This window comes from Sceloporus undulatus, chromosome 8, assembly GCF_019175285.1.
Source record: "Sceloporus undulatus isolate JIND9_A2432 ecotype Alabama chromosome 8, SceUnd_v1.1, whole genome shotgun sequence".
Taxonomy (NCBI): domain Eukaryota; kingdom Metazoa; phylum Chordata; class Lepidosauria; order Squamata; family Phrynosomatidae; genus Sceloporus; species Sceloporus undulatus.
This window is the reverse complement of record NC_056529.1, coordinates 26,778,672-26,844,901: the sequence shown is the minus strand read 5'-3', so window position 1 is coordinate 26,844,901 and position 66,230 is coordinate 26,778,672. Positions and strand designations below refer to the sequence as shown.

General features: G+C 43.0%; 1 protein-coding gene across 1 annotated transcript; it reads left to right on the top strand.

Moving 5' to 3' along the window:
* The first annotated feature begins 5,623 nt into the window (after nt 1-5,623).
* Nucleotides 5,624-58,526, top strand: CARD11 (caspase recruitment domain family member 11). The gene is made up of 24 exons (XM_042438776.1): nt 5,624-5,790; nt 17,967-18,175; nt 19,078-19,215; nt 20,177-20,502; nt 21,521-21,700; nt 25,835-25,987; nt 27,367-27,492; nt 28,318-28,512; nt 29,290-29,466; nt 31,132-31,183; nt 32,174-32,289; nt 34,260-34,363; nt 35,894-35,946; nt 36,958-37,069; nt 37,447-37,648; nt 38,697-38,823; nt 41,323-41,563; nt 42,542-42,638; nt 43,561-43,656; nt 44,750-44,882; nt 45,687-45,866; nt 48,456-48,580; nt 51,126-51,241; nt 55,623-58,526. The coding sequence occupies exons 2-24, from the start codon at nt 17,977-17,979 to the stop codon at nt 55,825-55,827; spliced, it is 3,453 nt and encodes a 1,150-aa protein (XP_042294710.1). The 5' UTR covers nt 5,624-5,790; nt 17,967-17,976; the 3' UTR covers nt 55,828-58,526.
* Nucleotides 58,527-66,230: the final 7,704 nt, after the last annotated feature.

The window sequence follows — 66,230 nt, the reverse complement described above, 5'->3', positions numbered from 1 at the left end:
TTTGCATAGTGTTTCTATTTTATTATATATTAAGTGCCCTTTCTGAGGCCGTTTTCAAACTTGTGTCTTTTCAATAACCATTCGGTTTAATTGAGTCACAACCATTGTACGAAGGGGGGGGGGGTTGAAAAAGATTGTGTTGAGCATCTACTGGGAGAAAGGTGGGCTATAAATTAATATAATAAAATAAAATTAAGACAATGCAAAGACAGCATTGCAAATATGCAACAACCCTGATTAGGATGTTGGTTTATAGGTGGAATAGTGTAAAATATTTGCAACCCTAATGGAGTAAATGGAAAATAACACATTCAAGCCTAACGGAACAAATGGAAAATGAAGGGCTAGAAGCAAGGAATGAGGGTGGACAGGCTCATCCCGCAGCCCTGAATTTCCAAGGGTCACTTTGATAATGCGTTCCCCATTATCGTTCCCTCCCTTGCCAGCCATGATTGGTGTTGTTTCCTTCCCTTTCACCTTCCATGCTGTTATCTGTGATTGCTCCCAGCCCTGCGGAGGTCTCCGTGAAGAGGAATCTCAATAAGGCGATCCTAGTTAGAGAAGCCCAGTGGTGTTTGAAGAGCGCGAGGGAATCAAAATCCAAATATCTCCAAGAATGAAAAATAACTAGGTATTAAAGCAGATTGGTTATTTGCTGCTGGCGGAAAGCGGGGAAATCTCCGTATGTGCAGAAACGCATGCTTAACAAAGCCAGCAAACAGCAGGCTGGAAAATTATCTCTTTCTCTTTACTCCATATTCTCAGTAGGTAATAAGAGCTGGGACGCAGCTCAGTCTGGGCAGGGGAACAAAATGGGCCTCGGAGATCATGCAATACATGGCATTTTTAAAACAACCTCATATTATACCATTTTTTTTCCTTCTAGCATGGGCTGATTAAGCTTTTTTATTTCCAGGTAAAAGATTAAAACCCTATTCTGAGGCTTAGTAAGGGCAACTGGCCAGGTATGATTCCTCCGCTCATACCCCATCGGACTGAATGTAGTTGGTCTTCTGCACTGGCAGAAGTAGGGTCACATTCTGAGAGTCTCAAGACACGTTACATTTATTGTTACCAATAACTTGCTCCACAGGCAGAAACAAGTGCATGAAAATAATAATAATAATAATAATAATAATAATAATAATAATAATAATGTATTGATGGAGTTACTATAGAGTGTTAGCTGGAAGGGGCCCACTTGAAAAGCATGGTATGGAACTTTTTAAGTCCTTAGTGTCTACTTACCAAGTTGGCATTACACCACAACAGACCATAACAACATCAAATTAGCAAGTAACACAACTATTAGGAACTATTAGGAAGGAGCCTTGGTGGCGCAGTAGTTAAATGCCAGTCCTGCAGCCACAACGTTGTGAGTTCGATCTTAGGGCTCCAAGATTGACTCAGCCTTCCATCCTTTCGTAGGTCGGTAAAATGAGTCCCCAGCTTGTCGGGGGCAATTGACTTAGAGATTGTAAACCACTTAGAGAGGGCTGTGTCCCCCGATAAGCAGTATAGAAATGTAAATGCTATGGCTATTAGCCCTGGAAAGGCGTTTTCTTTAGCTCGTTGATATTACTGGTATTGCTAGATGCTGGTTCTCTCTTGCTCTTAGTCTGTGCATCTGTGTTTTGGATTCCTCCAAGACTGCACACCACACACTGCAAGATCAGATATCTCTAAAAGGTGTATCCAATGGTCTCCATGTCACTGGGCTAGTGGTTGCCAATCTTTGGTCTTCCAGATGTTCCTGACTGTTGGCCAAGCTGGCTGGGTCTTCTGGGAGTTAAGCGCCAAAACACCTGAAGACCAAACTTTGGGATTCACAGCTTATGCATTGTCTCTTGCTGAGCCGCATTTCCCCCTGGAGCCACTTCTCCATACACTTAATGTATCTCTATTTTACGGACAGATGCTGAAAAGTAGCAACCCTCTGCCTTACCCACCTGGTAAACTGAGAAAGTGGGATTGTTTGCAGAATTGGAAGGAGACCAATTTGCAGGATTGGAAGCAATCAGGTAACAGCTGGAATCCTATTGGTGACACACACTTGAATATGGAAACGGTTGGATATTTTTGTCTCATGTGGAATAAAAGCATTCAAGTTGAAAGTTGTGGAAGGGGAATTGTGCATGTGGTGCCATTGTAAATGTAGATGCTCACACGGTGTGTATTCAATTGTTCACTCAGTCACATATTTGGATATGCACACCATTGCATAATCCAGATTTTGTAGCACGATCAAGGTCTAAATCCAACTGCAGGGGTTTACTGAGCCCAGCTCTGTTGCAGGATCTCAGGCAATGTAATGCGAAACTGAGTTTTAACGTTTTGATCTGAGCTCAGAAACCTACAGACGGCCATTATGGCTACGACAGAACAGGTATAATAGGATCTGAAAGTCTACCTGCAATTGTTCTGCCTTCCAAACTGCCTTCAAGTATAGCCCTGCAAAGAATAAATTGCAGTAGTCTAGCCTGAATGCAAGGCATGTGTTACTATAGTTGGGTCTGCTTCCTCCAGATAAAATATCGGCAATTCAAAACGCATCTCAGCAGCTGCTTTATAACCATCGTCCCCAAAGAGTTAACCCAGTTGTAATGAAGATGGGATGGTTTGGTTTTGGTTTAGCTTTTATTTTGTGCTGGAGATTTCCGTGCCTGGTGCCCATTGTGTCTTCTGCGGTGAATTCATTAGCAGCAAGCTGCTAATTAAATTCTGTATTTATGATTGGAAAATAAAATCATCAGACCCTTTGAAAATAGATTTTTACAACTCCCAGCTCAGGCAGCTGACTCAGCAGCTGAGGCAAAGCTTCAGATGTAAAGTTGTCCGTGAAAAAGATTAGATAGAATGAGAAATGACGCTCAGAAAGGCTTGTCGGAAATCCCCCTTCATTTCTGCACGGTATTAATTTTTCAGTGCAAAGAAAACAACAACACTGTATTGTGTGCCTGCTTTTCTGCTGTCATCTGAGACAATATCCGACACGACTACCAAAGGCTTTCCAGAATGCAAATATTGTTGCTATTCCAAACAGATGAATAAAATTTGGACTCAGACACAAAATTCAGTATGTTGAGACGCTTAGATAACTGGAAGAAAAGGGAGAGGGACAGATTTCCAGATTTCTCATGATAGCAAAGGTGGATGTGGTGCTAATTGAAATCTCAGCAGCTGAACAAGACTTCGCTTATAGCTTTCTAGAGATTTCCTACATGGACCTAGCCTGCTCCTGTTATTTGCAGAACTATGCAAAGTAGTAAACATAGACTAAGTACGCAAAGAGATCTTGTAGCACCTTCAAGACTCCGAAAGAAAGAAGTTGGCAGCATGAGTTATTTCCTCAGATGCATTTGGATGTACTTAAGTCTACTTCTTTCTTTCAGTTAGTCTCAAAGATCTCTCAGCATACTGATTCTACAGACTAACACAGCTATATCTTTGAACAGACAGACTAAATTTTGCAACATTATTAGTAGGAAACCAAGGGGGGGAATGGGCTTTTGCATTTTCCCAATCACTTCTAGTTTTGGAACTAAGCATTCCTTAGCACAGAATTTGGATTTCGTTTTGTACAAAATTGTGCCGTCGCAGGGACAGGAGAATTTTGCAGTTCGTTGCACAGAATGACCAGAATTCTTGGCACAGAGTTGAAGCATCTGTTTGCATTTGGACTGAATAGACACTTGCAGCTTCTCAATCTAGAAAAAAGGGTTGGTTCTTTCATTGCCACTCATTACAAGATGTTGGCTGGGCATCAGCTCACTTTCTGTCCCTAGACCAGAGTTCCTTCGGCTTCCTCTTCCACTTTGCCGTAGCAACCTGCTTGGTCATCTACCATACCTTGCACCCTGCCCAGATAACAGGGAGGTATGAAGGAGAATTGCCACAGACCAATTGTATATGGGCCAGTAGAAACCATTATTCAGAAGAGGATCAGAAGGAGGTGGCAATGCCAGGGAGACAGTAGTCTCTGTAAGGAAGAGACTTTCCCACTTCCCAAAACCTGGATCCATCAATGTAGGAACATATTAATGCAATAGAGTAAAAAAACAAAACCCAATGCTATTGTATAGGGATGAGCAACTATATGGGGGCTAAGGGTCTATTTCCCCACATACACCTCTGTGGGCCTCATACCAACCCCCAGCAAGCACATATACATCTTTGGAAGACTAGCAGGGAGCTTTAGGACCTATGTAAGTGGGCTCTATGGGCTGCATGCAGTACATGGTTGGCACTTGCAGCAATTTGCCCTGCTTTGCTCTAGTAACAGCACTGTTAGTTGTTTGGGTGTTCATTTCCAAGCCATGCACACAGCTTTTAGGGGCACCGATGTGTGCAAATAGTTTTCCATTGCCTGGCATGGATATTTTCTCCTTCCAAGCATTTCAAAATGGGGCAGCATAATGTCTTTTTATTTGGGCATGACACATGATGTACTATATTGTCCATTACATTGTCCGCACTCGGGGAAAATACCTGAAGCAAAGCTCACGGTGCAATATGGATCAAGTTAAATATTTGCAATCTAGTGCTACGTTGAATAGAGCTAGGTTCGTGGCAAAAGCTTCCCAACCTAAGCATGCTTGTGAGGGCCAACTGTTGACTGAAGGATTTCCCCCTATATTCAGTGGATTGGACATGCTTCATCCGTTTAGCTCTAACTGTTTTTCTTTTTTGCCTTTGGGATTATTACTTGTATTTGTTTGCCAAATAAACACAATTGATTGAGACTAAAGACCCTGTAAAACTCTATGTGGCCATAATCTTATAACTCTCGAGCACCTGGCACTAACAGGATTTCAGGCAAGGCATCTCCAGAAGGCAAACTTAGGGAGAGTGACAGACTAAGGGTCTGAACAGACAGGCCAAAATAAAGCTGCTTCGGGTCATTTTGGAGGCATGCTGTTTAAATGCTGCATGCGTCCCAAGAGGCCAGAAGCTGTGCCAAAGACACACTCCAGTCCTAAGGACTGAAGCGCAGCTTTGGTGCAGCTTCTGGCTTCTTAAGATGCATTTGTCTTTTAAACAGCATACCTCCAAAGTGACCCAAAGCAGCTTTATTTTGGCCTGTCTGTTCGGGCCCTAAGAAAAAAGATCAGGTTCCCTTCCACACCAACACAATTGAAGTGCTGTCGTTCCACTTTAACTGCCATGGCTGCATCCTAGGGAACCCAGAGTTTTGTAGTTTGGGGAGAAACTAGAGGTTATAGTCAGTTCTTTTAGATATCTTGGCATATTATTCAAATGGCAATTCCTGCTATCTGTCTGTGTCTATCCATCCATCGTCTGCTATATAAAGCCCCAGGAATCCCCTTGATGCAGGGTCTGAGCTACAATTTTCTATACTGACAGAGGGATTCTGGACTCAGTTTTAAGAAGCCAGCTGACTTTCTAACTCCTGGAGAAAGCTTCCTTTCTGGTTTCCCACCATGGCGGGGAACCTGACAGAAAGCTGCTCTCAGCCTCCGAGCCGAAGAGAGAAAGGGAAGTGAAGGCCTCTTTCCTGCTAAATATAGGCCTGAGCTTGAAAAAGGACAGCGCTGAGTGGGTGGGTGCTTCCGGATGCACTTTGCACCGTTCCGCAGGAGCCGCGTTCGGAGGGGGCGCAAGAGAAAGCAAGAGAAAGGACAGCAAGGTGGAGATGGAATGAAGACGGCAAAGACATCTGCCATGCAGCCGGGTGTGATGGGGCTTGAGGAGCCTTCAAAGCAGAGCCCTCTTCTTCTTGGATGGTCCTAGCCCACCAGCAAGCTTTTCTGCTTCTCGGGAGGTTGCAAGGTAGGCCTATAAGTTGCACCTATAGGTTCACTCAACAACTGGGTGGCTTTTTCCTTCTGAATAACAAGAGCTCCAAGAAAGAGAGTTTGGTGGTCTCAGCTCTTCAATGGGTCTACTCTATGTGGGACTAACTGATAGGACCTTCACTGGGTCTACTCTCCTGAAGAACTCCAGAAAGAGTTTGGTTGTCTCAGCTCTCCTCCCTCTCTCTTTTCTCCTCACCTCCAAAACCCTCGTCGCTCTCTTGAAGAGTCTGCACTATCTTACCTCCTGCTTCAATGGAGAGACAGAAGAACATCACTCAGTCGGTCCCTCAGCCCTAGACTGGTTTAGTGCTCTTATGCTTCAGATTGCTTTCTCTCAGCCACCCCATAGGATCATAGAGTTGGAAGAGACTCCAAAGGCCATGCAGTCCAACCTCATACTGCCATGTTGGAAGACACCATGAAAGCACTCCTGACAGATGGCCATCCAGCCTCTGTTTAATGACCTCCAAAGGAGGAGACTCCAATACCCTTCCTTGGTGGGGCTAGCATCAGTGGGGAGCCGCCATGCCATGCTAAGCCATTTGGGTCACAGATTGGGGTGGCTACTTGGTGCATAGCATGTGTACTTCTCCCTCATGCTATTGGACTTCAGATCCCAGCACTCTTCTACTTTTATTATGCTGTCTAAGGCAGACGGAAGCTGCAGTCCAACATTTTCAAGGACCAGTGGACTAAAGCAGCTAGGGAACATGCGACTCCTATCAGACCTAGCTTTCTTGGGCAAAATGGGGAAACAATGGTGGCAATTTAACAACATCTGGAAGGCTATCTGTTGTCCAGCCCTGCAGTGAAAAGAACTCCAAAAGCATCAGCCACAGTTGCTGAGAGCATCTCGTTCAAATAATAAGCATCAAATCTATCAGAAATGAGAAAAGGTTTCTCTGATTGGAAATTCAGTTTTGAAAAGGAAAAAAGATACTGAACAGGTGTTTATTCTCAGCTCTGTTTGTAACATGTTGATAAGCTCAGTATATGAGGACATGTGGCAGTTGTGATCCATCCAAAGGCCATTTTCTAAGCTTTGCTTGGAACAGAAAACAGTCTATAACAGCCATGGAGTGGGGGCTGTCAAAGAGCCTCAGTCCTATCAGTTAGTCCTATATAGACTAGACCCATTGAACTAAATGTTAAATGGTGAATCATAAATTACATTCATTCAGTGCATCTGTTCTAGCTGGGATGATCAACAGTATTCAGGCCAAAATGGATGTTTCTTGTTCAGGGCTGAAAGCATTATGGTCTTTTCTAATGCTCTTGCCCTGAGATTCCTTCTTGTTACTCTGAGAACTAGAGAAGAGGATTGAGGACCTTTAGATTTGGGATTTTAAAAAACCCCAGACAAACTTGCACCTGAAGAAATAAACTCCAAGTCTACGAAAGCTCATCCCAAATTCTCTCTTTCATTTAGTCTCAAAGGTACTACAAGATGTCTTTGTACACCCCAAATGGTGATGGTAATATCAGCTTGCTTTACAGGAATGTCATATGGATTATAACGCAGGGTGCTTTGAACACTGAAATACATCCTGTAAATGCTAAACATTATTTTTCCTAGCTCTGCACAGTAGGCCAAGAGTCTAGATTAGTTCTCTCTTTCCTTGTCTTCCTCTGGCATTCGGAGATGCTCCTTTTTCGACGATCCTTTGAGGATGCTGCTGTTTCAAATTGTTCTATATTTGCCCTGGTTCTGTGGATTCCTTTTGCTGTTTTCAGCTTGGTAACATGTTTGCTATTGTTCCGATGTTTTATTGATGAGGGTTTGGGGCTTGATTTTAAAAGAAATGTTTCAAAATTACATTTGTAATGGCTTATATATACTGCAAGATGCAGTGCGGTCTTCAGCCTTTGTGGTCTTGAGGAATTGAAGGCTTTGGGGCCCATTGTTTCTACAGCTGGAGTGGTCCTTCAAATATTGCCCTCCAGATACTGTTGGATACATCTTCACAAAGCCCTAGCCAGAGCACTTGGAGTTGCAATTCAATATCTGGAAGGTATCTATGTGATTCCCAAATCTACCCTAAATTATACTGTTAGTCTCAAATAAGATTTATCACTGTTATTTGCCTTCAAGTCAACTGACTTATAGCAACCCCCATCCTAAGATTTTCTTGGCGAGATTTATTCAGAGAGGCTTGCCTTCCTCTTAGGCTGAGAAAATGTAACTTGTCCAAGGTTTCAGTGCTGGGTGTTGTTTTGAATCCTAATCTCCCCAGGTCCTACTCCCAACATTCAACACACAATGGTCTCTCAAGTAAATGCATTGAGTCAATGTTTAATTAAGTCCTATTAGTTTAACATATCTCCTCTCCATGGGGTTAACCATTGCATTTCAGCCAAGGGTAGGGAAAAGGTGGCTGCCCTCCAGATGTGGTTGGACTGCAACACCCAACAGCCTTAACTAATGGTCACTTCAACAACATTTGGAGAGCTTTACTTGACCCATCCTTAGCCGAGGCCAGTACATCTCACCGGTCTGGAGAAAGAGCTGATCAGTTTGCTGTCCTACTGCTTTCTGTGGGCAACTTCAAGACCATTGCTGTCCTGTTTAAGGCTGATCCAAGTGAACACACCTATAATCCACAAGAATATCCAGGGAACAACCAAGCCAAGGCTTATATAGGGTTACAAACAGAAGCATGCTCCAGATAATCCAAGATTCAATGAGACAAAGCACGATCTAGAGCTGAAAAAGGGCTGCAGAAAAGAGTGTTGTAACCTAAAAGTACATACAAAAGTTTAGTAAACAAGGAATGTCAGCTAGGGTTTAGGAGCTTCTATTCTCCACCAACAGAATGGCCTGAGCTGAGCTAATTTATAACCAGCCGCTAATTAGCCCAGCTGCCCTCATTAGCTTGGAGTCCTGTATTTAAAGCAGAGCAGGGCATTGCCTGACCTTTTGCTCCTGGGGCTTTAATTGACATTGCTTGAGAGGGTACAGTTACTCTGCTGCCTCCACTTGATCTGTAGCTGCTGTTTGTGATGGACCAGACACTGCCATAGCAGAATAGCCAGCCTTCTCCAGTTGGAGCTCTGGCTCTGATCTTGGCTCTCTTTGCCAGAGGAGGCCTCCTCAAGGTAGAACATGACAGCTGCACTCACCTTAGCATTTGGTCTCTGTAAAGCAGACTTTGAACTTTATTGCATGAGAAAAGAAAGTAGAAATGAAGATGCCAGCCACAGTTGCAGGCAAAAAGTCAGGAATTAATTCTTCCTGAATGCGGCCACGCAGCCCAAAAAACCCACAGAACACTATGGATCCCAGCTGTGAAAGCCTTTGACTTCACAAAGTAGAAATGGATTGGTTGAGTAGTGGCTTTCTCCATGACTCTCCAGATGCCCTCAAAGCACTTTGCGGCTTTTCCCGAGGGAGACGGTTGGAAAAGTGTGCCTTTTGTTGCACTGGAAAAATCCATTTGGGAAAAGGCAAAGAAGAAGACCTGAAGTGCATGCGGAGAGGCAAGGAGAAAGCTGCTACTCTGCTGATCCATTTGGGCTTTTTTTCCCCATGCGATAAGACTCTTTGACTGGAAAGTCCATTAAATAAAGGATTCTGTATTGGACTCCCCATTAGTCCTTGGTCATCTCTTCAAGGAGAGGGCTTCATTCTGTAAGTCAAACACATAGTCAGTCTGTCTGTCATTAACTTTCCATTCATTTCACTGCAAGCCAAAAGCTTTTTCATTTGTCCAGGCGTTTTTGGCATGTAACGCAAATTGCCTTTGCTGTGTTTGTTTAATCCATTCTGCTGCGTTTTATGGCCTCCCTTCCTAATTGCTTCTTTTTCTGCTCTTTGTCTTGGTATTTAAGCATGAAAATATAAAGTATGTTTTATAGTTTATAGTGTTTTTCTTTTATTGTATACAACCCTAAACGTTTTCTAAGAGACAACCGTGGTAATCCCTTTCAACGTGAAAAGAAGGAAAGGAGGAGGGGGAGAGGGACCTTGAAGACAAACTGATCTAAGAGCTATAATATGTGCAGATACTGTTAAGTAAATAAAATGAGAAACAAAGACAGTTCCTTTGAAATCTGGTCTTGTAGGCAGAGTAAAGTGAGGTACCCAACAACAAGAGCTGAAGCATGCCTTGCAACTCACTGTTTTCTAACCATGTTAGAAAACACTTCTGTAATCCCAAAAGTCTCATGGTCAGCTAAAGGAGTGGCTTCTCCCTCACCACCTTAAATTCAGTTTAACATCTCAAGAAAGATGCATTTCTCTTAATCATCATCATCATCATCATCATCATCATCATCATCACAGTTCATCCTCTAAAATGACTTTTAACATCCATGCCTGATGAAGAGACCTGTGAGCTTTGGAAGCTTGTGTGACGTATTTTATGACTTCTTTTTATCGGCCGCTCACTGCAATTTTGCAAATCGCTTTGTCCAGGGAGAAAAATCTGACTTTCCAAAAGGGATTTTCATTGCAATTCATCCTTAACTCCTTTCCTATGTAATTTGTACTGATGCTTGTTGTTTCAATGTTCTTTATTTTTTTAAAGGATGCAAACCCCTTTCTGAGGTTCATCCGAGAGGCAGTATATAAATACCTCTAAATACATCAATAAAGAAATAACCTCAGGAAGAAACTTTGTGTCTACAAATTGCCTGTGTTTCTGTTCTGAACACAAGTTATGGGTATTGGATGTTGTTGTTTTTTCGAAGTGTATTCCAAAGTTTGCATTAAGTGTGCATAGGGATAGAAGCTAGGAGACGATTTCTCCCCAAACCCAATACACCTGTGTGATCTACCATGGCGCATAATCTCCATAGTCCTTGTATAATGCCAATGCGGAACATGAACATGGATTTGATGATCTCTGCACGGGTCCAAAAGGCTGGGAGGAGAAAATAACCAAAGACAGGAGTCTGTCTTCAGTTGGAGCCACTCAAAACACAGCAACCGAATGCGCCAGAGGCAGAGAGGCTGCAAAACGGAGATGTGTTTATGTTCCGTTGTCTCTGTAATCATTGCGCCTCTCCCCTTCATCATTATGCATGACGGCGCGGAGGGTGTGTAGATTAAACCCTTTATTAAATGCCAAGCTTTCATCTCCTTGCTCGAGACTCCTTTTTTAAAAAAAGCCCTTTAAACAGAGGCACTAAATTCCTGTGGTAAATTATTAAAATTATTGTGCCATTAGTTTGATTTGCATGCTCCGGGCTAACACTAATCTTAAAGAGGCTGAGATCCATCTCGGGACCTCGTCCCCTTTAGTTTTGCACATGGCTTTGGTGTGTTTGTGTGTTTTCTCATCTCGGATTTGCCCTCCCTTTGCATTCTCATTCCTGATTCTTTCTGTATGCACCTTCTTCTCACAGTAGCGTGTTCAGTTTTTTCCCTCTGTGGAAAAGGCATATAAGTATATGGAGGGGGGGCAGCACATAAGTGACAGTGTCTGCTCTCTAGACCACTGGTATCCAAACTTTGGTCTAGGATCTGCAGTTCCAAATGTTGAGAACCAAAGTTTGAGAACCTCGGTTCTAGACCAATGATGGTCAACTGCATGGATCCGTCTCCCCCCCCCGGACACCTTCCTATGGACTTTGCTTCCCCCAGCAAGCCCAAATATCTATCTTTTCTACTGCTGGCCCTCTCAAAATGGTGCAATAGCACATCACCTTTTGCTGCCATTTTGAGATGGAGTGCAGATGCAAAGGGAAGGATCTGTGGGTAGTTCTGGGATGCTTGTGGTGACAAAGTGGGAGTATTTTTGTATGTTTTCCTATGTTGGGAGCTTTTTACATGATTTGGATGCAAAAACTGCCTGTAAATTTGAGGGATAGAGTTTTTTGGGGGGATTGGATGTGTCGGAAGCCATGAAACTATGCCTGAGCCATTACATTAAATATTTGCTGCAAAAAATACCAGTGGTGCATTTAAGACTGCAGGCATCACATTCAGCTATATGCACATCATGGAATCCTCATTCAGTCATTATCATTTTCACTATTTTTGTGTTTCCTGCAGGAAGTGCAGGTGTTGCTCAATGCAACTTTATTATGGAGAGCTGCTTTCGCTTTGCTAACCTTACTTAACCCCATTGTTGGCCATGGCTGCCTCAAACCCCAAAGTGGTAGCAGTGAATTCAAGAAGGGCAAGTGACAGCATACTAGCATATGCTGCTAGTGTTCTCTGAGAATCCTCTGGCGCTGCCTTTACATTTGGCTGTATAATGCAGTGATTCCTAAACCTTAGTCTTGACCAACCTTCAGGTTTGCTTGACTTTTTTTCAAGTCACTGGGTGTTCTTTCATTCTAGCTAGCAAAGAGATTCTGTCCTTCAGGCTTCTGCCTCTGGAATGAAAATGTGGCTCTTTCTGCATGCCAATGTGCCCATATTGAAGAGGTAAATTGGCCAGCGGAGTTGTTGCTGCCCTTGTTTTTGTTAGTATGCAAAGGGGTCTTGTAGCATCTTTGAAACCATCTGAGCAAAAGACGATGCAGCTTAAGCTTTTGTAGACTTGGATCTAATTTGCACTGCAGAAATAATCCAGTTTGACATGATTTTAATTGCCTCGGCTCAGTGCTATGGAACTCTGTGATTTGTAGTTTTGTGAGAGATTGAGCCTTCTCTGTCAGAGAGCTCTGGTGCCATGATAAACTACAAGTCCCAGGATTCCATAGCATCGAGCCATAGCCATTAAAGCTCTTCCACTGAGGCCCAGCTCCGGGAGAAAAGTGAGATATAAGTCAAATAGATAAATGAATCTCTGAACCGGAGCACTTTCCAATGCAATCTTTTGGAGCTGGTAGTGGTTGTGGTCATTTACTTTTTTAATATTCCACCTTGAGGTGACTTAGAGATGTCACAATAAGCCTTCTTTAAATATCTGAGGATGAATTCTTACCCATGCCAAGATCTATATAGCAACATCTTCCCTTTGGCTTTCTGTCCATTAAATCATGGCTCTCAATTGACACATAGTACTCTCTGTGGTCACACAGGCTGTTTCATGTTGTCACTTTGGTATGGCTTGGCATCCCCTTCATTTCAGTTTTGCCAGTCTCTTGCCTGGCCAGGCTGGCGAGAAGGAAACAATGGGACAATATTGTTCTCTGAATCTTTCCCTGCAAGAAATCCTATCCTAGCTCAAATTATTCTTCCCAACAAGCAGAGGAACACAGGGGCATGTGCAAAGGATGTAGTTAGGTAGCGAACTACATATAGTTGGCTCAGCCTCTGGTGGAAAGAGATTCCACCTAAACATTAGGAAGAACTTCCTGATGGTAAGAGCTGTTGAATAGTGGAAGATACTGCCTCAAAGTGTGAGGGAGTCTCCTTCTTTGGAGGGTATTAAACAGAGCCTGGATGGCCATCCGCCAGGAAAGCTTTGATTGTGTCTTTTTGAGTGGCAGGAGGTTGGACTGGATGGCCCTTGAGGCCCCCTTTCACCTTTGAGATTTTACGATTCGGACCCTTAGTTTTGCACCAGCCGAAGCTGCCGAAGTCTCAGGCTCTGGCCCTTTCTGTTCAGTTCTCAGGGAAAGGAGGAAGTATCCAAGGACCTTCTTTGAAAAATGTTTGCATGTGTGTATTTTCCTCTTTTGTTACACTTGGTCTCGCTGACTTGAATGGCAAATTTTGTACAACTGTGGCCGATGCTTAATGTATCATGCTTAATGGCATCGCCAGGGTCTCTGTATGTGTGACATGGGGTGGTTCCTTTTTCAGTTTTAGATTTTCACCCTAAACTCCCAGGGCCTTTAATGGGTAAAATGAACATCTAATTCCTCCTGATGCAAGAGAGAATTTGTCCATTGTCGGCTTGTAGCAGCTAGGTTTCCTCACGGATATGGGCTCCCTGGCACAGCAAGCCTTCTAGGGAAAGGGAAGAGTCCTTTTTTACTATTGTAGATATTAATATTTCTTATGTCAGGACAGGCCTGTGTTTGCACCCATCCTGCCCTATGCACACAGGCCTCCCATCTCCCTCATTTCCAGTCAGCCCACGTTGGTGACTTCACACCTGCGATGTGAGACCGACGCCACCATGTTTCCATGGCACTCGAGCCGTTTTTCGCAAGGTGTCATGTTGTGCTTTAAGTGGCACTCAAATCAAAGGCTATGGATATACCGCGAGAGAGCAAATGTGCTAAAACCCATGCGTGTTTCAGCCGTTCCAATTGCTTCTTGTGGACTTGCTCTTAAAGTGAAGGAAGCACTTCTATGGATGGAAGGAAGAAAGCTAGGAGAAAAGAAAGGATGGTGACAGGCTGAGAAAGAACATCGTCACACACAAAAAGAGATCAGAACCAGGCTATGAATAGCATTAGAAGTAATAATCCTACTATTATTTAGCATATCTGCAACACCGTCAATGTTGAAACAACAAAAGGAGCCCAGAGGCACCTTGAAGACTAGCAATTTCCTGGAGGCATAAGCTTTGGCTTTATGATGACATAAAAGCTTTCCAAATGTGTTTCATGCACTGCCTGAACATTGTTTCCTAAGCTGGGATTCTGTTTGTGCACAGCCTATTCATTGCACCTTTTTTTTTCAGGGAAGGTAGACAAAAACTGCTTTCTCTCTAGCATATATTGCCAGTGCATTGCGTCCTTCGTGGCTTTTCCCATACTCTCCAACAGTTTCGGTTTGGCAGAAACAGTCCCAATTAAACCTCTGTGTTCATGCTTTTTCAGCTGCTTTAAAAATGTCCCAGTTTCTCTCCTCTTCCCACCTTTCCACCTTTGTGCTCAGCTTTCTTCAATCGCTGCAAATGAGTCCAAAGTGTAAAAGGAGTTTGCAGACAGTTAACTCCTCAGGAGGAGCATGGAATTTTGTCCTTCCAAGTAGGCTTAGTCAAAAGCAAATGGCTCCTCTAGATTGTGTGTTCTTCCTCAGTAATAACTTCCTCCATCTTGGTTTTATATTATATGATAGTTATATATTGTTTTATGCTGGTCATCAACCGTAATAATAAATTTCATTTCATTTCTCCATCTTGATTACACTTTGATGTTGTTTAGCCATATGTGTCCTAGTTTCCATCTGCAAAATATTGGAGGCATGATCTTTCCTACTTCTGCCATCACCTATGTTCGGAGTGCGGAAAGTGCGACCCACAAGCCACATACATCACCTGGTCCCCTATTATCTGGCCCCTGAAGCCCCCAGGAAACTCTTTCCAAAGCTTTCTCTGAAGATACCAGCCACAGATGCCGGCAGAACGTCAGGAATAAACTCTTCTAGAACATGGCCACATAGCCCGAGAAACCCATAAAGGGAGACCAATGTGCAGGAAAACCTACCCAAGATTCTTCAGCTTTGATGCCTAACCTTCTGTGCTTAGACCCCTCTCTAGGAAATTCAAGGAAGAAATGGAATTCTTCCTAAGAAAAGTGCAACCAACACTGACTCCCTTTGAGAGGATAAGGGGCACCTTGAATCTTGAACATATATCTTACAGTAGTGCTTCTCAAGCACCCTGGTCTTCTAGATGTTTGACACATCAACTCCCAGAATTCTTGAGCATTGGCATGTTGGTTGGGATTTCTGGGAGGTGAAACCCAAAAACCAGAACCTGAGAACCAAAGCACTGTGGAGGTATCCCTCAAAAACTCCAGTTCTCATACAGGACATTTTGCTGTTACGCTGATCTCTTGAGATCCCATCATCGTGGCACTCATCGAGGAAAGCTGACATGTTCCAACAAGAGAATAGGGAGGCTGGGAAGCCCCTTATGTAGCCGTTCTTCACTTGTAGTGGATGCTATGGAGTCTGCAAAGCCTCCTGTGGTTGATATTGCTTGTGATTGTCTTTCTCGTGTGATATTCTTTCCCCATCTCTTATTCCCTGATCTTGTGATGGCTCTTTTCTCAGTGAGGACCACAGGGCTGTGGTTGCCGAGCGGAAGACTGCTTAGAGACAGTTCCAAATATTTGCAACCACAGCTGCCTAGGCAATGATTGATAGTTGCTGGGGAGAGGAGAGCTCTTGACAGGCTGAGCTTGCATCTTTCAACCCAGTTGCTTGCTCCATGGGATCCCCTCCTTTGATACAACTCCCCACAGACCTCCATGTTAAAGGGAAAGAACTGTGTTGTGTGCAGGCAGAACCTTCCCCAGCTATTTGATTCTCTGGTCGGCTGCATGCAACAAGAGCTGAGCATGAGAACTGCAAGGAAGTGAGAGTTCTGCTACAGCCTCCCATTCACTGTGCTCTGAAAAACAATTCCCCTTTTTCTTCCCCACCCCTTGTTCCGAAGCAAACCAAGCTCACCAGCACTATGCGCAAAGAAAAATGTGCAGACTTGTGGTGAGGAAGACAGTAAGCATTAATAAGCTGCGAGAGGACCAGCCCTCCACCGGCAAGGGCATTATAGGAAATAAAGCCTGGAAAGTACCTTTCGGAGCCGCCACATCCCTTGTGACTTGTGTAAAGAGCTTGACTTCCTGAACAGATGGGCTTGAATGCAAGGTGAACTTGGCATGCGACCGCAGTTCATCCAGAGTAACATTTTTGTATGTGTGTGTCTCTCAAAGCTTGGGAAGTTAATTCTGAAAAATTTGTTCCCATTATTCATTACAGTGTTAGGAAAGTAACCCGTTGCCCTCGGAGATTGCATTGTTTAAAAAGCATCTTGCTATATTACTTGCTTCATTTGTTGTTATTGTTGTTGTCATGAGTGCCTTCAAGTCATTTCCCACTTCTGGTGCGCCTAAGTGGGAAACCCCTATCAGTGGGTTTTCTTGGCAAGATTTCTTCAGAGGAGGTTTGTCATTGCCTTGCTTTAAGGCTGAGAGAGTATGACTCATCCAAGATCAACCACTGAGTTTGCATGGCTGAGAAGCGATTCAAATCCTGGGCCTCATTCCCACTTACAGATAAATCAGTGTGTGATCCGGATCGATGGATCGATTCGACATCGGAGCGTAGTTCCCACTACATTTGCCCTGGTCGCATTTTCTTTTATTTTCTGGCATTAAAACAACCCACTTGTGGTTCGCATTCACGAATGAATAGATTCATTGAATCGATTGCAATCCACTTGCGGTTCACACTTGCGTTGAATTGATTTGGTGAAAAAGATGGGGGGGGGGGGAATCAGCGTCAGAAAGATGCAAGTTAAATGGGTCTGGTGCATGGCCCCCCTCACCGAATTGCTTCAGCGCATCAATTTAATTGGGAACCAGGGTTGTTTGAACTGGTTCAAACTGAATTGCGATCCAATTTAAAAGGTAGTGGGAATGAGGCCCTGTTCTTCCAGAGTCCTAGTCCAACACTCAATCCGCTACACCATCCTAAATCTCTACTTGCTGCACTGCTCATTACTTTTTTAAAGAGGAAAAAACACCTTAGGATTGATAAAAGAATGGCATAAAACTTGGAAAAGTCATATCAAAATGCCTCTAATAATAATAATAATAATAATAATAATAATAATAATAATAATAATAATGTCCATTTATATCCCACCTATCTCTCAATAATGGGACTCAAGGTGGCTAACATTTTAAAACAATACAGATTTGATGGGTTTTTCCGCAGAAGATAGTACTGAAATGAGACATCTGTGATGCGGATGAGCATTCTGGCCAAGGCAGATTATGTTATAAAAGCATGCTTTATACATCATAAAAGCTCTGAACATCATCAATGCAATCGCCCTCCTTCACGAAAGGCTGTGATATGAATGGCTTGCTTTCTCCAATCCAAAAGAGGGACATGTGTGTAATTATGAGCGCAGGTAATATTTCTGGAAAGGCTAATGTTGTTCACACAGAAGCAGAATAGCTCCTCCTGGTAAACAGAGACCTCTTCATTTACACTATCTATTAATCAGCTTTATGGGTAGGTTGATCATTAATCAGCTTTATGGGGACCTCCTTGTTCACTGAACCATTTATCTTTCTCTCACTGTATTGTTTTTGGAGAGATCTGGTAGCACCTTTGAGACTAACTGAAAGAAGATGCTGGCAGCATGAGCTTTTGTAGACTTCAGTGTACTTCCTCAGATGCATTTGGTGGAGGACATCTTGCGCATCTGAGGAAGTAGACTTAAGTCTATGCAAGTTCACGCTTCTTTCTTTCAGTTAGTCTCAAAGGTGCTACAAGATCTCTTTACTGATTTTACAGACAAAGGTGGCTATATCTTTGAATTCTACATGTTGTTTTTTGGAAAGAGAATCAGAAATGGAGGACTACACGGAGACCCTGAAGGACGAAGAGGATGCGTTATGGGAGAACGTGGAGTGCAACCGTCATATGTTGACCCGCTACATCAACCCAGCCAAGCTGACCCCTTACCTGCGTCAGTGTAAAGTTGTGGATGAGCAAGATGAAGATGAGGTGCTCAACTCCCCGATGCTCCTCTCCAAAATCAACAGAGCAGGTAGGAATTCACTATTACTATTCCAAAGTTGGGACTCTGGAACGGTTCCAGACATGCAATTTCAACTCATGGCAACCCTAAGATGTCCCTGCAAGGTTTGTTCAGAGTGGGTTTGCTTTTCCTTCTTCTGAGGCTGAGAGAGTGTGATATAGCAAAGGTTCCCTCAGTGGGTTTTCATAGCTAAGAAAGGATTCAGACTAGCAATAGCAATAGCAATAGCAAGTATATTTCTATACCTCTTATCACTGCACTTAAGCACTCCCTAAGTGGTTTCCAGAGTCATAGTCCCATGCTCAAACCACTGGACCACACTGGGGCTGATTGAGAATAGCAACATGATGCTCCTGGTTTGACTCCAGGAGACCAGAGCTGGAAGTCCACTGACAGAACTTGAGCAAGTCCTGCTCTCTCTGCCTCAGAGGAAGGCAATGGCAATGGCAAACCCACTGTGAATAAATCTTGCCAAGAAAACCCTTTAATAGATTCACCTTAAGTCAGAAATGATTTGAAAACAGAATATCAACAGCATTGTGTCTAAGGGCTGCCATCTCTCTCTGGAATTTCAGACAGGGGTCTTTCCTTGCCTTGTCTGGAGAGCAAGCCTATTTTCTGCTGCTCCAGAGACTAGAATGAAAAGCGGTGAATTCAAATTAAAAGAAAAGAGATTCCCCCTAAACATTCGGAAGAACATCTTTACTGTAAGAGCTGTTCAGCTGCTTCTGAGTGTGGTGAACAACAACGACGACAATGGGCAATAATTTGCCCTTTTGAAATATATGCTTTAAAGATACATGTACAATAGATTAGCTATGGTTTGTTTCAGTCTTTGTTCAAGGAAGCTGATTTATCATTTTGTCTTTGCAGAGTTGTCAGTGTGTGATATCTTTGGACTCTTCCCTTAGGTCGGCTACTAGACATTCTTCATACCAAAGGGCAGAGAGGCTATGTGGTCTTCTTAGAAAGCCTTGAATTTTACTATCCAGAACTCTACAAACTAGTGACTGGCAAGGAACCAACACGACGGTTCTCCACTATTGTTGGTAAGTTGCATACCCTCCAACTTTGCACGGATGAAAACTGGAACGTGTGGCCAAGGAGGAATATCATAGTGAGGAAGAACAGACAAACCAGGGAAGGCTGCAGCAGTTTGCTTTTGCCTGAGCCTCCTGGGAATAATAATAATAATAATAAATTTTATTTATATCCCGCCCTTCCATGGGTATGATCAGGGCGGTGAAGGGAAGGGCTAGTTTCATCTCCCCCCGCTTCTTTCCCCCTCTTTACTTTTGCACTTTTAACTCAGTTTGAAGCAGCTGGAGTAAATGGAGGACAAGGAAAGAAAGCGAGAGAAGGAGAGAGAAACTGGGACATTTTAAAAACAGCTGAAAAAGCGAGGGAACAGAGGGTTAACTGGGACTGTCCCTTGGAAGGTAAAAGGTTCAGCCCACTCTTTCAGGATGTGGTTGATCAGCAGGAACTATACAAGGGAAAGCATGAATGAAAATGTTTTTGCTTCTTATATTAGGCAAGGTTGATAAAATGGAAAAAAAGAATTCTTCATTTCAAGTGTGTTATCCTTAAGAAGATGTTTTTTAAATCCTACTGGGTCAGACTACCAGAATCTCTAGCCAGGATGAGAGTTGGCTTCCACAAAAAAGTAGCTTTTCCAAACGAAAAACATGGGTAAAACCAAGTGTCCATCTCACCTTTTTCAAACTGGATTCCTCTAGATGTTTTGGTGCACAGTTCCCATAACATTTGATACGAAATGATGGCGAGTCGAATAAAACAACATCTGATGTAAAATACTGTATCTATTAGGTTGAATTAGAACAACCATGTGAAGGCTTACTTTAGGGTAGCTTCGTTGATGGGTTCGGACGATGAGCCAGAGGTACATGGCTTTTCAGATCAACACTTACTGCTTCCCATGGATGTTGAGGTACTGAACTCAGGCATATTGGGTGTTGGTACCTTGTTTTCGTCATCTTTCTCTTTCAGTAGAAGAGGGTCATGAAGGGCTCACTCATTTCCTGATGAATGAGATCATTAAGCTCCAGCAACAGGTCAAGACCAAGGATGCCCAGCGCTGTGAGCTCCTGGCCAAGTCCCGCCAGTTGGAGGATGAGAGGAAGCAGTTGAAGCTCAACAAGATAGAGCTGCTGACCTTCCAGGAGAGGTACAACAAAATGAAGGAGGAGAGGAACAACTATAACGACGAACTGGTCAAGGTTAAGGATGAGAACTACAACTTGGCCATGAGGTACGCCCAACTGAGCGAAGAGAAGAACATGGCGGTGATGAGAAGCAGAGACCTCCAGCTAGAGGTGAGCGGTGAGGTCCTGGGGAGCATTGCTCAAAGCCAAGGCTGCTGTAGTGGATTGGTTGCTTTGACTTTGTGTGTGGTTGTGACAGAGTTGACACATATGGCCTTTCAGATGTGGGACTATAACTCCTTTTAGATTACAACACACTTCAGCCCTGACCAGTGGTGGGCCATGATGGGACTGTGGAGATCATACGTTTTTCACCTTCTCAGCCTAAAGGCATATCTACTACTGTGTAGACCAGCAATGGGGATTGTGTGACCCTCCACAACTGGAGTTCCCAAAATTCCTTGTAATTGGCTACATTGGCTAAAGCTGAAGGGAACGGTAGATCTGGAGGATTACATGATCCCCAACCCTATAAGGAACCCTGAGAACTGAAGGTCTTTTGGGGCACCAGAATCTCTTAATTCAGAATCTTCACCAAACTACAATCTCCAGAATACTTTTGGGAGAAGCCACAAATGTTAAGGTGCCAAAGAATCAGTGTACCTTTAAAATGTAGATGGATTCTGTGACAATAAGCTCAGCTTCTCCAGTTACTATAGGCATGGCATCTGTTTATTCACCATCCTCTAGCACAGAAGTGGGCAACTGTGTAAATGGACAGTGGGCAACTATGTGAGACTGGTGGACCACATTTTTTGCCCAAGCAGATTTTTGTAAAAGTCCACAAATATATATACAGTACATATATATTAAAAATGCAAAAACTCTTGTAAATCACCCAAGAGTGAGAAAAGTTTGAAAACTATCCATTCTTGCATCACGCGAGTGTGAAGCAAGTGAAGATTTACGGCTCCAGATTCCTTCGTTTTTATTTGATAATTCACAGTGCTAGTTGGAATATGACAGCTGGAGGCACTGTGCATGAAATACAAGCTATTTATTTGCTCACTGAGTGGCATGTCCATTAATTTTGGAAACTGTGCTACTAGAAGCCTAGTCTGGTGTTCTTTTTTAACTGACTTGTTTTGTCTGTCTTGTTTTCCCTCACTCCTTTTATGGGGCTTGCTAGATTGACCAGCTGAAACACTGGCTGAATAAAGTGGAAGAGGAATGCAAGCTGGAAAGAAACCAGTCTTTGAAGCTCAAGAATGACATTGAAAATCGGCCAAAGAAGGAACAAATTTTTGAATTGGAACGGGAGAATGAGATGCTGAAGACCAAAATTCAGGAGCTACAGTCTATCATTCAGGTGAATAAGGGAAGGTGAAAAGAGCAGAACATGGTGCAGGGTGCAGATTTCAGAGTCCTGCTCAGTTTCACTGCTTTTCTTTCACATTTCTTGACCTTATGCTTCTGGAAGTAGTCTTGACAGGAATCTGGAAAGCCCTAAAGTGTTGTTGAATAAGGACTTTATCACACACGGCTTATAAACCACCATAGAAGTTCAATAATAGTGCCTTTGGCAATGCTTAGCACATGGTACCATCTCTCTCTCATCACTACCTTGTCTTTCAGTCATTGTTAGATGACACTTTGTCATTGACAGGGAATACCCATCAATAGGGTCCCAATTATACTAGGTATCAGGTGCGATAATTTATCCAATTGGAATTTGGAGATTGCGCAGTCGCATGATCTCGGTGTCTTCTCCTCTCGTCAATTTCCCTTCCTCTTTGCTATTCCAGAACAGCTGGAAGGGGATGCTTTGTATAAAACCACAGAGTTAGCATAACTCTGGAATTGTGGTAAGAAACACACACACAAAAATGCACTTGGCATGCTGGGTAGGCGCATAGAACAGGGAGGTAAGGTTATGGATGCAGGCAGAAGAGAGCATAAGAGGCCAGCAAAGGTTGCGCTACTGGAGTGATGTGTGATAGGGAATGCTCCCAAACCAGTGTGTATGCCCTTCCCTTCATTAATGTGATTGCGGCCAGAACAGGGCCGGTGTGCTAAACTCCTCAGACTTGTAGGATCAAGTGATGTAGTGAATTAGGCCTCTGTCACTAGACGGATTAGGTTTTTAACTGTTCTTAGCAACATGGCTCAATGTTAACAGCTGCCCAGTAGCATAAAAAGGTTTGTGTGCATTGTGACCTTGCTGGATCCTTTCTGCAAATGCTTTGCAGTTTGAGGATAAGAAAAGGCAAAAAGGCTGAGAATGCACTGAGAAAGCTCACTTTTCTCTTGCACAATTTTCATTGCATACTTTGGTTTTCTTTCTGCACCATATAACCCTTTGGGAATCCATCTTCTATTGGCCTCAGCCTGGGAGAAAGTGCATGCCACCCCAAGTGCCCTGTGTAGGCAGTGATATGGAGTTGTTCTGATTGCCAACCAAAGGGATATGTCTGGGTAGAGTATGTTTAGGGGCCCAGTTCATCCATTGGCTGTGAAGGGATGCTGGACCTCATCAACGAAAAGGTTGGAATGCTTCTCTGATGCGTGCCATCTGCTGCATCATGTACCATCAATAAAATGTGCATTATAGCAGTACACTGTTTCAGAACTCTTGGGGAGGCCTGGAACTACAGCCAGTTCCAGATGTAGACAAGTGCTCACAAAATCCCATGCAGAAAAAAAGATAAATCAATTGTAGAAAATAGTAAATCATGCAGCAAGGCAAAATATGAATTATGCATGCTTTGTATAATTTGTACAGATTGCAGCTTTTCTAGTACAAGAGCATTTAGCTCAGAGTACACACCAAATGGTTTACGTAGTGCTTTCCCTGCGTGTTCAAAGCACTGCAACAGAGCTCATGGATTCTTCTGTACAATGGCCCTGTAAGGAAGCCTGCATTGGTTATGCTTCTGTGGCATTTGAAAGATATCTGAAGCTATGGGAACAGTGGTTTGTGTGAGGGCAGTCAATGGGTTTATGACTAAGATGAGATAGAGAATTCACAGTTCACAGCTCAGTTGCTTAAACATAAGATTTGTTCCATAAACCAGTTTGTATTCATTATGGTTTGTAGTTTAAGCCAACTATTGTACAAGAAATGGCCAAACTGTGGCTTCTTCTCCCTGTTCCTGGTTTGTTTTTTTCGCACCTCTTTTATCAACTCCTGTTTCAGGATGTGCATCTAGGAAAACAAGCCAGGGACAAGCCACCATTGTAGGTTCATTGTGGTTTAAACATGGTTGCAGTTTGCAATCCAGCAACAAACCATGGTTTCAAATTATGCTTAATAAAGCCAAGGGTTAGCAGAGAGGGTTTATGCATCACAGTATGGCACATTTCAACAAACCACATATTGATTGTGACATACAGACATGGACATTATGTTCCAACAACTCTGAATCTCTCCATGCCTTGAATCATTTTGGACACATGAAGACTGTGATTTTAAAAAACAGAGCCAAGTTAATTTCCCTGCTGCTTTACAGCAGCCCAGTCCCTTCTGAAGAGGAAAATAATTGATGCGTTAATTTTCATATCCCCATTGAGATCCCGGCAACCCTTCGGTTGATCCAAGGGTTTAGCTGTGTTTTAGGTGTGTTCTCCTGCGCAGTCGAGAGTGACACTCTTCATATTCCCTTCTGCTTGGCTGTAGTCCTCCCAGGAGATGCCTTGCAAATAGTAATTTGGAAGGTTGAGAGCGTTAATCAGCGTGACTTACTTGAGCTTAATCACTGGTTGGAAATGAAGCAGATGAGAAATAGAGCTGTAATTAATTGGAGCTACACCTGACTGTGGGTGAAGGAGAGGCACAACTACACCCACGTCCTTAGACTACATCCAGCTTATATATAAGTACTAGCCCAGTTGCCATAGGGGAGCAGGAAATGTCGTATAGATGAGTATGTGTCTTCCTTATGAAAGCCACGTTGGCTGCCAGAGAAGCAAAGCCATCTGGTCTGTAGCAGGCAAAGGCATGCAGGCCCTAAGTTATTTTGCTGCCTGATGCAAAAGACAAGATGGCACCCTTTTTCTCTGTTCCGTATACAGAAGCTATCTGGACACCTAGTTGAATTTGAGGTGGTGTCTGCACAAGCTAGAATACTCCAGGCTTCTCTATCCTGGCCCTGGAGTTACCCTGGTGTCCTTCTATTACATGGGCACGTCCATTGCAATGCTAGACTGCTGTTCACATGTGCATCCTGTTGTGCCACACGGAAGCAGTGGCATCACAGATGAGGCTGAAAATGAGGTATCTGGTATCAACCAGATGGCACACTCTGACCTCAAAGTGGGTGACTCTTGCAAGTAATGGCAGAGCAGGGCTCATTGTAAACAGCCACCCCTGTGTTTCAGTGGAGGGCTCTGGATCTTCTTGGAAGATCTGGAGGAAAAGTGAGTCTTTAAAAATTGTTTTAAGGGTGTTATACCTTCAGTGCTGTTCAGTGCTGAACTAAGTGGATACATCTGGACAGTTCGCACCAGAACTGGGGATTGGACCCTGCATCATCCAGACTCATCGCCATGGGACTGTGGGGAGGATATTTTATTTGGTCCATGCAGACAGGGCCTTAGTTCAATACTGGTGATGGGCTGTTGTCCCCACTCACACCTGGGCAGCAGGTGGGGTCCGGTGTGGATAATGGGCCAAGCAGTGCTCACGTTTATAAGTGAAGAAAATATCTGAGAGATTAAGAAAGAAGAGTGAGGGGATTGTTGCTTCTGCCCTTCCAGAATCTGCTGCTTGAAATGGTTTCCTCATTCAGCTTAACAGTAGGGCCAGGACCCATGAAGAACTGCAGGTCTTTGCTCTCTGTTCCTCCTGTGGCAGATCTAGCAAGCTAGTCAAAAATGTTTGCAGGGTAAGCAATTTTTGTGGCTGAATAAATCCCACTCAACTCAGTGTGGCATATCTTTGAGATCCTATGGGATCATCATATCTGTAGGGTTTAGATCTGAGATTTAACAGAGGTGGTGGTGTGTGAGAAAGAGGGAGAGACCGAGGGGGGAATGTTCTACAGTTTCATTTTCTCTTCCTTTCCTTTTGCATGTCACATGTTTGTACCTTTTGACTCCCTGTTTATGAAATTATTTTTGGACAACAAATTACTTAAAGGCAGAGCGGGGAAAGCTAGCTGCGGTTGAGAAGGAAACATTTGTTCTAGTCAGCAGCGATGATGACTCCAGGCATGGATTTTTCTATTATTCATAGCGTGTTGCCCTGAAATGGGCTCCCCGTGTCGTACGAATGGCTCTTGTTGCGGAGCAGAGCCTAGAAGCAGAGACAAAGAAAACCAAATGCAATGCTGTGGAAACGTGCCAGGCAGAGAAGTTGTTTGGAAGAAAATGAACAAGAGCCATAAGGACATAGACTTGAGGCTGTGAGATCCCCTTCTCCTCCATTGCCAAGGCCAGATTATTCCATCTTTTGTCTCTCTTTCTCATATCGCCAACTACCCTGTAAAATTACTGTGTCTTATAGGCTGGGGAACCAGGCTTGCCAGATTCAGACAAGGCCATTTTGGATATCCTCGAACACGACCGGAAAGAGGCGCTCGAAGATCGCCAGGAGTTGGTCAACAAGATCTTTAATTTCCAGGAAGAGATCCGACATGCAGAGGACCTCCGAGATAAGGTAAGACGGAGATGCGGGAAGCACAAAGAAACTCAAGTTGTTTGTACAACAAGATCCGACTTTCTGAAAATCCAAATGATGTGCTCCTTGTCTCGATTTGTTTAGCCTTATTTATCAGCCCCAGCCTTACATATTTTCCGGCAACAAATGCAAATGTTTAAAATAAAATGGGTTGATGCAATGCCATGCGCTGATGTGTTATCTTCAGCCACGAAGTATCTCTTTTGAAAGTGAGGGTATCTGAAGTCATGTGTAGTGATAAGATGCCTTCTTCCCTTACTGACCTTTCCTCCCATTTGGCATCGTGAAGCGTAACAGAAACACTTTACTTCATTCTGCTCTGGTGGAGTGGTGACAAAGTGACATGGCAGCAATGTGGCCTAGCATTCAGCCAAGTGTTTCACAACTCTCTGCATCTATGACTCCCAGAGCAACAGACATAATACACTGGAAGCAGGGAATGGAGCAGAAAGGAGAAACCATACTGGAGAGCTGAACTGTGTATGCCTGCCTGGCCTTCTGCTCTCACTAAGGGTGCATCTACACTGTAGAAATGATGCAGTTTGACACCACTTTAACTGCTATGGCTCCATCCTACAGAATCCTGGGACGTGTAGTTTGGTGTTATACCAGCACTCTCTGGCAGAAAGGGCTAAAGATCTTGCAAAAGTACAAACCCCAGGATTCCATAGGATGAAGCTGCAGCACTTAAAGTGGTGTCAAAATGCATTATTTCCACAGTGTAGATGCACCCGCATATTGATATCACTCTTTTTGTCGTCTTCCCTTTTGACAGTTTACTTATATATTCCAATTGGAAATTGTTGTTATGTGCCTTTGAGTCATTTCTTACTTATGGGAATCCTAAAACGTACATATGGGAACCTAGTACAAGGAGGGGTTGCCTTTGGTTTTCTATGAGGCTGAGAGAGTGTGACTTGCCCAAGGTCACCCAGTGGTTTCCATAGCTGTGCATGGATTCAAACCCTGGATGCAGTCCAACACTCAAACCACTATATTGTTGGCTCTCACCACTCTTTTGACAGTTTTGTTTTCTTATTCCAAGTGGAACATAGCTGCCCACATATTAAATTATCTTTGCTCATTTAGCATGTCTGTGTGGAACATATCTTGAGCATATAATGTGCTATTCTCCCTGGTTAAGTTAAGCCCTTGACTCAAATCCATAGTATTTTGATGCTTTGCCACAAGACCTCATGAATGGATTCAGAGCGACGACCCCATGTGTCTGCCTCCCTGCAGCCAAGCCTAAATTTGGAGATGCGGAGATAGATCAGTGAGGCTCCCTTCTTGGCGTGGGCTGGGTCTTTTATTGATCGCCCTTGATGCTCTGTGCTTATTGATCGATTCATTTGTAGTACCTCGAGGAGAAACAGGAGCTGGAGTTAAAATGCTCAACTCTGGGGAAGGACTGTGAAATGTACAAACACCGGATGAATACGGTGATGATACAACTGGAAGAAGTGGAGAAGGAGAGAGACCAGGTACCTGAAAATCACAAGATGCTTGGAAAGAAATTGAAAGAGGAAAGGGGGGGGGGGATAAAACTCAAAGCTATAAGAGTTGCAAAAAGAAGCATTTCAGTGATCGTTTTTACTGGAAGGGGGAAGAAAACCTGTTTGGAAACAGCATCAGAATGAGTCTGGAAAGCACTGCTTGCTGCTTCCACCCTCCTTTTGGGCATATTAAAAATATATCTATTTTCATCCTTTTGAGGCAAAAGTTATGGACAGAAAAAAAGGAAGTCATGTTTCCTGTTTATAGAGGAAGGCATAGGAGGAACTGGAGGGGAAAATGGCACCCAGCAGTTGCAATCATAACCTAACATATTTCATACTTAGCATTTCTTTAGCAGTTCAGAGGGCTCAAAGCACTCAGCAGGTATGCTTAGTAGCCTACCAAAGGCTTGGTCATCTTCATATTTTTTTGAGCTGCTGGTAGATTTTCCAAAACTATTATAAACTGTAAGATGTATGCTTGTTTTGATGCCGGTTTGCTCATCTGGAGCAGCATTGTATCCTTAAACTGCTGCCTCCGATTCACAATGCCTCTATTCTTGAACCCCAAACTGATCAAGTTTTACCCTTCGGAGTCCAACAATATCTGAAGGACTCCAGGTTCCCTCTCCTTGTTCTACACAATCATGAGATCAGTTCAGTTGGGATTTCCAAATGTTCTGCCCAGCAGTTAGCTGCTACATAATATTTTGTTTGGTGGGGGAAATTTTAACCCGGCATTTGGGATGAATGGATATCCAGGCAGCAGTTGTGCACTAATAGAAATATATCTAACTTGCTTTACTTCTGGAGGCATTCCACTCTCGTGACGGGGCACAAACTCAATATTCTCAGTGCCTGATTGAGAAGGACAAATATCGGAAGCAGATCCGGGAGCTGGAGGAAAAGAACGATGAGCTCCGGATTGAACTGGTCCGGAAGGAGGCCTGCATCATTAATCTGGAGTGCAAACTGCGGCGTCTCTCCAAGGAGAATTGCTACGATCAGGTAGAGCTAGAGAAGATTATTATCTCTCTGTTCTGTCTTTCTCTGGGCAGGGCCAATGTCTGTGCCTGGCATCGCTGGGCAGTTTCTGGGGTCCATGCAACTTGGCAGGGATCATAAAAGAGTGACGTCTTTCCTTCTGGACTTCCTAGCAGCTGTGCCAGCAACTACTGCCAACTTTCTCCTCTGAAATTGGCTGGCGCACTTAGAGGTGACCCTATCATCATCTGGGTGGCAACTGGGAGGCTGCCATTTTGATGCCCCATGATACAGTGCTTCATGGAGATGAGCTCTTATAGCATCACTTCCAGCTATTCTGGCTACTCATTATGGAAGGTGCTGCTGTCCAGGCAAACCAAATGGGCTTTGACAGTGGGCAACACTGATGGGGAGAATGGCACCATTTGGTTGGCACAAAATCCTTAATTTTTTTAAAATGCAAAATCTTCTCGGCATCTTCTAAGGGGGGCAGAATTGGGAGCAATTTTGTCATGTCCCCTCTCCCTCTCCCAAAATAAGATAATATCCCAGAGGTTAGAAACGTGCCAAAATGACATATTAAGAAAGCATTTTTCAGGTTTCAGGACCTGAAACAGGGGACAGGGACAGATCTGGCAGGAGACAAGTTTTCATGGTGGACAAAGGCCAACAAGAGATTAGACTGAGACGATGCCCTTTGAGCCACAGATCCCTGTGCTAGATGACCCATTGGGAAATGTAGCATTGAGAGGCAAGGCTGAGTCCATTGGTCACTAAATCTGTCCTTTCATTTGCTTCTAGAGCCTACCAAGGAACCTACCCCTCACTGTGATTTCTCAGGCTCTTGATTCCCAGAACCCCAAAATTAATGGCCAAGAGGCTGACGATTCCTCGACTTCCGAGGACTCGCCTGAAGACAGCAAGTTTTTCCGTTCGGAGCAGCCTCGATTCAGAAGGATGAACCTGAAGGGCATCCAGGTATGTTCCAAATTTTGATGGGACTGCCAGAGGAAGTTCCCTGGAAGTAAAAAAGGAGTGGGTTTTGTCGACTTTCAATTCGGATTAATGTCACATTATTTCCCATCGATGCTAACATCATCTGAAAAACTACCCGCTTTTGTGGGTTATTTTTACTTTCTGTTTGGGTTAACACCAAAGGTCATGTGAAAACCAACCCACATTTGTTGTTTTCACTTTAAATCCAGTTTCTGCATGGCATCCATTCCATGTGATAAAGTCCTATGAGTGGCCATTTTAAGACAGCAATCATTTGGCACCTAATAGTAACTGTCCCTTATTGTTGTCTTGACAGCTCAGCAATCGTGGTTTGATCTGAGCATCTTGGGTGTTGTGCAAATATTGATAGCATCGCAGCTCTGAGGCTGTGGCTTATATTTGGAGAAGGGGCAGAAGGTGCTGATAACATGGCTGGTTTGCAAACTGTAAAAAGAGATTTCACGGCTGTGAAAAACTGGTGACTTGGAGGAGCGGGGAATCCTTTTAAGAAAAAAAGGTCATCTCTTGGGTTCAGCGAAGCTGCTGTAATCAGAAGACAAATATTTCTCTGCCCTCTTTGACTGTTGCAATGGGTACATTCACACAGAGAGAGGTTAGAAAACTGGAGCAATACTTTAAGCCCCCCCAAAATGGAAAAGCTGATGGGTTTCCAGACGACTGATGGAAAAGATCCTAGTGGTGAGGAGGGATAATAGGAAGAAAGCAGTCCAAATCCAGAGCCAAATTAGCTACCTAATTCGGAGTTAAATTAGGCCATGTCTTTTGCTCATTCAAGTGTAGCGGGAAATGTGCTGGACGTCTTTCAGTCTGCTTGATTGACTGAGTAACTGGATCTTCTGGTAAACGCTTTGGAGGTTTTGCTAACAAAGGATTTAGCTGCAGTGGGGAAAAATAGGATTGTTTCTATTTCTTTCTCTCAGTATTTATTGTTGTTGTTGCATGCTTTAGGTGACCCTAAAGCAAACCTATAATGGGGTTTTCTGGGGCTGAGAGAGTGCCAACTTGCCCAAGGCCACCCAGTGTCCAAGTCCCTGCCAAACTGAGACAGCAGAAGGATATGCGAGAGACTTTTGCTCTGGACCAACATGACTCCTACAGTCGGCCCTCCATATCCATGGCTTGAACATATGTTTTTAAATATATAAATTCCAAAATGCAAACCTCCATTTTGCCATTTTATAGACGAGACCATTTTACTATGCACTGTATTTAATAGGACTTGAACATCCATGGATTTTGGGGTCCTGGATCCAAACCCCAGTGGATACCAAGAGCCCACTATATATTCTTCTCTAACTGCTTCCTTCTGCCAGACCTAGTCCTATGGCCAATTGCCATAACCATCCCACTCCAAATTCCTGCTTTATGGAGTGACATTTCTCTCTTTAGAAATTCTGTCACAACTGCTCTCCCATTTCCTGAACTAGTGCCATCCTCTTATGTTTGTGCAAATGCAATCCTGATTATTATTTTCAAACGAGTTGCAATGTAATTTGCTACCTGTCATCCTCTTCATTTTTTGTTTCCAAAGGAGGTGCGTGGCACTGGGAAAGTGTGGGAGGTGTCTCTACAACAGGGAATGCTAACACATGCCCTGAGTTCAGTTTGATTTCTCTCCTCTTGCAGCTGCCAAGAACCAGATCCCCTGTCAGTGTGAGCAAAGCGTCAGATTTTCAAGGTCAGAAGCACGTCAGTCTTCCTCTTAATCCTCAAGCTGTTTGGTTTCTTCTCCTCTACATTACCAGGCAGGGAAACACAAAACTAGATCCCCAAAGATAGGAGTTTGGAATGCTGCAAACCTTCTTAAGCTTCACTTGAAATCAGAGCTTGAGAAAACTGGCTTCTGAACTAGGACTTCCACAGCCAGCATGGAAAAGGGGGTCATATTGGCTGGAGAACTCCCAAAAAGTACATTTTTCCAACGTCTACTTAAAATAGACACACATTTGGACCAATACTGCTTCCCATCTCTCTTGATCTAGACTATTCCTATCCCAGGTTGATATGGTTGTGAATACAAGCCTATCCAAGAGCCAAAACCATTGAGACTCCTTCAGAAAAGGACTCTTCCCACCAGTCCCAGAAGATAGAAATTTGGTAGAGCATTTCAGACAGATGGATGTCCACCTGTCTACTCATTTGTGATTAAGCAAAAGTTTCTTAAGATCATCTTTAAGATGATCTGTTGGATTAGTGTTGATCCTTGAGATTGGAGGGAGATGATCCACTTGAGGGAAGGATTTGAAAGAATTCACCCCAGAAATATATGTCCTCAGATGTTCTCTACATCCATAAATAGGCATGGCTTCTCCAACTTGGCCTTGCTCCAGGTGTTTTGGACTACACCTCCCATCAAGCTCAAGTCGGTCGTCAGAGACGTTGCGACTTACAGTTACGGAAAATAGAAAGCTAGCTCACAACTATTTCTCAAGGAGTTGGATAGGATCAGGAAGCAAAAGACAATTTCTTAGGCAAGGGAGAAGACAAAAATAAAACCAGCACCATGGGAGGTGGGGTTGCAATCACAAACCGAACCGAGGCAATAATCACATGTGTTACAAATCTTGTTTGCACACCATTATTTCCACCGAAGCAGACTTTAATGCCAATACCTCCGGTGTCTCTCATCTATTCTGACTTTATCCCTTTCTGTCATTTGTGAACTCAGTGGTTCGAGGACATGACGAAGACCGGGCTGACACCATCAGCAGCCAAGCAGACACCAATTCTTCAAACCCCGTTTCCATCAGCAACTCAGCGGGCAGCTGCGAAGTTGGCAAAATTGTAAGGGACTTGTGGGACATCCGTTGCATGCTCTTCCCTGTATAATGTGCCTATGGGACATGAGTGGGAATTGGGCCCATCGCAATTTCCAGATTACAAAACGGAAGGTTTTATCAGACCATAACCTCAACCCCTTAATGCCGTCCTTTATTCAAGCATTATTAACCTTTTCTCTTAAAAGGGGCTGTGTTGCCGGGTTGCCATGTTTATTCAAAGATATTCCCCAGGCTTTGCGTGTCTCGTTTCTCAATTTTAACACTTAGTGGCAAGAAGTAGAGAGACGAGGCTTTCCTTTCCCTGTTGCATTGCAACAGAATTTCTTTCCTTTTCACGTTCTCTTCTTTACGGTCCCTTGTGCCCTTTGCTGCCCGTAAGCTGAAGCAGGGTGAGGAAAAAGGTGCCGCTAGCAGACAGGGGTTTTGGCAGATGCCAGCTGATCCATTTTCTCCCCCGCCTGGATATATTCCCATAATCTCGCAAGGTAGACATCCCATTACCCAGCAATGTGATTGTGAGCACAGCAGGCTCAGTGAGTTAAGGAGGGAATGATCTCGCCGAGCGCGAGTAAAAGGCCCTTTGAAGAACACAAAAACACCTTGCTGGAAGATTGCAAGATATGCTGGTCTCCTGGAAATTAAAAGCACTGTCAGATGGGAACATAAATTATGCTTCCTGGGGCTGTTGCTGCAACACAGAACCTGCTCACAATGACTACAGCTAACAATAGCAATTGAGAAGCCAATATAATACAGGATGAGTCTCCCTTATCGGGAATTGCAAAATCCAAACCCTCCAAAACCACACAAGCATCCACTTGGGTGGCTGTGATGGTGACTCCTTTGCTTTTCTGATGCTTCGGAGTACACAAACTTTGTTTCGTGTACAAAATTGTTTTAACTGTTATGTATACAATTACCTTCAGGCTATGTGTATAAGGCGCATACGAAACCTAAATGAACTTTGTGTTTAGACTTGGGTCCCATCTCCAAGATATATCATTATATTATATGCAAATATTCCAAAATCAGAATTTTAAAAAACACAAACATATCTGGTCCCAAACATTCCAGATCAGGGAGACTCAAACCATATGAAACAAAGTTGGTGTACATTGAACTGTCAGAAAGCAAAGGTGTCACTATCTCTGCCACTATTTTGCCATTCCGGAGATAAGTCTGGATAAGGGAGACTCAGGCCTGTTACAGACTGCCAAAATAAAGCTGCTTCGGGTCTCTTTGGAGGTATGCTATTTAAATGATGCATGGGTCCTAAGAGTCCGGATGTCGCGCCAAAGCCACACTCCGTTCCTAAGCACTGGAGTGCAGCTTTGGTGCAGCTTCCGGATTCTTAGGACCCATGCATCATTTAAACAGCATACCTCCAAAGAGACCCGAAGCAGCTTTATTTTGGCAGTCTGGAACAGGCCTCAATTGCTTATACATCCTCCTCACCGCCACCAATAAGTAAAGTTACAGTGGTACCCCGGGTTACGAAATTAATTCGTTCCGCGGCACCCTTCGTAACCCAAAATCTTTCTTAACCCGAAAAAGCCATAGGCGCTAGCGCTGGAAGCCGCGATTTCGTGCGAAAAAACGCCGAAAAGCACCAAAAAAAAATTTCGTAAGCCGAAAAAAAAAAAACGTAACCCGGAACAGTTTTTTCCTATGGAATTTTTTCGTATCCCGGAAATTTCGTAACGCGGTGCTTTCGTATCCCGGGGTACCACTGTATGTTATAATTCTAACAAGTGGTAACTTTGCTGCTTTCATAGTATTAGTGTAACTTGTTCACTACTTTTAGGATTATGGGGTGTGCCTTCACAAAACTGTGGAAGAGGTGGAATATTGCATAGTTCGTAGCTGGGGTCACTGAATCAAAATGTAAACAGACTTGTTTCTCAGTAGACTCAGGTGGGATTGCATTGGCGGGCCATTTTATATGTGTGTTTTGCCTTCCTTCTTGAAATACAGCAAACGCTACGGAATCGCAACCCTAGCATCATGTCCACAACCCCGGAGCCCCCAGGGAATGACTCCATACTCCGCCGTTCCAGAGAAGATGCTCCCCATAGTAGGTAGGTGCCAACAGATTTTGTCACACTGGAAAAATCCATTTGGCAAAAAGCATGCTTTTATGACCATCTCAGAATGAAAGTATTACAACATCATGCAAGAAGGCAAGCAGAAAGCTGCTTCAGTTTCGCTGCCTCTCATCTTACTTTTGTAATGCGATAAGAGATGTTGTAGCATAAGCTTTCATAGACTTGGAAGTAGATCAAGTTTACAAAAGCTTATGCTGCAACATCTTTCACTCGGATAGCTTCGACTGTGATGCAAGAAACCTTTGCATACTGATAATTGCAGATTCGTGGCTATGCCAAGGAAAAGTGCCAGTGGGGAAGATGGGATTAAGTCCAGCAAATGCTGGCTGCTCTTCTCTCCCTCTGAGACCAAGGCAGTGGCATTTGAGATGAAGAGAGGACCTCTCAACGGACAGTTAGACCGAGGCACAATGGAATTCTGGGAAAAGTAATTTCCCCCCAAGCTCTGCATTTAAGACTTTCTCCCTCGTTTGTTTTTCCAATGGAAATCCTACCAGTAAGCGTATCTATTCATTACTCTCCCTTGGAAGAAAGTCAGATGCATGATGATATCAAAGACTATAGTCACTAGGGATGATGGGAGATGGCTGAGTGGTGCCCTACTGCTTTAAGATTGTTACTGTCATTGTATTCTTCTTTTTCCCCCCTTGCTGCCATTTTAGTTGGGAGCTGGGTGAGAGCGAATGCATGAAATTGTCAGAATGCTTCTGATTACATTTGACAAGGTGACTAGGGCAACTCCATTTTTCCTGAGCTTCTGCTGCACCTGAAAATACTTCCTTTAGATGGAAGTATCGCCACCAGTGAACCTGTGACATTTTGCATGCATTTTAGGGTGTTTTATTTTAAAGAAAGAAAATAAAAGCACAGCTGTTGAATCAAATAAGGCCTCGAGCATGTGCAGTTATTTTAAAATTTACCAAGAAGGGGAAAGAGAAGGGGAAGTACATAAGGGAGGAAGATGGGCTTCTTCGGCACACGCATGGATATAAGCTGGCCATGTTTCCAAAAATACATTTCCTTGAAGCTGACTTCTAAAAAAGACGACATCATGGGTAGCAAAAGCAGTAACCGTTTCTGAGTGTGTGTGTATTTCACTGGAATAGTTCAAAACCAAGAGATGCCAAAAGCAAGGGCACCTGAAGTAGTTGAGGGCTGAAACGATTCTGTTCTGCTTACTTCGCATGGAAACATCATGATATGCTTGCAAATGGAGGAGGGAATGTTTCCTTCCTTAGAAGCACTGGGTTGATCTTCTGCTCCTCTCCTGGCATTCTCCTATTCTAGATGGTACCTTCTCCAACCTTAACACTCCTCCACTTCACACTCATCTGTCTCTGTTGGCACCATCTTGCTGTTTCCCCTGTTCACCTCCAAACAGCTTCCTGCGTTGGGGAAGTTTCCACTCTGCGCCTTCTTCTCCCTGTCGCTGAACGCTGTGATGTGTTTTTAAAAAGGTAGAAAAAGAGAGAAAGAAAAACCTACTGTCTCCCTTAATTCCAGCCTGACAGAAGAAGACAATGACAGCTTTGGCTGCGACACTTTGGAGTTAGACGGTAAGGATGCTGGAGGATACGGTTGCTTTTAAAAAGCGGGTGACCTGAGATGGGTCATCTGCTACCTGAAAGGGCTGTCAGATGCATGTGAAAAAATTGGATTGATATCCACAAAAGCCCATGTGAAAAGAAACCAGTTAGTCTCAGCAGTGCTATTCAATTCCATCCTTCCTGCCACCCTTTTTCCATTTTATGCTGAAACATACTAAGATGGCTGTCTCTTTGCAACCTACAGCAGAATTGACATCTATGGGCCAATCCAGGAGAGGAAAAATCCTCTGGAACTATAGAGAGTTTGCCGTTCTTTTTTTTAACCTATATTTTACCTGCATATTCCCAGGTTTGCATCCAAACTCTTTCTTCAAAGAGTCCCTTCCCCTCCCACTGATCACGCTTCGTATCTAGACTCAGGCAACATTTCAGAAATTGATTTTCCCCAATTCCCACTGAGCCTCCTTTATTATTATTCAGGAGCTATCGTCACAGTGCTAAATGCTTTAGCAACATGACACTATTTAAACATTAGGAACATTTTGCTTTCATGCAAACATAACGCTTCCCCTTGCTTGATCTCGGTTGAGTCTTATCTCCCAGAAGCAAGAACTGTGTTTATTGGAGGTGGCCATCTTAGCTAGTTCTAGGATACTACAGACTGCCAAGTAGGAGTATGTTTCATTTAGGAAAACACTGACTTAATTTAAACTGATCTGGGAAATAGGAATGAAAAGTCCTTAGTAATGCCAGGCATTCCCAGGAAATGGTCCATGATGAAGAAATTGTCATGCTGATCTCCAAAATTTATTTGGTTGGTGCAGGAATGGTATCTAGGACTTTCAGAGACTTTATTCTCATCTGGAGAAGCTCTATGTTTCCACTCCCTGGATATTGAGACTTACCTTTCCAGTCTTACTTTGAATCAGATGGAAAATTTGAGTCTACCCTCCCCACCGCCATCCTAATATGCTTGTAGTATAGTACCTTACCAATATTTTTCTCCACCTCCTTCTCCAGATGACTTCCATGACAGATATTCCTCGCTGCCTTCCTCATCCTCTTCCCATCAGTCGGAAGGGCTGGACTTCGAGCAAGTCAACTCCATTTTTCGGAAATTCTCTCTGGAGAGGTATTTTGGGGTCTGTTGGGTTGGGTTCAAGGGTGTGGGTTCTGGGCAGGTTTACACAATCAGCAGCATCAACTATTAAAACATCTTCTTGGTTTGTACCACTACAGTAGAAATCTTGTAGAACTCATTGACGTGGAGAAAATTACCTTGCAGATAGAAAGCTAGTGTGCACCAAGGCTTCTGATTTGGATTGGAGACAGCTGAAATTTCTGGGCAGGTGGTCCTGAATTTGGCTTTGGTCTGTTCATTGTTATTTTTTCCTGGTCCTTACAATCAATGAACAAAGCCAGCTGGTTGTTGCTGTGTTGTGTTTTACCACCAGCCTTGACTTGAGTTGAAGCAAAGGAGCATGTCCTTTCTTCTTCCCGTTGACTCAGGCCCTTCCGCCCTTCGGTAACGTCTGTCGGCCGTCTCCACACCACGTTCCACGCCGTCCAGCAAATCATTGTGACTGGAGACAGCTTGAGTTCGGAGATCACTCTGCTGGGAGGGAATATCAAAGGGAACTACGTCAAGTCTGTCAAGATGGACTCCATGGCAGAGAAAGCCGGCCTCAGAGAGGGACACCAGCTCCTTTTGGTGAGTGTTTGCAGCAAGAAATAGGCTCGTGCATGGCAGCATCAGACTATCCCCTCTATGTATTCTTTCTCATTAACATGCCAGGGTCAGCCCTACCATTAGACAAAGTGAGGAAAGGCAGAAACAGGATGATTATCTAATTTTCTGTACTTTTATTTGTGCATTTTATGTACTTGTTGGATATTCTGCCTCTTGTGCCAAAATAGTCTGGCCTGTTTATGGCACTTTAAAGTAGGTTATTATGGAGATGTCAAAATAAGACTTTCTATATCTTGTCTCACTCATTAATCAAAATGTAGTCAATAAGACAGAAGGTAAGACTTGGGCAGGCAGCTACGAAGGAACTAGTAAGATCCCCAAATGTGAAGATATAACACTTCTTGTGTAGTGCAGATGCACTCCAGCTCTTTCTAACCAAAGATGCTGAGGAGTGGATCTTCAGAAACATCTGCAGAGAATCCATCGTCTGCATAATGTTCATGCATCATGGGAATTGTAGTCCAGCAACATTTACAGGGCCACAGGTTGACCACTTCTGTCTTGTATCTTTCATCCGGGGTTGTCATTCTGTTCCAGAAAGGTTGGTTGCATGAGTACCAGAGTTCAATTCTACACATATCTACTCACAAGTAAGGACTTTTCAAGTGGGCTTTGTTGCCATTTGTCACGTCCTGGTTTGCGAAATGCTCATATCGAGCAAGTGCGAGCATGGCACCCGCCTCGTTTCCTTAAGGCTAGGCTTTCCTCAAATCCCTGTCACTGCCTTTATGAGACAGACTTGCATTCCACAACAGGAGCTATCAATCTGTCCGTTGCTGTGATTTTATAGCCAAGAGCCTGTGAGCAGCCCAAAGAGAGAACGAGAAACAGAGAGAGACAGGGAGGGAGAGGGCAAGAAAGAAAGCGAGATTATCAATTTATCTATTGCATCCTCGGTGCTGCAAAAGACTAAGACAGGTTGATTGTTCCAGATTGATGTTAACTACACAGCTTCATAAGTGGAATAATTGCCTCATAGGAGAGAATAATGCTGCTTTCATATCTCCAGGTGGAGGGATGCATCAAAGGGGAACACACAATCCTACCCTTGGATGCTTGCACAAAGGAAGAAGTGCACTGGATAATTCAGAAGTGTAGTGGACCAGTAACGCTGCACTGTAAATTGAACCACGAAGGTAAGGGGGATGACAAACGGCTCGCCACCAACGGTTTAGACAAAGGTGTACATTTATGAACCAGATCAAGGGACAGTAATCCAGAATCTTCTACTGTGCCTTCATTCCTGCCTTCCCGTTCTCTTCGTCAACAGGAAATATTGGGGAACACAACTAAAAAATTCTTACAGGGTTTTTGGTGGGTTTTGGGGGGTTTGTGGCCATGTTCTAGAAGAGTTTATTCCTGACGTTTCGCCAGCATCTGTGGATGGCATCTTCAGAGAACCCACAAAAACTATGGATGCTGGCCATGAAAGCCTTCGACTTCACAATTCTTAGGGATTTGATCAGTGACTCCCAAAGTCATGATTTTGTGACTTATCCCCTCTGATTTCCAAATAAGAGCTTAGAAAGTTAAGAAAGACGTTTAGAAAGAAAGCTGTCCTGGGGGATTCTGGGAGTTGTAGTCCAAAAAGGTTTGGAGCATGAAGTCTCAGATCGTATGGGCCGACAATTATGTTTGGGGCGTATATACAGTCAGACTACCATATCCACAGATTCCTTATCTATGGAGTCAACCACCCATGGTTTGGAAATATTAAACAATATATATACATTCCAAATGGCAAACCCTGATTATATATATGGGCACCCATTTGTATGTCAATGTATTTAATGAGACTTGAGCATCCACAGATTTTGGTATCCATGGGGTATCCTGGAACCAAACCCCATTGGATACCAAGGGTCCACTGTACCTAGCCTCTAAAAAGGGATGGATATGGGATCACCATATCCATCTCTTATTTAGACTCTGCATCTTAAATAAATTGCTTTAGTTTAAAGAGACATAGAAATGCCACGCACGTCCCTGCCATCCCTGGAATCCGAACAATTGGCACATTGCAGGGCGTGCTTTAAATAATACTTGCAAAACCACATTTCTGCACTGAATATGTGCTTGCTCTTCCTAAGTACCTGGGTCAAGGAGATTCAGAAAAGTTGACTTTCTCCCTGGAAAAGGATTCTTTGCCTCTCCTCTGCCCCCTTGGCTTCTTTCATGTTTTCAAACATAAAAATGAATGCTGCACTTGGCAGGAGCAAAAAGTAAGATACGGATTGTGCAAGGTGCCAATTAGAGTTAATTATGAAATGATTGAGCTGTCCTTTATGCTAAGCCAAAAAGGAAAAAGGAAAAGAAAGACATCCTAATGCACTCTAAAAGGATGATGCAAAGGTTTGGGTGATTTTTATCGCTACCTGTGTCCTTTTGCGGAGAGCATTTGTGTGAGCAGATACCCGAAAAGGGGGTCATTTTACTTCTTCTTTATGAGGGGCTCTTTTTCTTGAGTAAATGCTCAACATCTGCTGGATAGATTTCTCACTGTCTTCCTGGAGCTAAATTCAAAGAAGGCAGTCTAAAGATAGAGGCCGCAGCTTAAGGGCAGAGCACCTGTTTTCTTGTATGAGGTCTTACATCTGAGCCCTGGCATTTGCAGGTTTTTCTATTTTTTAATGAATTAGAAAGCAAAGGATTAGGAAAGTAAAAGAGAAATTTTCTCCATCTGAGATCTTGAAGAAAATGTCATCAATGTTACCATTGATAAGTGAAGACATTTTTATTCAGGAAGGCCTGTGAATTTTAATTGATGTTGCAGTCATGCGTGTGAAGTCATGTGTTCTGTTTTAAATGCACACACACACATATATTACTGTTACTCTATTTTAAACTTTTGTAAAATGAGATTTTTAAACAAATCTTGTTTTAAGTTACTATAATCTGCCTTGGATATACAGGTTGAGTCTCCCTTATTTGAAATGCTTCCGATCAGAAGTGTTTTGGATTTGGGGAGGTTTTAGAATATTTGCATATATACATAATGAAGGTTTGAGTTCTGGATCAACCTGTAGCAGCTTCCTCTGGCCCAAATTCTAAATCTAACCCTATTGAATCAAATGGGAATGTGGTTGGTCGACATTTATGGTGATATCCTTCCATTTAATTGTCCTGCTGTAATTGAGAGGAGTAATTGGATGGATTCAGGTCTCTGTTTCTAATGATAGAAAAAGAGCAACTGAAGAATAAGGAAGATAAATCTCCCCCCCCCCCCCGCCAGAGATGCAGCATCTTCCACTATTTGCCATGTACTCTGGTTCACATGCTGAGCATTGCTCCTTTGGGGAGTGTGATGGAAGACCCCTGACTAGAAGGCATCTTTGGACAAAGCATGAGGAGTGTTATAGTTGGCTTGTTGGCCACCATTGAATGGTAGCCAAGAGCTGAAAATCCAGGGTTACAACTAGGTCCCAAGGACATGGACCAAGTTGTAGATATGAGAGCCAGGAAGCCATGCTGAGGGTCAGATCCAGGAAAGAGGCCAGTTCTGACTGTGTTTCCCATTGAGCCAACAAGATGAGCACATGTCAGTATGTTAACACTAGACCAAACTGAACTTGGGATAGGACAGGATCCTAAGTTTATACAGTCGATGGTTATAAATGGGGTTCTTTCCACTGCAGGATATAGGAAACTGCTGGCTGAAATTGAAGAAGGACTGGTCACATCAGGAGACTCTTTCTACATCCGCCTGAATCTGAGCATCTCCAGCCAGCTGGACTGCTGCTCCCTCTCGGTGAAATGCGATGAGATCCTGCATGTCCTTGACACCATGCACCATGGGAAGTGTGAGTGGCTTTGCGCTAGAGTTGACCCCTTCACTGACAAGGATTTGGAAACAGGGACCATCCCCAATGGCAGCAGGTGAGCAAAGTGGGAAGCTCCACGTCCCCAGAAGCTACCAAGCCAAGTGTGCTTGATGCATGAATGTCTGTTGTATATATAAAGTAGAGATACTGTAGTGTATGGCTTGAGTGTTGGAGTAGGACTCCAAGAGACCAGGGTTCAAATCCCCATTCAGCCATAGAATCCCTCTGTATGATCTTGGATCAAGTCATACTCTCTCAGCCACACAGGAAAGCCATGGCAAAGCCTCTCCAAACAAACATTGCCTAGAAAACCTTATCTCAGAGTCACCATAAATCAGAAACAATTTGAAGCAGTCCAACAACAACGTTAAGCAGAGTGCAATAAGGCTAGTGCAATGTGAGGAATTACTCATGATGCTGTTGTAAGAGACAAAGAAAACTTGCATTGATTGTCTCAGGAAATCCATCTTGGAATAGGAAAGGAGATAAGACAAAAGAATTTGACCGATACAGGAGACCCTTGGTATCCAACCACCAGGGATACCAAAATCTGTGGATGCTCAAGTTCCATTATATACAATGGGTTAGTAAAATGGTGTACCTTATATAAAATGGCAAAATCAAAGTTTGCTTTTTGGATTTTTTAAATACATAATTTAAATCAAACCAAAATATTACATTTGTACCTCAAAGTTCAGGAGGGAGCAGGAAGGGAGGGTTGATCCTGCAGACGGAAGTGCAATGACTCCAAAAGTTTGGAGTTGGGGGGAAAACACTGGGAAATATGTAAGCTTATCATGGGTAAAGAAAGGATGAATGTGCACACCCTGAGCATCGATTACTCCCCTGAGCTCCTTTAGCTTTCTGAGAAGAGAAAAAATATTGAATGTCTCCAGCCTAAACAATTAGGAGACAATGATGTGCAGTCAAGACTTTTTTTCCGTTACTGGAGTCCTTCATGCTCCTATATTTCCTTGATTTACTCAATGGTTGATGCCCTGAGTTGTACAGACTTCCAAATGCTCATTTCTAGAGCCCAACAGCTCCTCCTAGTGAAGTTGCAGCGGCTGATGAACAAAGGGAACAAGGATGAGCTGGACAGTTCGTATGGTACGCTCCGATCGCCCCGGGTAAGTAGTGCCTTTCAGATCCGTAGATGTACCTAAAGATCCGTGTCTCTTTTGCCAGTCGCTCCTCCTCTTCACATTGTGCACCACTGTTCTGTCCCCTTCACAAGGTCTATGTTCCTTAGCCTGATAGGTAGACTGTAGAGATCACATGTGAATATTAAGATTTCTGCTCTGTCTTCCCAATAAATTTCCTCACACAAAAAAATTGGAAATGCTATTCACAGTTTGGAATTTGTTGCTGCGCATTGCTATCAAGTCAACTTAGATATATAGGGACCTTACAAATCAGAGGCCTCTGAATTTTGCTGCTCTCAACAGCCCTGTTAAGGTCTTGCAAACTCAGGGCTGTGGGTTTGCAATGCCTTAGAGCAGGTGAAGAACTGATGCAGCCCTTAGATCAGTGGCAGAACAGCTGCTTCATACGAAGCAGTCTCCGTGTTCAGTGCTTAGTAATGGTAGTTAGTAGTAGTAGTAGTATCTCTATTTTTGACATACAGTTAAAACACTTCAGCATCGTTCCATATAATCAGAGGAAGTAGACAGTCTCTGAAAGCTTCTCTTCCTTCTTTCTCTCAAAATATCACATTGATATTCCAGACTAACACAACCAATAACCCCTTAATGTGAGCAATGCTAGGACAAAGCTGGCTCTCACATCCGTGTGATTGGAGAAAATACTCTGGATTTTAGCCTGAATGTGGGGGGAAATGCTATCTAAGGCACTGAACCTATTTTGAGAGTAAGGTTTAATATCTTGGATAGTAGCACCTTTAAACCCAGAGCAGATTCATTGCTTCACCAACATGGAAGCCACCAGCCCTAACTCTGTGGTTGATTCTGCTCCGATCTCCCACCAAAGCTGCATTTGGCAAGTTTGCATGTTTGTCTCCTGAAATATGTTTATTGGTGCCTTTTCTACCAGAATACACTGCAACCGGAAGAACATACTCCTCCAGGTGACTCTAAAACCAGTCCTCGTCTTTCCCGAGCCAGTTTCCTTTTGGGGCAGATTCTACAGGTAAAAATAAAAATCACACTGAGACATCAAAACGTTACCTTTTATTATCAAGCGCTGGTTTGGCTGGCTTTCCAGGGCATTAGCAGCAGCTTGAAGCTCACTTCGCAAGTCCTGTTTCTCCCCCGTCGGTGCCAACCGCAGGGTTTATCAGAGCTGTGGAAAGCTCTTCTGAGAAAGCAATGAAGCCAAATTTTGTCTGTTAAAAAATGGCAAGCTGGTTGAAAATATATGGCACCAGGGGCCTCAAACTGATAACTCTGACAGTGGGATGCAGGTGTTTGGATGTTCTGCACTGCTGTTGTGCCACTTACCCAAAGAAATCTTTGTGGGTCGGTTATTTGCTGTATTTTAGCTCCACCACAGTGCCTGGTTACAGGATGGTGTTGCATATTATTATTATTATTATTATTATTATTATTATTATTATTATTATTATTAGCTACCAGCTTAGCAGAGGCCGGCATAGGTTCATGACTTTGGAAAGCCCACTAAAATCCAGAATGAAATTTAGAGTGTATTTACCCTTTAGAAAATCAGAAGAACCTATTGACTGGAACAACTGTTTGACAGTGGAATAAACTGCTTCAGAGGATGATGGGCTCTCCATCTTCAGAGGTTGGATTTCAGGAATGCTGTAGTCATGTATTCCTGCATGGCAAGGGGTTGGATTAGAATTGGTCCCTTCCAAGTCTATTGTTCTACCTCCACTCCTAAGACTATGGAAGCCATCTGAATACTGCCAGCCATCGCAATGTGCACTAGCATCCCACTGGGTTATCTAAAGTGCTTTCCTTCTTGTCATGGTGCATTGGGGGTCTGACCACAGATTTCTGTGTCCAGAGTGAGTCAGGTCACAGTCCAGCCAAAGTCGCATGGTCTTGGGCAAGCAAAGTTCAGGTTCAGAAAGCAGCAGTTGGAAGAGCTCAGAAGGTGCATGACACAAAGAAAGTCAGAGGTTGTCAAGTCAGGGCTGCAGTTGTGTAGTGGAAGGACTCAGGGGTTTCAGCCTTCTTGGATGCAGTCTCATGGGTTGCTCTGCTTGGAAGGTTCTAGTCTTGAAGCTCTCCTTGACCAGGCCCTTGTCTGCTCTCAGTTTGTCAGCAGGTCAGAAAACAAGTACAAGCGCATGAACAGCAACGAACGAGTCCGCATTGTCACCTCAAAAGACACTCGTGCCAGATCAGAGGTGCAGCCAGTGACCAAGGCCTTGCTGGACAGATTTGAAGGTACAGGGAGGATGGTGCATCATCCCACAGTCTGCTTCAGAAGGGTTCAGAAAAAAAGATCCATGGATAGCAGTGTTCATCTTGGATATTTGTGAATAATTGTCATCCAGGGCAGTGGGTGGACTGTATTGGCCTCAGTCCTCTTGTTAGTCCCAACTGACCCATCGAATCAATGGGAATGTAGAAAGGTGACATCTCCATGTTGTTCAGAGGATCTGCTTTAGTTGGAGGTTGGCCATAAGATTCAGGCCATTCTAAACAAATAGCAACTGGTTGTGTCTAATACTTTTATGTCCAGAAAAATGATCTGAAGATGAAGACCAAGGACTGTGGGGTGGCTGAGGCTGGAGCAAGTGTGAACTGTTTCGATAGCATCTCTAATTCTGCCCATGCTTATCCCAGGTCCATTCATCCATCTTGGCTGCTGCCACACTGCAGGATTAATGCAGCTTTAACTGGCATGGCTCCACACTATGGGATCCTGGGATTTGTAGTTTGTTGGGGGCACCAGAGCTCTCTAGCAGAGGAGGCTGAATATCTCACAAAACTACAAATCCCAGAATTCCATAGCATGGGTATGGAAAACCATCACTAAACTTCTCAAAACAACCTTTGCCCAATTCTTACTTATTGATGGCATGCAGATATTGGTTTTCTGGAGAAGTCAACATTTGCCACCATATAACTGTTTCTTGGTATGAGGAAATTATGCCTTTGTTGAAAGGTGGCCTTCCTTGCACAGCCAGAATTGGGGAAGAGGGTTGCATTTCTAGCCTGTAAATGCTCATTATGTCTTCCCCGCAGAGTTTGATTCAGTCAGCGAGATCAATAAGAGTTTCAGCTTGGTCCCTTATAGCTCAGTGCGCCCCATCCATTGCAACCATCGGCGCCCCGTCCTCTTCTGCCCCACGATGCTCTCCAAGACCTTCATTCAGAAGCTGCTCAATTCTGGAGGGGCCCTGGAATTCAATCTGTGCAAACCAGGTAAATCTCGCCACCCTGAATTCAACATCCCCTAAATGCCAACCTCCCCTGTCCCAAAAGAACTCAAAAAGGGCAGGAAGAGCATTGAGAGAGTTCAGATCGAGTCTCTGTTATCCAAAATACTTGGGACTAGAAGTGCTTTGGATGTTGAAAATTGAGGGGGGGGGGTTGGAATATTTTCATATACATAATGAGAAATCTTGGAGATGGGACTCAAGTCTAAACATGAAATTCATTTACATATCACATATACATGATAGGAGAGCCAGTGTGACGTAGTGGTTTGGGTGTTGGACTATGACTCCGCAGACCAGGGTTCAATTCCTGGCTTAGCCATGAAACCCATTGGGTGACCTTAGACAAGTCACACACTCTCGGCTTCAGGGAAAGGCAATGGCAAACCTCCTCTGAACAAATCTTGCCAAGAAAACCCTATGATAGCTTCGCCTTAGGGTCGCCATAAGTTGGGAATGACTTGAAGGCACACAACAACACAATAACAAGTCCCAAGCAGAATGCCATCCACCTTTCCTAAGCTCCAGCCCAGGAATTGCAAATTCCAGTGGCTTATTAAATAAAATCATGCTAACTGGAAGAATCTGACAGCTGTAGGGGAAAAAAAGAGTAACTTTCCCAAGCCCTGGTTAGTACTTCGATGGTAGATTGCCAGGGAATACCAGGGAATACCAGGGAATACCAAGGAGTACCAAGTACTAAAGGCTACATTTCAGTGGAAGGTAGTGGCAAACCACCTCTGACTTACCTAAGAAAACCCTATGAAATTCACTGGGTCACCTTAATGGTGCATATTTCTCCATGCTAAGAGATAGAATAGTGCTAATGGGTCTCATGCTGGGAATAAGTGCAGGCGCTGGCTATTATCCCTGTGCTTTCTTTATGGGCTCCCCAAAAGCACGCTGCTTCCGGAGGACAAAACTATTGTTGGCTGGATGCAACAGCAAGGCCCTTCCTCCGTTATTATGCTCTTTTATGCATATCCAATTTTAGGCGTTGCAGATGATCTTGCGCACTTCATTGTCGAAATACAGTCTTTCAGAGGAGCCTGACACTGCAACACAGGCTGGCAATTACACAGACGTCAGTTATTCTCCCATCTTGGCACTTCATATGTTGTTTCTTGAAATAGGTCATGCTCAAGTTCACCAGATTTAACTAGCTTGAGGATAAACACGCTGCCAGCTCTGTTCCCTGCCAGTTAAAGCCCGGGGATTGTAAATCTGAGGATAATAACTATAACAATCATTTCTTCTACACCTTTTATGCTCTCCGTCCTATTCATCCTACTCAGTCCCATCCCTCCCCTCCACACACAAGCCAATTCTCCAATGATTTCCAAAGCGGAGGCTTTGAATCGGGTCGGATTAGAGTCCAGTGCCAAGATCTAGGAATATGGCCACCCAGATATACTGCTTCATTAGGACTAGTGCGATGCAGCGGCTGGACTGCTAGTTTGGGATCACAAATCAATGAATTCAAGTGGCAAGAAAAGAAGTTCCATCTTAGCTTTAAGGGGGAAATAATGTAAGAGGTTTGAGAGGTGAATAGACTACCTTAAAAGGGTGGTGGACCCTCCATCCTTGGAGGTCTTTCAAGCAGAAGTTAGCTGGGTGTCTTTCACAGAAGTTGTGTATTCCTGCATGGCAGCCCTTGTGGTCTCTTCCAATTCTAAGATTCTATTATTCTATGGGATCTGGGCATTGGCTACCTACTATACAGGGTTGTCATGAAACTGGAACACCATACAAAATTTCATAGAAGTGAAGCATGCACATGTGCCATGCAAACGTGGCATACTACAAATCATGGCAACATGGGTAAGCGTCCGTCTCAGACATCGGACATCTCAGACACAGTGCCATTGTCTTTAAGGACTTGCGTAGGGCTTTGCGATGTTTGTAAGAACGGTTGCTGTGCTTATTGGGGAAATTAAGATAAAGTATGGTTGTGTATGTTATGTGTAGCATTATATATAATGGGGTAAGTGATTTTTTAGGAGTAATAAACAATAATAATAATAATGTTTTATTTATGTGCTGCCTTTCCTGTAGGATCAAGTAGCAAAAGCATGGGATGCTGAGGGAGATTAGTGATTGGCTCAATGTTTGTATGGGATAAAAAAAAGCCTGGTGTATCTCATGAATCTATTAAAATCTGGAAGAATTAAAAGAATGCCGTGCCTTGAAATTTTATAACCCTAATCTTATATCATGGAGCCAGTGTGGGGTAGTGCTTTAAATGCTGGACTAGGACACTGGAAAACCAGGGTTCAAATCCCTCCTTGATCATAGAAACCTATTGGTTAGTTTCTAGAAACCTTGGCCAAGTCACATACTCTCAGCCTCAGAGGAGACAAAACAAATCCTCTCTGAACAAATTCTGCCAGGAAGGTTGCCATAAGTCAGAAATGACTTGAAGGCACACAACAACAATAACGCTGAGTCTTTTTTAACTGTACGTGGAACTTCTGTTTAATAAATTATTCATATATTATGCATCTATGCCTTTGGAAATATTACAATGGTGCTGCTGGAGCGGCTGAGATTTTTCTTTTCTGCCTTCTTTTCCCAGACATCATAACAAAGGAGGAATTCTTGAGGAGGCACAAGAAAGAAACAATCATATACTCCCGAGAAAGGAATCCGCACACCTACGAATGTATCTTCCCTGCAAATATTGAGGCTGTTGCTGCCAAGGTAACTGGGGTCATGCTGCCTAGATCTTTGGTCAATGCAAAGAACCCACCTTTGAGAAAACACTAAAGTTTATTGCCAGTGCTTTTGATTCCCAGCGAACGGTTGTAGAGACAGAGCTGCTGGGCTCCATTCTCCTTTGGCCAATAGAGAACCCAAACATGTAAGGCTGGCTTTTGCAGTTTGGGCTTTAATTTCAAACCATACAAGCAGAACATTAGATGAGAGAAATGGGAATTTCTGTTTTTGCAAATCTTTGCAATTCTCCAGGCTTGGAGTCATCTCCTTTCTAGTGGCTTCCTTTTTCGCTTCATACAGAACCATGTTTGGGGAATGCGATATCTTATTATTATACAAGAGGTATCATTCTTTCCCAGGTAAATACTGCCACTAACTTTTCTTCCGAATGGAGAGATATCTGATCTTTGATATTACATTGTAATCATGGTACTGTTTTTAATTATGTATCTTATTATCGTTAGCCATGTTGAGAGCCTTTTTGGTGAAAAGGCAAAGTATAATAAATGAATAAAGAATCTTTTTTCTTCCCAGTCCTTCTGGCTTTCTTGCAAATGGCCCCATCCCTCTGCTTCCATTGCCTTTTGTGATGTTGCATGGCCCATCTTAAAGATGGATAATTTTCCTTGAGTTCTTCAAGTTGTTCCTCCATTTCATTCCCTTGCGGGTGGGAAACTGTTTGGGTTTTATATAGATATAGATATCCAAAGAGGTTTATCTGAGCTGTAGAAAGAGACAGTGATGTGCAGAACAAAGATGATGAAGTCAAGCCCAAACAGATGGCACGAGATGCAGGATGCTTGTTATGCAGCAGGGAAAAGACAAGTAGAAGAAGTTTTTTCCCCCTTTGAAAAGTAATTACAGAACAAGTTCCATTTGAACCAACAAAGTTCAATTACGTGCTTATGTTTTGCACATGCTTCCTTCATTTTGACATAATCCCCATCTTTAGATCAGTTAATTCTCTTTCAGGAAGGAGGCCATTATGGCGAATTAACGAACAAATGCAGTAGGCAGGGGAAAGAATTTATTTGCTCAGTTGACTCTGCATCAGGTGGCTAGATTCTGGGCTAAGAATGTCTTATTGATCAGGTTAGTTTGATGATGCTTTATGGGTTGTATGTTTCTAGTGCCCTTCAGAGGTGTTGGCCTACAAAGCTGAATGCCAGGCTGACTGGAAAGAGGGTAAATGTAGTAGCAAATTTCAGCTGCAGCTTATTGGATCATTAGCTGTTGATGCAACATTTCAGCAATGAGTTTCTTAACTATAATTGTTCGGCAAGCTCAGAGGGCTTCTAGGGCCACAGAAAAGAACCTGAGGGGCACATCTATCTCACAGGTCACCCCTTCCCTGACCCTGGTCTACAGCCACCATTGTCATATAAACTGCATAAACTGCAAATTACGATATTATTTGTTGTTGTTAACTGCCCTCAAGTCGATCTCGACCCATGGCAACTCTGCGGATGAGACATCTCCAAGACCCTCTCTCATACATTGTTCTGCTCAACTCCTACAAACTCATACTCAAAGAGATTGCTTGAACAGAGTCCATCCATCATGCATGCAGTCTTCTTCTCTTTCTACTTCCCTCTACCTTTCCTAGCATTACTGTTTTTTCCATCGATTCATGCCTTGCCGTGATGTGTCCAAAGTACGACATTATATTATAAAATTATAAAATTTATATTATAAAGTATAATCATTTATATTATAAAATGTAATAATTCCTGATTGGGTTAAAGAACGCTGGCTTAGGCCAGAAAAAAGCAACCAATGCCCCTCCAAAATGCACCCCTCCAGATGTTAGGTTTATAATTCCAGCTATCCCTGACCATTGGCAATGCTGGCTGGAACCGATGTTGAAGCTGGACTCCTGACATTCAGAGATGCTAAAGTCTCCATTAGTCCATTAATTACTGTAGTGCACCTTTTCATTGTTAGGCGACATCTGTCAATAGGCTCTCAGTCTCTGCTATTCCATTACTACCTTCATTCCATAGGTCCCTTCCACTGTGGTTTTGTTTCTCAGGCAGGACACAGGCCATGATTTTGCTCCTCTCCTGTCCTTTTTGCAATGATTGCAGCCGCCAACACCTTCCTGAATCCGGTTGCTGCATGCACATTGACACATCAGTTGGCATTGGGAGGTTGTCCGCAGTTGCAGTCGTTCATTCTCCCCTTCATCCCAAAAGGCAGTTTTTGACAGTGTGGAAAACAGACCATGCAACCATGGATCGCCAAAGCACATTGGTGGGGAAAGTGTGACAACAATTGATGTTGTATAGTGGAGGAGTGACAGTTACAGGCAAGGCTACATTTGGAAACTGAGGGAAAGGACAGAAGGGGCAAGACCTTGGGGGAGATTTAAAGAGAAGGACAAAACATATACCTGTGATGTCTGATACAAAGTAATTGTACCAGGTGTGCAGTCAGTGGGAGGTCATTTGCCTAATCCCGCTTGAGACTGTGTGCTTACAAATCCCAAGGTGTACTTACCAAAGTCCTCTTCCTGACTTCATATTTACAGAACAAACATTGTCTGCTGGAAGTTGGCATCGGCTGCACAAAGGATTTAATCAAAGCCAGGATATATCCCATTGTTCTCTTTATTAGAGTCTCAGAAAAAAACATCAAGAAGTTCAGGTACGTTGGATGCTTTTGTCATTTCATTGGACGCTATTAAACTGATGTTGTCGCAAATAGGAGAAAAAGCCTGTCATCCTTTCCCTCCCATGTATCATAGCACCTTCATGCCTGACACGCTCATAATTTACTCCTTCCTCCTCTTGGAAATTTTGGCACAGTGATGATCAAGGATACCAAAATCCAGGAGCTAATGGCAATGTAAACTTTGGGTATGACACCTGAGTTGCATTGAATAGATCCAAAAGCAGATTATCACACATTCCTCCAGATGTTTTTGAACTACAACTACCTTTACCTATGCTGCCTAGGGATGCTGGGTATTGCAGTCCAGGGTTGCATGATTTATTTGATATTATAAGGTGCATCAATCCTGCAGGAGAGGCAACATATAAATAAAATTTTATTTTTATTTATTTATTTATTATTATTATTATTATTATTATTATTATTATTACTGTCTTTTCTTCCTTCCTTCAAAGGCTTAAATCCATCTGCTAGCTCCGGCTAGACTTTGACCCACTGAATCAATTGGGAATTTGATAAGTTAACACTTGGTAAATATCCATTGATTCAATGGGACATTTTTTTCTTGTGTGCCGTCAAGTCATTTCTGACTTACTGCAAATCTAAGGTCAATCTGTTACAAGGTTTTCTTGGTATGATTTATTCAGAGAGTATTTGCCCTTGCCCAGGTTCATCCAGTGGGTTTCCAAATTTATGCCTAACATTGGCCCAGTACAGACAGACCAAAATAAAGCTGCTTCAGGTCACTTTGGAGGTATGCTGTTTAAACATTGCATGCATCTTAAGAGTCTGGAAGCTGCGCCAAAGCTGTGCTCCAATGCTTAGGACTGGATCGTGGCTTTGGTGCAGCTTCTGGAGTCTTAGGACGCATGCAACATTTAAACAGCATACCTCCAAAGTGACCCGAAGCAGTTTTATTTTGGCCTGTCTGTATGGGGCCATTGCAACTCTTTCTCGCTACTTTGCCTCTTAGTATATTCTTTCTCTCTCTGTTTCTCCGTTTTAGTTTCAACTAACCCTCTCTTAAATGCAATTGTCTCAGACATCTCTCCTCCGAAGCCTTAAGACAATTTGATCCAAGGGTTCCTAACGGGACAATTTGCCGAAGGTTTTTTAAACATTAGCTCTTGAAAATAATGAAGCCGTAATAAACGAACGGCGAATGGATTCCCTTCAGCTCGCTTCAGAGTCGGCTCAGTCTTTCTCCAAAAACGGAGAACGCTTTGCCTTTCCTGAGACGTCTGCCTTGACTTGTAACGTTGGCGCAGCCTATTTGAGATTTCGCTGTCACCTCGGTTGCTATTAAAAGCGTCCCTGAAAAGCCCTGCAACCAGGCTTTGGGGGCCTTGGCTCAGTTCTAAGTGTCCAGGATTTGGGATGAAAAATAGATGAGTTCATGAACAGGTGACGCCTCCAGTGATCGCATATAAATAGAATCCCTTCCTTCCTTTTGAGCAAGAGATGAACTTTGCAGGAGAGTGATACAGTTTATAATATTACAGCCAAACGTTGGTAAAATAAACATATGCAGGGCATCGGAGCTGAATACTAGTTGAGTCTTCCTTACCCAAAACGCTTGGGACCAGACGTCTTTTGGATTTTCTATTTCTGGATTGTGGACTATTTGCATATACCTAATGAGATATCTTGGCAATAGCACCCAAGTCTAAACATAACATTCATTTATGTTTCGAATACACATTATATACATAGCCTGAAGGTAATTTTATGCACAATGGTTTTTTTAAGTATCGTCTATGCTTTTCAAATATTTTAATAAACAGTAACACAAAGAGAATTCATAGAGACTGTTAAAGAGAGCATATATATATATATATATATATATATATATATATAAATGTTCATTTTCTGTGTGGAACAGTGGTCCCCAAATGGTGCCCTTTAAGAGATTTTGGACTTCAGCTCCCAGAGGCCTCAGCCACATTGGCCAATAGTCTGGGATTCTGGGAGCTGAAGTCCAAAATCCCTTAAAGGGTGCAGTTTGGGGATCACTGATATAAAACATATATAGGCTAGCACTCTTGTTCATGACATGCATAGGCATACATTCCACCTTACACTTATACATGTTTTTGGAGGAGGTCATGGCAGAAGTTGGAAGTTTCTTCCCTCCTCCACAATGACCAAACCTTCTCCTGGGCTTCCCTCTGAACCATTGTAGCCCTATAACCATCCTGTGGCTTAGCACAAGGGGGAGGTCAGAAAGCACCTGGCTGTATCCCTATAGCCAGATATGAAATGAATACATCATCCGTTGAGACCTCCAGGGTGGTAGAATTCAAATATATAGCCATGTTAGTCTGTAGAATCAGTATGTAGAGAGATCTTGTAGCACCTTTGGCAGCAAGAGCTTTCATAGGCTTAAGTCTACTCTCTCCGATGCATTAAACAAGTTAAACCGACCTAAATATATGAGTAAAATTCAAAGATATAGCCATGTTAATCTTTAGAATCAATATGTAGAGCACCTTTGAGACTAATTAAAGAAAGAAGTTGGCAGCATGAGCTTTCGTAGACAAATGCATTTGGGGAAGTAGACTTAAGTATATGAAAGCTCATGCTGCCAACTTCTTTCTTTAGTTAGTCTCAAAGGTGCTACAAGATCTCTCTACATACAGAAACCTTTAGAGGAGCCCATTGAATCCTAGAAGATGATTATTCTACATCTGGCTCCATGTGCTTCTCTGATCTCTTCATGCTCTCCACCAGCCACAAAATGTCTATGGGTAGGAGGCTGCAGAGGCTCAAAAGTCTACAAGGACCAGCTGTTGTGAAGTTCTGCAAATGGAACACTTACCATATGGCTTGCACTGTGCCATACATGATCTCAGCCATAATATGCATATCATGTCCTAACTCTGTATCTGAAGAGAGAGAAAGAGATTGAGAGAGAGAGAAAGCACATACATGTGTAAATGTAATATTTACTTTACAATACTTTCTCCAAAATAATATTACCTGTATATACTCGACTATAAGTCGAGGGCAGGTTTTGGGATCATAATCATGGATCATTTCTTCTAGGATAGATTACATTCTTGCCTTTCACCAGGAGATGGTTCCTTTCCTTATAAGAATTAATGTACATTGACCCATGTACATTTTGGGGTCGGTTTTTGGACTAAAATTTCTAGCCTTATACATGTATATATACAGTAATACATTTTTGTCATGTAAAGTGGTATCATGACTATATGGGGATGAGTGCAAAAGTGACCTGGAGACTACCATTTCAACAAACAAATGGAAGACGATATGGAAAATGACATTGAAAGCAAATCTAAATGTAAACCTAATAGAAAATCAATAGAAAAGTATTAGCCCATGGCGTTATATCTGGTGGAAGATTGAAAGGGTGTCTAACTTATCCTAAAGTAAATCTGGAGAGTCATAAATATTTCGATGGGACACAAGCCAGTGTTATCCTGTCTTTGGTAACAAAAACATGAAGCATTAACCCACTGTCAATTATTGTGCTTCAGTAAGAAGTGAGTTTTCCATTTGGGTTAATCAAATTGAACCAACAATAGGACTTTATTCATTGTCAATGCAAAAATATTGCCTGGCAAATAACTGCAGACCAACTCAGTGTGTTTGTAGCTTACAAAAAAATTGAATTTTGGATAACAGAGCTTACATATAGCCTTGGATTTCAGGAAGACTTTGAATGGTACAGATATATTAAAATGCTGGGACAGAATACTAATTTTTCCAGCAGTGTTGAATGCTATCTACTTGTGTGGCTGTGACTCCCTTCAACACATCTGTATGTAACAGAGGAAAAAACCACTATTAATGGATTGAGGTTTTAATTTAAATGTATCGCTGCTTGTATTTTGTAGGGCTGTCGCCCGGTTAAAATTATTGTCCCTAAGTCAGAGAAAGTTAATTGCGCTGAATTCCTATTGAAATTAATGGGAGTTAGATAAGTTTGTACTTTCTTGACTCATTTCATTTCAGCAGTACTTGAAGCTCAACTAACTCTCTCAGAACTAGAACCGTTTAATTTAAGTATAAAATACACTTGGGAGAAGTGCGAACTCTGTCACACATTATTTTAATGCACACCTACAATGCAAGATATATACGTGTGTAGATACATATATATGTACCTAGATACTGTGCCATACATAAGCATGGAACATTAATTCTGCAATGTGACAGCAGCCCAAGATTTTTTGTGGGTTTTCTGGACTATGTTGCCTGTATGTGTCCAGTTCAGTTCATCTTTGTTATGGTCATAGACCAGCACAGTCTCTGTATGTGAGCATGCATACCATCTATGACCATATGTGTAATGTGTGTCTCTTATGGGTTTCCTTCTGCAATGCAGGAAACTGCTCCCAAAGCCTGAGACAGAGGAAGAGTTCTTGCCGATGTGCCGCCAGAACGAGAAAGAACTGGAGGGTTTGCCCTGCCTTTACGCCTCCTTGGAAGCCGACGCTTGGAGCAGCCTTGAGGACCTCCTCCGTATCATCAAGGAAAAGGTGGCCGAAGAACAGCAAAAAACCATCTGGGTTGATGAGGAGCAATTGTGAAGCGCAAACCCAATTGGTGATGGAGTGAGGTGCCATTTGATAACATAACGGAGCAGCCCTGAAGGTGTTGGATGTCCAAGAGGAACCTCTGAGGTCGAGACAGCCTTCACTCACTATTCCATCATTACTCACCTGTTGAGGAGTCTCAACAACTGGGAGAACATTGAGTGTGAGAGAACGATTAAAAACAACACCAACACCATGAATGGTTGAGTTATGTGGGAACCAAACATGCTACTTGGGGACTCTGACCAAGACCTTTCCACCACAGAAGTTTACTTCTCTGCCACAAGTGTCTGTTTCTTCTGGCACTAAAGGATAGGAATATTCAAGAGATGCTTATAAAGAATAAACCTATTGTCACGGTTCTCAGAATGGGACATGAAGAGACACACAAAGGGTTTTTCTACAGATGCTGGTGGAGACACGGCTTCCCACCAACACAGTCTCTTTTGAGAAAGTGGGTTCAGCTTGATGGTAGAGGAGGAGGCTCAGACACAAGACTATGAATGTATTTCATGGGAGAGATCCCAGCCTGCTTGGTAGCAGGATGACGTTTGGATTGGATCTTCACTACAAAGTGTGCCTCGGTTTTATGCCAGTTGGCCAAAGTGTCCGCCAAAGAATCCTACAAACAATAATTTTAGGGACCAGTGATGTTCTCTTGGAGATGCCAAGCCCCTATTGCTTTCCTCATAGGCGTTGCCATTCCCAGCATTCCTTCAAAATTGGGAATGACTTGTTACTTACAGTTGTGCCGATTTGTCTTCAATTTCAGTTTTCCGATTGACGGCAGCAATGTTAGAAGACTAAAGTTCCTTCCTGAAAATACTCCAGCGCTGCAAATATTTGTGTCCGCTCCACTCCACCAACCCAGTTCAGTGCCGCAGTTTCCTGTGACAACTGGAGCTACTGGTTTGTCAACACTGTCCTCCTAGCTATTGTTGTTTTCTCCTCTTGGCACAGGATGCATGTTCAACTGAAATTGAGATCACATAACATCCCACCTCCAGATAACCGATCGGTGATAGTCCCCATTGCTGTGGTGACTGTGGGCAGTGCAAATGAATAGATAGGAACATTTTCTCAGGGATCGCTGGCAACATGCCGAAAGAGAAGCATATGTCTTCAACACTTAAAAATTCACCCCAGAAAAATAGGTTGAATTATGTTCCCCCATTAAATCAGCTTGCATCTGTGCAGTAGATATGCTTTTAAGTCTTGGAGACGTTAGCTATCTGCAGTATAAAGGGACAGTCCACTGCGGCCATGTGCTTCTCTGCACCAATGCACCTCAACAGGGCTTGCGTGGGGCTAAAATAAATTGGGGTTGCACAGCTGTGCCTGGCAGATTGTGTCCTGTGCATGGAGTAGCCATGCGCCGTTTATACCCAGCCCTTTGAAGAATACAGATTGCTAAAGGCTTTGGAACTGGCAGCTAGAACAATTCCCCCACTTTAAAATCTTAAATTAAGCGGCAAGTTTTTCCACATACCCATAGCAAACTGCCTTGTCACTTGACATATTTTCTTCTATAAAAAGCATTTATGAGCACATAAAAATAACAGGCTCCTTCTTTCTCTTGCTATGTTTTTTTTCATATATATATATATATATATGTTGAAAATGGCATGATTTTCGGTCCTGCAGCTGATTGCAACAGGCTTCAGATTGAAGGAAATAGATGTGAGAAGTTAAGTCAAATGTGTTTTATGGCACCAGCACTTCAAGAGGGATAATTGGAATACAGCTTTGAAGACTCTGTGTGTGTGTAGGTGAGTGTGCGCATACGCACCTCTAATACAGCAAAGATACATATCTTTTATTTCGTAAAGGTGGAATTCAGTGTCTAAATTAATGAATGCAAGCAAATTACACCACTTTTCTTTCCCAACCTGCTTTGCCCAGCTTTTTTTTTTTTGGGGGGGGGGGTTTCATTATATAAAGCTAACATTGTCTGGTATATCTGTGTTTCAGGGATGTGTTGCTCGTAAGGATTTCTTACTAACTTTTTGCCCCCAAAATATTTGATTTCCACTTTGTGCCTGCATTTTGGCTGGAGGGTAACATACCAACCCTTTTTGCTATTGAACAGAGAGAGCATCGTTTTGGGGAGATGGAAACAGAGGGGAGAAGAGATAGAAAAGAAAGGGCTTCTTCCTCTACAAAGTGATGATGGAGTCATCTAGTCATCCCAAATGCACAATCCACCCACTAAGATATTCATCATAGCAGATTCTAGCAGTTTGTTTGGAGCATCCTTGCTTGGAGAAGCACACGATCACACTAGGATGATATGCACATTGAGTAGAATTGCAGAATTTAAGCATTAGAGAACGTTTGCATCCTGTGCAAATAGTGGCCTAGGACAAGCTGCTACAAATAGTGAGCTAAGCTAAGCAATGGTTGTGCAACAAAAGAATTCAATGCTGTAGTGCCAGTTGTACAACTGTGAGATTCAGTGCAACTATGCTTATTTACAGTTGTTGTTGTGTACCTTCAAATCAACTCCAACACCATCCTATCATAGGGTTTGGGAGGTTTCTTGGCTGAAATGTATTAAAAGGTTATCCATTGCTTTGCTTTAAGTCTGAGAGAGTGTTTGTGACTTGTGCCAGGTCACCCAGAATGAGTTTTTATGGCCGATCCAAACATTGGTCTCTTGAGGTCTAGTCCGACGCTAAAACAACTACAGCATGGTGGCTCTTGCAAATATTTATGCAATGCTGAAAGCGCATGAGATCCTGCCCTACACATGTGCTTCATGTGTTTTATGCCGTTGCTATATCATTCTGGAAAAACGAGTAGGCATTGCAAGGTTCTTTCTGAAAGAACGTGCATTTCTGGTTCTCCTCACATCACCTTTCATTTCATTATGCCACAGCCTTGTTTTTAAAAAGTCATACAAGTTACTAGTCCATCTTAAGCACACTGTCCTTTGGGTAGAGGCAGGAGTCTCCATGATCTATGAAGCTATCCAAAATAAATTCAGCCCCTTGAAAGTTTGGTCTGAAAACCAGAGCAGATTCCAATCTCAGCAGCCACCATTGCTTCTCTTTCATCGTTGGTTAGATGGATCCTTTAGGTTTAGGGACCTCCTAGACCTCATGCAGAGTTTTCATGCCACTGGTGGATGCATGCCAAAAATATCTGGAGGCCATAATGTCGTTCTTACTGTGACCGGGACACAACTCCATTGAAGTGATTTCACATTGCAGTCTGGTGGTAAGACAGCTTTTTATAGGCTTGATCTCAGTAGGCAGGTTAAGTCAATCGGCTGTATAAATCAAAACACTTAAAATCCAATCAAGATAGTAAATCTGTTAATTTGATGGCAAACCGAGGAGGAAATGCTAACAGCTTCACAGTCTGCAATGTTTTAAAGCAACAGATGTGGGGTTTCTTTTTGGAGTCTTAACTTTTCTGTCTTTCCATCCAGCATCACTTTAGGCATGAAGAGAAGTTTATGAAGGCTTTGCACCATCTCCCTTATTGCTCCTGTTGCTAAATGTCAGGGATTTGCACTTTGTAAAATTAACTCCTCCAGAACCCAAGTTCCACGCAACTCCCTTTAAGCGATTATCTTGTCTAAAGCAGATGCCGCATAGAACCTGGCTGTTCTTTGGAACCACAGTTATGCCTTCATGCTTTGCTAGGAAGAATGGCTCCTGGTACAGCCTTGACAAGGTAAAGGGTTATGATTTCTGCTTCACCGTTTCCTTGCTGACCATCAGAAAACACTCTCAAGAAAATATGTGGTCGGGTGACAAATGTGGCTTTGCTCTTATACGCCTCCATTCTCTGAAGAAGTCATAGGTAATAGGGAGAAATCAAAGGATATTTGTATCCCAATTCACAGTTTGGGAAGATCAAATTATATTGGTTTGTATTAAAGAGCAAAGCAAACCAAACCAGTCTTACTCCCATCCTTAAGATCTGGGCACTAGAGACACGATGTACCCATTCTCACAGTCAGAGATTCAACATCTAAGGACCAGATAGAATGGAAAGAAACTATGCAGAATAACACATGGATGGCATTTTAGGAAGGTAAAAAGAGGGACAAAAGAGGGGCAGGGATTTACGATGGAAAAGGCCTGGCGCTGGTAAACAGAGTGACAGATGGCGGAAGCCAGATCCAGGCTTCAGGCTTTGGCCCCACATCTGCAATTGGGGGGCTCATAATAGCAACCTCTTTTATGGGCTTGTTTTTAAAGATTGCTGCAATAATGCCCACGATGGGTTTGGAATGCTCCAGAGCATTTGATAAGTGCTAACTATTATTACCACCGAGCTTAAAAGCTCTTTCGATGTCAGTTTTGAAAACAACCTTGGAGGAGGATAAACACAGCAATGCCGAAGCACCCCAGGATGACTCCTGGTTTGAATTTTTAAAAACCCTAACTCCGTATTCAGTCTGAGGGCATCTTTCGGTATGTTCACCTTTTGTGGCACCTTTTCCATTTTCTTCCTTTTTCTCTATTCTTCTTCTGGCAAAAAAATGATAATAATCCCCAAACCCTTCTGATGTTCAGATCTCAAGCAGCCTTCTCATGGCAAAACCCACCATTCATTGATATGGAGGGGGTTAAAAGAGAGACGGGGAGAAAGAGCACACTTTCAACGCAGATGGCGGGTGATAGAAAAACCATCTGAGTGTAAATATCTACCCCAGAGTGACTACTTCATCAGATATTAGGCATCAAAAGTCATCTGACAGCTTAGAGCTAACAGCTGTATTGATTTTTCGTTTCCAACAGCAGAGAGCATGCATGGGTAGGAGAGAGAAGGACTTTTTTATCAGTGCTGTCCCATTGACAGCCACATCGGCGCCACATGTGAATGACCCCAGGACTGGTTTAACTGGTGAGCAGAGACCGCACTCGGCGTCACGCTCACAGCACACTTTGGAAACGTTTGCTAACCTTTCCTTTCTTGCAACAACACCAACTTCCAACAGGTCTTTGCTTTGGGGCTATAGAAAATGGGTGTCCTGCCAACGGGAAAATTCTGACTCAAAAGTGGTAGAATGGACATTAAAAGTTAAAAGTTAAAATCTTTGGTCAACAGAGGCCTAAAGGAGAATCTTGACCTCCTGACCAAACAGAGATAAACACAGGAACCTGTCTCAAAAGTACTTGAAAACAGCAACAAAACGTGAGCTAAGATGGTACTAAATGTCCGGTGTAGCTATGTGTGAACCTTAGTGGAGTAAGTAGAAGATTGTATGGGAGGAAATTGTTGTTGTCCATCACAGCATTTTCTTTGCAGGGTTTGTTCAGAGTGGGTTTGCTTTTTGCCTCCCTCTGAAGCTGAGAGAGTGTGACTTGCCCAAAGATATCCTAATAGGTTTCCATGGCTGTGCCATGATTCAAACTCTGGCTTCCAGAGTCATGGTCCAATGCGCAAACCACTACATTATGCTGGCTGTCTTTTCACTACTAATAATAAATAGGTTGTTGTTGTTGTTGTTGTTGTTGTGTGCCTTTGAGTCATTTCTGACTTAAGGTGACCCTAAGGAAAACCTATCATGGGGTTTTTGGGGGCTGAGAATGTGCGACTCACCCAAGGTCACCCCATGGATTTTCATGACCAAACCGAGATTTGAACCCTGGTCTCCAGAGATCACTTCACCATGCTGGCTCTCATTTTAAATAGCTTACTGCTTGTTTGTTATTTAGTGTGGTTGTAAAATTGTTTTAATTAGTGTTTTAAGAGTACAATTAATGTAATTTTGCATTTTACATGTGTATAATTTATTGGAACATTTTTAATTACGTCGGAACGCCAGCCCTGGGAGAAAGGCAGGATATGAAACAAACACACACAGAGAAAGAAAGAAATTGTAATGGAGAGCAAAGCCAAGGTATCAAACTATAATGAGCCGGAGGCAGGAAGGAGGCAAACAGACATGGAGGTACCCAAGATAGATGCCAAGTGTTTTCCTGCATGGCAGAGGGTCAGACTAGGTGGCTCTCAAGGTCCCTTCCAATGCTAAGATGCCATGATGCTGCGATTCAATGCTGAACTAGGACCTTGGGAGACCAGGATTCAGCAACAGTCGCTCTCCAACCAGCCATTTGTCACTTGTTGTTGCTGCTGTTTTTCTCTTTTGCAATCCATGCTTCCACAATCCTCACAGCCTCAGGGAGGCTCTGCTTATTATCAAATTGCTCCTTATTAATCACAGCATCAACAATGAGATGTTGGGAACTAAAATACGGCGGCGGCTGGTACTTCGTTTGTTCCCATTGATTTCCCCCTCACTGTTTATTACCAGCATTTACTTTACAATCACCCAAAGAAAAAAAACAAGACACACAGCATACTGGGGCATGTTCCCAAATTCCTCTGCTAAATGGCCTACGCACGATTTCTTTCCACAATAAGAGATGCCAACCGGGGTCACATCCACAAGTATGAGACGAAGCATTCTCTGGTTTCCATGCAAAAGAGGCTATGGTTCAGCAACAGTTATTTAGAGCCTATAATATAGAATTCTGCAGCAGCATCCATAGCTTTAGTTGTATGTCTCAGTTCTGCATGGATTGAGTTGCAGAATTCAGCGTCCAGAAATTTCATACCTCCAATTGTTTTCTAGCCCTCCAGACTCAGAAGAGATGTTTCCATGTCCTCCTTTGATCCTGGCCATAGTTAGCAAAAGCATTACATGTTTTGCATAATAGTGACCAGTACAGAATGAATGATGTAAAACAGATATATTATGTACCCATGTGTGACATGCATAATTTATACAGACATCAGAATTTCGCTTTCCTTGGTGCAGAATTTAGTGTTTTAGTGTGGAACGTACACACCAATGGTGTTTCGTAACCAACGGTGCTATGTCCCATTCAAGGGATAGTAGACATTAGGGAGTATTGCCCATCAAATTAGTCTTTACTTGCAGATCAGTTTCTATATGGGTTTTTAAAAGGGTTTCTTTCTTTTAGATGATGGCCAGCATAGGCTGCAAGAGTTATCTTCCTAAGGGAGGCATTCCTTCTTAGTTGAAGGGAGCAGGAGGAAGGCCTTGGTTAAGTACCTGCCGTCTTCAGTTTGATCATTTATACTTACCACAAGCCTAATAAATGGGTGGTCCAACACCCAAACCATTACACTATCTTGGCCCTACAGCCTGGAAATATTAGTGTTAATGTGTCAGTAATAGCCAAAGAAAAAAATCATCGACATTAATCTTTTTTACTGGATATTACAAAATTGATTTGTTCCATTTCTTGTTACTAAAGTATTCCTGACGTCTTACTTTTCCATTTTTTAAAAAGAAAATCAATTAAAATGACTTCCAATGGTTCGAAATGGGACCCAGCCCCTCCCATGTGACCTTAAAAAGAACAAATCAAGATAATGTGAAACAGTGGATCATCATCGATGTCGAAGCAATTAAAGGAAAGACTTCTGAAGTTGTCCAAAAAATTATAAGGCATTATGAGTGAAGGGTGATTTTTATTTCATTTTTTAAAGTAATGATACTCCATGCTTGTGTTACCTGTGGAACATCGCCATTGCAAGAATCCCTTGCAATGGGAGGAAAGGGATTGCTGAATTGGAGACGCCTGGGAACATGCGGAAGGGATGGGAATATCAATAGCTATTAACTAAGGTAGTCTGGGAATCCATGTTCATAATGAGTATTTGGCTGCTTGCTGGAAGTCAATAATAGGGAACAGACTATTAAGTGACTCCATCTGGAACTAACTACCATCAGGAGCACAACAACAAGAGGGGCTGCATAAGCCATAGGCCTTGGCCAAGGAAGGTTCCTCAGATGTCGGAAGCTGGGTGATGCTGAACGCTTTTTGTTCCTCTAGCTTTATGGTGTTTTATTTTTATTGTTTCGCCCCTCTCTCCGTCCATAACTTCCGTCCTTGGCTTGCACCAAAGAATCTTTTTCCCCAGCTGTTTTTTTCCAAGAGTAGTGGGAAGGATAATTGAAGAAATGTACAAAAGGGCAACTGAGCCAGGAGGGGTTAAGTGAAAGCTAAGTTGATCCCATCAACAGGACCAATGCTGGGGTCACCGTTTGCTGGAAGGAAAGGCTTGGAAGATATCGGTTTTGAGGCCTTCATATTGTAAATGTGTTTTTACAAGAGCAAGCTTTGTGACGGATGGAAGGGTTGGAAAGGAAGGACTGGTGTGCGCTTGGTCTCTGCTGTGTCTCTCTCTCTCTTACACACCAATAGTGATGGATGGGCGCAAAACCAGCTGCAGAAAGCCTGGGTAAGACTCAATTCAAAGGTATCGATCACAGACTGGAAGCATTAAATATCTTTGCTAATCTGGCAACCGCTTGCATTCATATTTTATTATTATTGGTATTAGGGCCTATAATTTATGACGCTCAGCTTGGAGCTACAACAGACGGTGGATTGTGGTGGGGGTTTTTCCTTCCAAGTTTTCATCCTGTACTCTTTTTTCTCTCTCGCTCTTTCTCTCTCTGGCTTTCTGCATTTATAGCTGCAAGAGGGATGGAAAATTAGTAAACCAAAAGAAAAGGGAAGAGGGGGGAAAAAAGCTTGCTGAGCTGTTTCCAAAGAACCCTAGCTCCCTCTACTGCTAAAAGTAGATTAAACTTCGCTGCCCATTGAAGAGCAATCCATGCAGATGTAGTAGAATGGCCCATGTTGGTATATAATAGTGAGCCACAAGAGTTAGAGACTAATGGCTTCTTCTGCACTAAGCATTTCATCTGAAAATGTTGGCCGGCTGTAGGATTTGCATCTTCATAAACGGCTTTGCATGGCTCAATGGGAGATTTCACTTGTTTCTTTGCACTTGATGTTGGCTATCTATAACTCAGCTGACACAGCAGCCGTTGGTGGATCCCATGTGAGTGAGATGGCAAACTAGGATTTTCCTCTAAAAATTAGTGATCCCCAAACTTTGGTCCTCCAGGTGTTTTGGACTTCAACTTCCAAAAGCCCCAGACAGCTTTGCCAACAGTCAAGAAATCTGGCCTTGGGCTCTCTGGATAGCAATGTAATGGGTAGAAAAATAGAGAAACATGATACGATAGAGAGATAGCACACATCCTGTGTGCCTTAATTTTCAACATGCGAACAGTTTAAAGCCTGGTTTCTATGGTTAGTCTCAACTAGAAATGGTGTACTGAATGAACTGTTGACTGGTGACCCCCAAATTGTTCTCCATTATATATAAATTGGGATTTACCACTGCACTATCTATAAGAATGGCCAGCTATAGCCTTCAAGATGTTGTTGGGCTTTGACTCCCATCAGCCCCTAGCCAACATAGTCAATGGGTAAGGATGGTGGGAATTGTAGCGCAACAATATCAGGAAGATCCCACTTTCCCATTTCCATCAGGTGGAACTCATGTCTGGATACAGTCTTTCCTGAGAGTCATTACTCCATGTGGTACTATGAATGTTTTCCTGTTGCTGGGCTCCTGATGGCATCACTATGGATGCTGCAGAGCCATTGGAGAGAATACAGTAGGTGCTACCGACAACCAAAGAACAGGGAAAAAAGAATGGTTTCAAACTTAGTAATACAGTAACATCAACACAATACCACCTCCAGCTCTCTAAAAAGCCTGTAGTCTGTGCACCTCCAAATGCAACCAATCTTGCCCCCTGAGTATGGTTTCATACGGGGTGAAAAAGGCCCACAACAAACAAAACAGTTCCTATGACTCCCACTTGCTCTATTATTAAGACTCACTTAAAGAACTTTGAATGTGCAGCAACATCCTTTCCCCACGTTCAGAGGAGGAGACTGGATCTCTGCTTTTATTTAAAGGTAGCTGTTTGCACAATGCAATTTTCCACTTCTCTCTGTGTGGAGGCACAGAGTAAAACGTTGGGGTCAAGCCCCATTGCTTTGTGATGGGAAGTAATGGAACACAATGTGTTTTGCAAGGAGGGGAAGTATTCGGCCTCCAGCTTCCCTGGATCAAGCTGTTTTCAATTCACTGAAAGCCATGCTGAGGACCTGGTCACCTTGCAGCACAGGGTGGAACTGTATGATATAAATACACTGGAGTGGCACTATTGATTTGAGCATCATAAAAGCAATCCAAAGTCCAGAACTTTGGGGGAACTCTTACGCTTGGAGCCAATGCTCAGGGATGATGGGAGCTGTATTGAGCAACATCTAGCGGATGAGAGGTTTGCCACCTGTTTTAAAAGATTGATAGTGGGAGTACTACTTGCTCCCAAAATGACGTTTTAGCTCTGTTCCATGCAGGGAGAGGACAAGGGTAGGAAAAAGGATCATTGCAGAAGTAGCAAAGGAGGGAAAACAAGGTGGGGTCTCACCAAAGGCCAGATTTGGAACAGTTTGAATTAGGAAAAGGGCATGCCTAGTCCAAAACAGACCACAACTAAGTGCAGGAAAGATGATCAGAGGCAGTGGCTAAAT

Coding starts and splice junctions, on each gene's coding strand:
- CARD11 (XM_042438776.1), top strand. CDS start 17,977: ATGGAGGACTACACGGAGACCCTGAAGGACGAAGAGGATGCGTTATGG. Junction 31,184..32,173: donor CAAAGCGTCAGATTTTCAAG/GTCAGAAGCACG, acceptor TTGTGAACTCAG/TGGTTCGAGGACATGACGAA. Junction 51,242..55,622: donor AAAAACATCAAGAAGTTCAG/GTACGTTGGATG, acceptor TCTGCAATGCAG/GAAACTGCTCCCAAAGCCTG.